This window comes from Vicia villosa, linkage group LG6 (assembly GCF_029867415.1).
Source record: "Vicia villosa cultivar HV-30 ecotype Madison, WI linkage group LG6, Vvil1.0, whole genome shotgun sequence".
NCBI classification, from domain to species: Eukaryota; Viridiplantae; Streptophyta; class Magnoliopsida; order Fabales; family Fabaceae; genus Vicia; species Vicia villosa.
In genome coordinates, this window is record NC_081185.1 from 159,408,179 (window position 1) to 159,480,267 (window position 72,089).

Below are 72,089 nucleotides of genomic sequence, written 5' to 3' on the forward strand. Positions count from 1 at the left end.
TTCTGGAAGAAAATCGCAAACTATACAATGAAGTCCAAGATCTAAAGGGTAATAAGATTATGCCTTTAGGTCCAACTCCCCCTCCTTTACTTGTTTTCTTGTATCCAATAATTAAATTAGGGGTGATTTTGTTTGTTAGGAAGTATTAGGGTATATTGTCGAATAAGACCCTTCTTTCCTGGACAACCAAACCAATTGAGCGCAGTAGAAAATATAGAAGATGGAACAATCACAGTTGGTATTCCTTCGAGGAATGGGAAGGGACAAAGATCCTTCAACTTTAACAAAGTCTTTGGACCATCTGCCACCCAAGGTTAGTGTGGTGCTTCTAGTTATAAATTCAATTTTCTCTTAGATTTGTATTTTTTAATACGATTGAAATTTAATCTCGTGTTGCAGCGGAGGTATTCCTGGATATGCAACCACTTATTAGATCTGTTCTTGATGGTTATAATGTCTGCATATTTGCATATGGCCAAACAGGATCAGGAAAAACTTACACAATGGTAAGGTCCATTAAAAGTTTTCCTTGACAAAATTTTTGAATATTTTATAATAATCTTTTTCTAATTTATGTTTTTTTACATGTAGACCGGACCAAAAGAGATCACTGAGAAGAGCCAAGGTGTAAATTACAGGGCTCTAAGCGATTTGTTTTTTATAGCCGAGCAAAGAAAGGACACTTTCCAGTATGATGTTTGTGTTCAAATGATTGAAATTTATAATGAGCAAGTCCGGGATCTGTTGGTCACTGATGGAACAAACAAAAAATATCCTTTTATCTCTTCTTTTATTCTCTTTTGAAAAAATATTATAAATACTTTCGGGTCTTGTATAACTTAAAAAGTTACGATAACATAAGTAACGCTCTAGAAATTTTCAATAAGTCTTGGTTAAGTTCTTCTTACAATAAAAACAACCTTTAGTCATGATGTTGCACTTAACCATTAATACATTAGAAATTCATAGCAGCTCTCACAAAGGGCTCAGTGTGCCAGATGCAAGCCTTGTCCCAGTGTCATCAACTATTGATGTTATTGAACTAATGAACCTTGGGCATAGGAACCGTGCAGTTGGAGCAACAGCCCTTAACGACCGCAGTAGTCGATCTCATAGGTATACTATTCACTTTTTGGTATCCTCTCCTCTCTTGTTTTGTAATGGTATTTCATAGAGAGGTGTTAACTATTATCTGAAAACTTTCACTTTTGCAGTTGCTTGACTGTTCATGTTCAAGGAAGAGATTTGACAACTGGAGCAACCCTCCGCGGATGCATGCATTTGGTTGACTTAGCAGGAAGTGAGAGGGTAGATAAATCAGAGGCAACCGGAGATAGACTAAAAGAGGCACAACATATTAACAAATCTTTATCAGCTTTGGGCGATGTCATAGCTTCCCTTGCTCATAAAAACTCACACATACCTTATAGGAATAGTAAACTCACACAATTGCTTCAAGATTCACTTGGTAAGTTTTATGAAGTTAGTTTGCTACTTATGTTCTTTTTGGTTCCGGTGTTATGTGATACATTTTTTTTAAAAATTCTCATAATGTTGGTGGGTCTATTTCAGGAGGACAGGCCAAGACCCTGATGTTTGTTCACATCAGTCCAGAAAGTGATGCAATTGGAGAAACAATTAGTACTTTAAAATTTGCAGAAAGAGTTGCGACAGTTGAACTTGGTGCTGCTCAAGTAAACAAAGATGGTGCAAATGTTAAAGAGCTCAAAGAACAGGTTGATATTCAAATCTAACATCTCTGATTCTTCACCTTAATTTTTTAACTTCAATTACATCTTAGTCTGACTATTTAATCATGTTTTAGATTGCCAGCCTTAAAGCAGCACTGGCAAGAAAAGAAGGGGAATCAGAACATTCTTTTTCTGGAAGCTCTGAAAAATATAGGACAAAGGCTGAGGTATCCCCTTATCATTCAAACCAGCGGGTTGTTGACTCCGGCAACCGGCTTGGATACAGACGACCAATGGTTGAAGTTGGCAACATAGAGGTATGCATGTTTAATTTCTCCATCTGTGCAAAAAAATTTGATGAATACAACAATACAATAATCCCCCTATATTTAGTATAGAGAACAAACACAGGGTTACGGATGATTTAATGAGATCCTCGAGATACAATTTTTAGATGCTCAACTTCCTAAACTCTCTAGGAACAAACACTTTAAATATTCAAAATTGAAAACTTGTAGGCCAAGCTATGCAGAGACTTATCCAAGAAAGTTCTATTACAGAGATTTTTCTTGACATTAGATTGTGAGAATATGACTTCATAAAACAAAATTGGTTTGGTTATCACTATTCCATGTTGAACTCACATGATTTAAACTATTTGTCTTGCAGCTTCAGAATAAAACCACATTGAGACAGAAAACGAAAAGCATTGATTTTGATGAGATATCAGTAAACTCACCACCCTGGCCCCCAATAAATAGTCTTGGACACAACGACGGTGAGGATGAGAAAGAAACATGTTCCGGAGAATGGGTTGATAAGGTAATGGTAAACAAGCTTGCAAACAAAACTGACGACAACCCAAGCAACCTCCTGGGTTGTTGGCAAGAAAGCAATGGAAACTTATCCGAGGCCTTTTATCAAACGTATCTCCAAGATTCTTCCAAAATGTATTCAGAACAGTCCTATAATATGTTCATGGGAGGTAACCAGTTTAATAGCAGTATGGCTTCAGATGATAACATGGATGAGATTGATGCCGCAACCAGTGATTCCTCGGAACCTGACTTGCTTTGGCAATTTAATCATTCTAAACTTACCGGTTTGACCAATGGAATTGGATCAAAGGCTATTATAAAATCTGTCTCAAAGCCTACAAAAAGCCCACAATTAAGGTAATGTAAAAGTGGTATTCTAGTTAAATATTTCTGTTTCAGATTTTCTTTTTCTTTCTTTAACTAGTTATTGGATATTAATAACCATTTTTGTTTATTTTTCAGCAAGAGTTCTGTTCATTCTTCTATTGGTCCTTCCCCTTCATTGAAACAATCCAAAGTTGTCTCACATAAGACAGGAAGGAGTCCAGCTCCTGTTGACATGAAACGTAAAATTGGGGGTAGAAAGTAAAACATGTTATTGAAAATGTAAAGAGTGGTTTTTATTTTATATTATAACTTTTGCTATAATTTTTTCTTCTTTGGTTTGTTATTTTTGTAAAATGTAATTACACAGATAATGGAGCAACATTCCCCGTTGCGTTGCTTGTATTATGATTTTAATTTTTTTTATACTGTAGCATTTAAAGGATGTAAAGAAACACTTGATAACTTCTTAATCATTACATTGATTTTTCAACTTATATCAAGACAGGTTTCTTATCTCCTTTTTTCTATGCTCAATTTTCATATCTCTTGTGTGCCTCTTTTTCTCTTCCAATGTTTTTTAAGATATGGGCCTATAGTTAATGTTCAAAGTGACATCTTCACCACATGAATTTACATTTAATATATGCTTCTTTTTTCTTTCTTTCTGGTTTTCATGCACAAGAGCCACACTTTGATGAAATATAAGAAACTATAATAAAATAACAAGCACTATTAATATGTGGAATTTAAAATTGATGAAAACAAAGTGAACTTGACAAAATATCTTAAATTTCATTTTTAGTCTCTATTAAAAAAAATTACATATTTTAGTCTCTATAAAATTTTTATGTATGCAATTTTAGTCTCTCCTATTTTTTAAAATTTTAAAAACTGTTTAATAACACTTAAAATTTAAAATTTTTGAATAAGTTTTTTTCATACATGTTTAGATTATTATAAAATATTTCTTTATCAAATTATAGATTTTTTTAAAATAAGAAGAATTAAATATAAACTTTTTAAATTTCAAAAAAGAATGATAAAAGTAATGAAACTTAGAAACCAAATTTTGAGTTTCTTTTTTTATGAACTTTTTACAACGTTTTCTAGGACTGTTATCGGTCCGGTTCGGTTCGGATAATTGATGTCCCGATTCATGGACCGAAAACTTATCCGGGTAAACCGGGACTGGTCCAGCACAGTGATGGATAAATTGTTGGACCGAAACCGATCCAACAATTTCGGGTAACCGAAGACCGAACCGAATTAGATTTTTTTTTAATAAAATAACCGAAACCGGACCGTTGTTGTTGGTCGGGTAACCGGACCACCCGATACACAAGAAAAAATTAATGAAATTTCATGTTTATTTATTGGTTTCCAAACTGTACATAAAATGAAACTAATGATTTTACATATCAAATTAACAACCCAACAGCATTTCATAATCAGTTATATAATATACCAACTTATATAATATACCAAGACAAATGTTAATGTTTTGATAAGAGGCTACCAAAGATAATTGTATTAAAAATACATGAGGTTTCAAAATGATAAGTCAAAATAAACTCAAAAGATCATTACATTTCATAATGCCTCAGAACAATCTCATCATTGACATTGTATTCAAGTTGCAGCAGCAGTAGATGAAACACCCAAATCTTCACCAAAATGATATGTCAAAGGTTCATCTTGTGGTTCCTCAAGCTACAACACAAATTTGAAAAGTATTAGTTAAGATAGAATAATAATAAACATGTATTAGTTAGAATTGAAAGAAGACATGAAAAATAAACTTACAATAGAAGTAGTGCACCCCTTCTTTATTCCATATTTCTCCTTCATCCAATCACCTCCACAAAGCATCATTTCAATTGTCTTAGTTTTCATAGAAGATCTTTTCGGATCAATAATCCTTTTCCCAGCACTAAAAGTTGCTTCTGAAGCAACAGTAGTAACTGGAACAGTTAGGATATCCTTTGCCAATTTACTAAGAACAGGATATTTGGCCTCATTTCCCATCCACCAAGTTAAAACATCAAATTTAGCATTAGGGGGAACTTTCAAAGGAGGCTCCTCAAAATATAATTCAAGATCAGTTTTGGAATTATTACCCACAACAGTTTCTAAAAACATTTCAAAGTTCCTCCTTCCCAATCCAGAAATAGATCCTACTTCTGAAGATTCAGATGCAGCAGTAGGGGTAGTTGCATCATTGGTTCCATAGGAATTTTGATACAATTGGAAGAGGGTACTTAAATTTTCAGACAACTGTTGTTGATATGTATCTGATTGAGTGGGATTTGGATACAAAAAGGGGTATACCCATTTGATGAAGATCATCTTATACCTATTGCATAAAACAAAATATAAGGTAACAACAATGGCCTCAGAATAATTCATTAGGAAATGCAACATTAACAATTAATGACCTCAGAATTATTGTTCATCATTGGCAACATACAAGGAGGTAACAGAATAGGCCACAACCCCAACTAAAGTCACCAAGAGGTAACAGAATAGGCCTCAGAATCTTGAATTCTAATAATGCAGATCAAGAAAACATGTCATCATAGGCACTATTAAACCACAACTAGCAAGGCAACTTAAATGAGAAAATAGGCACTATTAAGTCACAACTCACTAATATGCATATCAACAAAACAATCCATCATAGGCCTCAGGTAATCATAATTCATACAATTCAAGAAAAGATTTCATCATAGGCACTATTAAACCACAACCAGCAAGGCAACTTAAATGAGACTATCAAGAAAAGAATACATCATAGGCAGGCAGTAGGCACTATTAAACCACAACCAGCAGCAAGGCAACTTAATAAGACACAATTAAGTCACAACTCACTATACATATCAATAACAGGATACCAATCATGCATCAGATAATAATCATTCATATCAAGATCAGAGAATAATAGTCATGCCTCAGATAATAATCATACATCATAGGCTAAGATGTTCATACCTTGGATCAAGAACTGCACCAATCGAAATCAATGTATTAGACTCTGACCAATACTTGTCATATTTCAACTTCATTTTACTAGCAAGGGCCTACAACTGAGGATTATGTGAGATACTTGAAGGATTATCAAGTAAAACCTTCACTCTGTAAAGCTCAGACAAAAACAGATTAGCAGTAGGGTAAGATGTGCCACTAATAATTGATGTCACATCAGCAAAAACCTCCAAAAACTTGCAAATATCATGAACATCTTCCCAATCATTTGCATCAGGCAAAAAAATGAGAAATGCACCATTTTCCTCAGCATATCTAGGCCACACTTCTCTGTAATGGTATGCAGTAGACAACATCAACCAAGTTAAGTTCCACCTAGTCTTTGTATCCAACACTTGCATTCTGCCTTCAAGTTGCAACTCATCAACAATCTTTTTGAATGATTTGCATCTTGTTTCAGAATTGAGCAAGTATTTGACACCATTTCTTATCTTATCAACAGACACCTTAATCATATCAAGCCCATACTGCACCAACAAATTTAAGATGTGTGCACAACACCTTACATGAAATAACTTACCATTTAAGGGTAAATTTCTCCTTCCAGAATAATCTCTCTTCAACCTAGCAATGCAATTATCATTGGCACTTGCATTATCAACATAAATAGATGCTACCGTATCCCTTATTCCCCAATCATCCATTACCTTTATCAGTTCCCTGCACAAAACCTCTCCAGAATGTGGTGGTGGCACATTCTTAAAAGATAAAACTCTTTTATGAAGCTGTCATTTTGAATCAATGAAATGACCAGTCACAGACATATAGCCTATCCTCTGTTCACCAGACCACCACAAGTCAGTGGTGAGACTGATCCTGTTAATCAAAGCCATAGACCTTTTCATTTTAATTCTCTCAGCCTCATAAAATGTCTCACAATCAAACTTAACCTGTTGCCTAGTAATCTTTTTGTACCATGGATAAATCTCTTTTAGAAACTCATTAAAAATAACACCTTCCATAACAAAAAAAGGAAATTCATGACCTAGAATCATATGTGCTGCAATTTCTCTAACCCTAGCATGATTATATGTCCAAGTAGCTAAACTAGGAGTATTATCACCTATGTTTAATCTAGACTGAGCAAACTCTTTCTTATTATTTCCTTTCAACCTTAACCTTCTTTGAATACAAGCATCTAAATGTTTCTTACCATTAGAGGTGCTCTTCCACTTTGCATCATATGTGTAAAGCTTTCCACACCATCTGCACTTCCACTTCTTAATGCCATATGGACCTACAATAAGCACCATTTCAGAATGAACAGCCGATTTTTTGGGACGAGGAACTCTACCATCAGCATTTCTCTGACTCTGGGAACTCTGAGCTTGGGCAACTTGAGGGGTTGAAGCATCAGTGTTTGTGTTTGTAGTATTTTGAGTGGGGGTCTAAGTAGTAGTATTATCAGTGGGGTTGGTTTGAGTAGTTGTATCACTCGGAACTAGAACATCCATATCCATCATCTCACCAAGCTCTAAATTACCTCCATCCGTTGTCTCCTCTTCCCCGATGTCACCAAGCAACAACTCAATATCAATAAGATCATCCACCATTGTTGGAGGAGTCAATGATGAATCTTGAAACGACATGGAAGAAAATACAAAGAATTAAACAATAATATAATAGTAAACTGTAACAAAACTCAACAACAGAAGCCCAACTTTATTTAGAACAGACCCAAAAATTTTATCAAAACCCTAATCGAGCTTTATTATGATTTATGAATAAAAAAACTCAGTGTAAAAAAACCCTAACGCTTTATTAATCTTAATCAAACTTGAAAATTGAAATAGGCAAAACTTAGGTCAAAATTGTAACATGCATTTCATTTATAAAAATTTTAGGTCAAAACAAATTAGGGCAAAACAAATTAGGTCAAAACAAATTAGGGCAAAACAACAACATACTATAGAACGAAGCATCAAACCTAACATGCAAACATGGTAAATAGCATGAAATTTATGTGAAATATAACAATACAAAAAGTTTGAATACATTACAGTTATACGAAGAAGATACTCCAAGAAATCTCTCTGAAACATATACACGAAATCACGATTCAAGAAGAAGTAAAAACAATAACTAGTGTGTGAGGAGTTATCATCAGAGACAAGGAGGGGAAGAGGAGGCCGTCGGAGGTGGCTGAGGTAGAGACATGGGAGGAGAGGAAGAGAGACGTGAGTGGGTGAGTGAGAGAGGGAGGACCGGAGGAGTCTGAGAGTGAATGAGAGAGAGGGAGTGGGAAAAAGTGAGGAAATGAAATGACAAGGCTATTTATATTTTTATTTTCGGTTACTCATTGGATATTTGGTCCGGTTCTTCATTCTGGATTCGGATAATTTTTTTATCCATTACCATCCCATTCACTGTTTCGGTCGGTCCATTGGACCAGTTCCACCGGTCCGGATCCCGGTCTGGATCTCGGATCCGCATTCCCAAATACAGCCCTAAACATGTCTGTAAAATAATCATTTAAAACTACACATCGGTTTAACAGTAGGGACTAAAATTACGTACATAATAATTTTGTGGGGACAAAAACATGTCATTTTTTTTAATAGGGATCAAAAATAAAGTTTATTAATTTTATAGAGACCATAGACATATTTAACCATAAATATTATAAGGTGTATTCAGAAACTTGAATTCAGCATTATGAAAGGAAATTTTCTCATTGATTGGACGAGAGCTAATGATCAAGATATTTAGAATTATCTAGAGTTATACCATAAGCTATTAAGCTACCTAGATTGTTGCTTGACTAGCAAGGAATAAACTTTAACTAACTCTCTAAATGAATTGAAACTATAATGCACCTACTTATGACTATCAATTTACATTCTCTTCATGCTTTATTATCCCCTCACAAGTTGAAGGTTGGTACTAGTATATGTCAAACATTTACACTTGAATAAGAGAGTTTGAAATGGTTAAGGGTGCAAAAGCTTTGTGAAAAAAGTCAACCAATTAATCTTTGGATTTCACTGGTAGCAATTTTATGACTCCTACTATTTATTTTTCTATAATAAGGTGTTTGCTTCAAATCGGGGGAATAAAATTTAGAGCAACGACCCCAACAATTTTGAAGATATCTTTAGAAAAGGTTTTAACATGTGTTTTTGCATTTGACTTGAAGATCATTCATGACATAGAGCAACCATTGTAGTTCACATGTTGCGACAGCTAGTGCTCGATATTCTACTTCAATGATGATCTTGAGACTGTTAATTGCTTCTTAGTACTCCATGAAATCAATGAATTGCTAAGAAAAAAATATTGTCCAGAAATGGATCTTCGAGTATCCAATCCAAGCACCCGTCATAATCTGCATCAGAATGTCCATTCAACTAGATAGTATATTCTCTAGGGAACATTATGTCACGACCAGGACATGTCTTGAGGTATTTGAGTACTCTACAAGTTGCACTGATGTGTGTGGTAGTTGGAGCAAAAATTGGCTTAGTTGTTGTGTGCAAAATGTAATAGTAGGTCTGGTTGCATTTAGATGTAGCAATCGACCTACAAGTCTTCTATATGCATGTATATCTGAATAAGGGTTAGTGGAATCTTGATGCAGCTTGATAGCAGGATCAGATGGAGTTGAGATTGGTTTGTACTCTACAAAACTCAAATATTCTAGTAAATCTAGGCAATAATTCCTTTGACATAAAGATATCCCTTCTTTTGAATGTGCTTCTTCAATGCTTAGAAAACACTTCAGCTTGCCCAAATCTTTGATCTTAAAGGAATTGGGTAAGGCTTATTTGTTGGATATGAATTTTTTTCAAGTAATTTCTAGTTATTATTACATCATTATAATAAACTAGGAGAATAGTGAATGAAGAGGGGGTAGTTTTGACAAATAAAGAATGATCTCCTTCATCTTGCTTATATTGATCTAATGTACAAAATGCAGTGATTTTCTCATGCCATCTTATGCTAGCTTGATTAAGTACATCGAGGGATTTGACAAGCTTGCATACTTGGTAAGGCTTAGATCTAGGGACATTTGGAGGGAAAGATCACATATACATTTTCTTGGAGGTCACCATTGTTAGAACAAGATTTGTTCTGATCAATATTCTTGTTTTGATGATAACAATGTATATGAATTTTGTATAAGAAAATGTGGTACTCTAATCCTATGTGTTTTCCATTTCAGGAAATATATAAGGAGTATGCATAATTCAGCGCTAAGAAGCACTGACTCAGAAGGTTCAGAATTGCAACATCAGAACATGCTCTCGCAAGACATCAGAAGATGGTCAAGCAGAATCAGAACATGGTCTATGAAGCATCAAAAGAACATGAGATCAGAAGCAGAAGCACTGAAGTTCTTATGGTATCACGCTTAAGCACTTCAAAGTCAGAAGACTGAAGATGTTCTGCACCAAGTTGTAACTCTGATTCTGATTATTCAAACATTGTATTCACAAACATAAGATCAGAAGTTAAGTACTAGATGACAGGCTACTAAGTCTAATCTCTGACTGACAAAAGGAACGTTAGAAGCTACAAAAGGCAAAGTTAGTAAAAGCAGAGAAAAGCATGGCTCGAGGTAGTTGGCAAAACAGTGAAAACATTAAATGCAAAGCTGTCCAGTCACGCAACGCATTAAATGCATTTCAACGGTCATCTTCTCAAACACCTATAAATATGAAGTTCTGATCATAAGCAAACAGCAACTCTTAACAAAATACTGAAACGCTGCTGAATTCAAAACTTGCGAACTTTATCTTCAATCTCACAAACTATTGTAATATTTAGTGAGTGTTAAGCTTAGAACTTAAGAGAAATATCACAGTTGTGATTATAGCTTTCTAAGAAGCAATTCATACTCTTGTAAACATTTATTTTACATTGATTTGTAAAAGGTTCCTAGAGTGATCAGTGAGATCAGTAGACTCTAGAAGACTTAGAAGTTTCTAAGTGGTGATTTCCTAGAGTGATCAAGGTGTGATCAGTATACTCTAGAAGACTTAGAGTGTTTCTAAGTGGATAACCATTGTAATCAAGATTGATTAGTGGATTAAATCCTCAGTTGAGGTAAATCACTCTAAGGGGGTGGACTGGAGTAGTTTCGTTAACAACGAACCAGGATAAAAATATTGTGTTCATTGTTTTTATCTTAAGAGATTTTAAAGTCACACTTATTCAAACCCTCCCTTTCTAAGTGTTTTTCTATCCTTCAACCATTGTGAGTGCAATATTCACTCTTAGATGTTTTGAATGATGTCAAAACTAGGAATTATATAGTATTTGTCCATTAGACCTTATATTTCTATGTTTAAATTTTGTTTTCATCTTAGGATACTTAGGGATCAAGTCAAAAGTATTTGGACATGTTAAGTGGTAGCAGGAATTGCTATGAATATGTACTTAACCCCTAGGTACATGGTTCGATTCCTGCGGGAGGCAAAAACAATATTTCCTGGCAGCCGATAAGCGGACCTAGGGGGGATTATTGATTAAGCCGGTAACATGCTCGGTTGGCCGACACGGTTGATGCGTGCAGCGGATATCGGGGTGTTACAAATCACAGGCTCGGTTTTTTGGCAGAAATTGAGTATTGAAGTTAAGAATCTTGTCAAAATCTCCCGAGGAGCAATTACTTATGTTGGATCCTCGTTAGGGGCGACTAACGGGCATGTCTGCCCCGCAAAAGCCCGTGAAAAAACGGGGTGGGCGGACATATTTGAAAGTGCGGGTCTAAAATCTTGCCTTGCAGACAATGAACCTTTTTGGCCTAAAAATAGTAAAATTATATGAAAAAACTCATGCCCGTAAAAGACCGCAAAAAATCGAGACGGGCGAACGCGTTAAAGGGAGTGGGCCTAAAACCTTGCCCCACCCCGCAAAAAAGTGTGGGTAAAACGAATTTTCCCCGCGGGCCAAACCCATTTTGCCACCTCTAATCCTCTTGGAAAAATTATTGTCGCCCAAGGGACAATTACTTGTGTTGCATCCCCATGAAAAAATTATTGTTGTCCAAGTAACAATTATTTATGTTGGATCCTCATGAAAGATTTTTTATCATCTAATAGACAATCACTTATGTTGAATCTTTATAGAAAAATCTTCTCGTTCAATGAAATTTTTTTCAGCATAAAAACAATTACTGATCATAAATTAATAAGCTATCAACTATTAATCATTACACCTATCTTTTTAAAAAATAGTAAAAATATTTATTAGAGCATACAATTGAGATATTAAAAATAAAACAATATTGATAATATAAAGTGACAAATATTTTGAAACTAATAATTTTTCAAATGTGATAATTATTTTGTGACGGAAGGAGGAGGGGGTATTATAATACTCTCTCCGTCCTAAATTAAGTGTCATAGTTGACACTTTCACACAAATTAAAAATATTAATTAGAAAGTGCAATTAAAAAATAAAAATAAAAATAATATTAAAAACTAATAAAATACTTATTTTAAAATAAATAAATTTTACAAACGCCACATTTATTTTGATATCGAGTGAATGTATAATATCCGATTCAGAAGGAACTGAAGGAGTAGTACGATGTCTAGGATGAAAGGTCCAATAATTTACATTGTATAGATTTATGAATAATTTACTAGTGTTATTTATTGGTCTTGGAGTTGATGATGTAATTTGAAAGCGCATTGGGAGAGAGCGACAATCACCCAAATGCATTGTACATGGTCCAACATTCTATTTCGGGGACTCAGGGGATGAATCTTCTTTTCTTTTCATTTGACTATCAGAATAAACAAATCATGCCACTTTTAATTTTAAATTAATTAAGTGGCCCTAGTAGTAATTGAATAAGACTATGTAACCTTTAATTAATTTATTAAAATTAAAGTGTAATTGCGTGTTAACAATAGCATTGTTCAAAGTGATACTCTTACTATACCTTCGACTAAATATTTTATTAATAAATTAATATTGTTTATAAAAAATATTCTTATTAATCATAGTTAAAAATCACAATACTTAACTTAAGTTTTTGTAAAATCTTACTAATAATATAATTTTTCAATTTTAATTTATATATACAATAATGTAATATATGTTAACAGGTATAAAATATTGAAAATATTAACAAATTTGTAAACCAATTTAAAATATAGAAATTCAATATAATATTAATAGTAGTAAAAGAATTATTTATATTTACATAATTAGACTCAAAGACAATTTTTTAGCACATGGCTTTTTCTTTTAAGTTAAATAATTAAAAATAAACTTTTCAAAAAAAAAATTCGTTGATATATACTAGAAAGTAGATTTTTTGTGACACCTGATATAAAGAAATATATTTACTCTAAATAGTAAGTGTAAAAGAAATTAATTAAAGTAATTAGATTAATGATCCAGGATTAAAATTTAGAATAACTCTTCTATATTTAAGTAAATATATCCTTATATATATATATATATATATATATATATATATATATATATATATATATATATATATATATATATATATATATATATATATAAACATTTTGATGAATGTTTATATATAAACTAAATTGATTGCCATTTTCCAAATAAAAATACCTAAATTATTATTTTATAAATTTGAGTGACATAACTAATGAACTTATATAATTGATTGCCATTTTCCAAATAAAATACTTATTTATTCGTTATTATAGAACTATTTTACAAATTATTAGATAATCCTTCGATAAAAGTAATCTTTTATATTTTGTCTCTCCTATCCAATTAATGGATTAACATAAATAATAATATATATGGTAATTTATATTTAAAAAAGTGGTATATTAATTGTCTCTTATCCTATGCAAGGTTGCATAGGTTAGAAAAACCCTTTTAATATAAATGAAAAATAAAACATTAAAAAACAAAAGCATGTAATATTAATTAAACTAATTGAAAGGTGAGTGTAATAACTCAATATTTTTTAACTTATAACGTATGCTTAATATGACAATAAAAAATCTTTTTGATAACAATTTTTTTATCACAAATTTATAATCTATTTTTTAGATATCAATTTTAAAAAAACGTTTTAGTGAGTTAAATATAAAAATCTAACTTTATCATTAACTGACATTGTAAATGTAATATCAATTAATTTTTTAAAATTATTTTAGTATTTGATCTTATATTTAAATCTAAAAAAAATACAAAGGCAAAGGCAATACAAAAAAGAAGTCGCACGTGTGCATAAAGTGCAAAGCAAAAACGAGAATAAGGATAGATCATGAAAAAGATGTGCGAGTAAAAAACACGCGCGAGAAGCGCGTAAGATGAACACAAATTACCATCTTTGTCCGTGAAATACAGAGAGCGAGTCTTACAGCTTTATACTTCAAGTCTCGCATTTTTCCCACTCACAAAACATAACACTCTCTTTTTCTTCATTTCATTCATTCATATGTCTCCGCCGTAACTAACTGGCGGCTCCGATCACACCGCCGCCTGATCTACCTCCCCTCTCCTCCCTTCCTCCGGTATTCACTCTTTCCTTTCCCCTCTCTCTTTCTCTTTCTCCCTTTATCTTCTTTTTTTAGTTTTTTTTTCTTCCTATGATTCATTGAATAATGCTCATGGTGAATTATATTTATCCATATTTTTTATTTACTGATACAATCAGCTTCAGTTTTAAGCATTATTTTATTCATTCTATTTCCTTCTTTAGATTTGGTTCTACCATTATCTAATATCAATTAAAATATATTGTTATTTCCTTTCTCATATATATTAATTTCCTGATAAGATTCGTTGGATCGCGTAAGTAATATATGTAGATTTCCTTTTGTTGGAGATTTGATTTTTCAAACTATTTTTCAGTTTAGTCTCTATAAGTCTCAACTAGTTTTTTTTTTTTTTTATGGATTACAATTTGCATCAAACTCAATAGCTCAGATTAGGTTTTGTTTATGTATGTAAATAGTTGATTTTGATTTTGGTGTTCTATTGTTGCTCTTGATTTTGTACTTGAAATTTGGAATACATTATATTAGAAGTAATAAATGTTTTTTAATTTTTTGTTTTTTTGGTAACTTTTTGTTTTTAAACCCGTGATGACAACTTATGTTAGGGTGTTTTTTTTTTGTTTACAGATCTTTTCATGTGAGGGTGATAGGTGATAGATGATGGAGTCGTGCGAGTGTATAGACACGCCGTATCCGCCAGACGAACTTCTTGTCAAGTATCAATATATTTCTGATGTTTTAATTGCGCTTGCGTATTTCTCGATTCCTGTGGAGCTTATTTATTTTGTTCAGAAGTCGGCTTTCTTTCCGTATAGATGGGTTCTTATGCAGTTTGGGGCTTTTATTGTTCTTTGTGGGGCGACTCATTTTATAAACTTGTGGACGTTTTCTGCTCACTCTAAAGCGGTTGCTGTTGTGATGACGATTGCTAAGGTTTCATGTGCGATTGTGTCGTGTGCTACCGCGCTTATGCTTGTTCATATTATTCCGGATCTGTTGAGTGTTAAAACGCGTGAGTTGTTTCTTAAGAACAAGGCGGAAGAGCTTGATAGGGAGATGGGGCTTATTCTTACTCAGGAAGAAACCGGAAGGCATGTGAGAATGTTGACTCATGAGATTAGGAGCACGCTTGATAGGCATACGATACTCAAGACTACTCTTGTGGAGTTGGGTAGGACTTTAGGATTGGAGGAATGTGCACTGTGGATGCCGTCAAGGAGTGGTCTTAATTTGCAACTTTCTCATACTTTAACTTATCATGTACAAGTTGGATCTACTGTGCCAACAAACCTTCCTATTGTTAATGAAGTCTTCAATAGCCCGAGAGCTACGCGGATACCACACACTTGTCCACTTGCCAGGATAAGACCGCTTGTTGGAAGATACGTGCCCCCTGAAGTTGTTGCTGTTCGGGTGCCGCTTTTGCATTTGTCAAATTTTCAAATTAATGATTGGCCCGATCTTTCAGCAAAAAGCTTTGCAATCATGGTTCTCATACTCCCTACTGATAGTGCTAGAAAGTGGCGGGATCATGAGTTGGAGCTTGTCGATGTTGTTGCAGATCAGGTTCGTTTGATTTCCTTTATTGCTCTGGTTTGCGTTTTATCTGTATATTGTTTATGGTTTATTCTTTTTTTCGTTACATATTATGTCTGTGCTCTTGATGGATTGCTTAAACCATCATATTCATTCTTGTTGTTGCCTGGAAGTTCTGTTCTGAGTCTGACTATCATTGTAAACATGTTTTGGAATCTGGGGCATAGAATAAAATGAAAATTAAGAAATGGCTATCAATCATTGGTCATTTGGCCTTGCCTTAAACAATTGCAATTTGTGGTGTATATCCGTATTTCTCCAACATCATGGTAGAAGATAGCATATGATACCTTGTAGCTTAAGTAAAAAACCATACATATGCATATGGACTGAGCCTGGTGAATTCCAAGAAGTGGCTAAAAAGAAAGACCAAATCACATAATTATGATACTTACGATCTTTGTGTATATCAATTATTACCTTTTGTCTATAGATTTCAACACCCGATATAGTTAACATGTAACTTCAATCATATGTCATTTTCTTTTCACTTAACATTGTATTCGAGCCATCCAGTTTTGACTTTGGGTTGGAAACATACAAATGGCTCAATATCTAGTCTGAGATAGGCTCTGATAACGGATTAATATTAGAAATGAGATTGAAAACATGGGGTAAACAAACACATGATAATATCTAATTACTTCTCTTAACATCAAAGATTGAACAAGTCTGATGCAGATTGTCTTGGATAAAGTTATAACCAGTGTGTGTGGGACCTGACTTTTAAATGTTTTATTTCCCTACTTCCTTGTGCATGCCTTCTAGTCTTAATACTACCAAATTAAATACCTGAAACTTTTTATTTAATTGTATGTCTTTTAGGAATATCATCTTCTTACTAGATTAGATGACCATATTAACTTTGTAATTTGCCTGTGACATTAGATATAGCACCACAGTTGCGGTTTCAAAATTTCGCAAACATTTTCTAGTCCTGATGTGGCATTTTTTTCCTCACATGCACCTCAGATGTGGGGACATGGTTGTCTTATTATCATTACATTTCAAAATTTTTATCTGAGATACTATTCCTCCAGATGCTGAATCCCTTAAGTTTTCAAACAGGTAGCAGTTGCCCTTTCACATGCTGCTATTTTGGAGGAGTCTATGAGAGCCCGGGATCAACTCATGGAACAGAACGTTGCTTTAGATTTAGCTCGGCGAGAAGCTGAAATGGCAATTCATGCTCGCAATGATTTCCTTGCAGTAATGAATCATGAGATGAGGACACCAATGCATGCAATTATAGCATTGTCATCGCTTCTTTTAGAGACAGAACTGACTCCAGAGCAGAGGGTTATGATAGAAACTGTTTTGAAGAGTAGTAATGTTTTGGCAGCACTTATTAATGATGTTTTAGATCTGTCCCGACTGGAAGATGGTAGCCTTGAATTAGAAATGGGGAAAATCAACCTTCACGGTGTCTTAGGAGAGGTAATTTCTATAAGCTTTTCTGATTAAGGGGTCTGAGATGTCAGTAACACTATTCGTTAGCTTTTACCATCAACATCATTTGTGATTGCTTTTTTCTATATCCAATGCAGGTCATTGAACTGATAAAGCCTATTGCATCTGTGAAAAAATTACCTATTACTTTAATTCTGGCCCCTGATCTACCTAATCATGCCATTGGTGATGAAAAACGGCTTATGCAAACACTTTTAAATGTTGTGGGTAATGCTGTCAAATATACTAAGGAGGGCTATGTTTCTATTAGAGCTTCTGTTGCAAAACCAGAATCCTTGCAGGATTGGCGACCTCCTGAGTTCTATCCAGCATCAAGTGATGGTCACTTCTATATAAGAGTCCAGGTACCTTGTGCATCTTCAATATCTTAAATCTCTATCCAGTCATATATCTATGTGATTCAATTCTTGGGTTATATCTTGTTATTATGTTATTGTTCTAGCAACTATTAGAAATTAATCTAGGTATTGAATTACATCTCATGAGTCATGACTGACCTGAGCATCCTTCTTTGTGCAGGTTAAGGATTCTGGATGTGGCATTCTCCCCCAAGATATTCCACATCTCTTTACCAAGTTTACTCAGTCTCAAAGTGGACCGGGTCGATCTAGCAGTGGCTCAGGTCTTGGGCTAGCCATTTGTAAAAGGTAGGGAAAAACATAGTCATTCAATTCTGACGATTTAGCATATAACTTCAATGTTGATAACTAGCAAGTTAATGTTAATGTTGATTCAGATTTGTAAATCTCATGGGTGGTCACATTTGGATGGAAAGCGAAGGACCCGATAAAGGAAGCACAGCTACATTTGTAGTCAAACTTGGGATTTGTAGCAATCCAGATCCATCTGATCATCAAGCGGCAAGCAGAGGCCAAGCATATAGTGGAAGCGGAGGCCTTGCTAGATTTAAACACTTAGTCAATGACGGCGACATAGGTTTTTCTAATAGACGCAATCAAAGAAGTTTCTAAACACCAAATTTGGACTCATGTTGACTTGGTTGTACTAAACTCTCATTTGCAATATGCCTAATTGTATGGTTTGCTGTTTGCACTTGCAGTTATAGAATAGGATTCATGTGTCAGACATGTTTCTAACAAACAGTTCTTATCTGAAACCCTATAATATTATTAACTAGTTATACAACAATTGAGGAAATTCAAAAATAATCCACTACTTAATAAAACTTGACTCGATAGTTTTAAGCAATATTCTAAAAATCGGACTGAACATGTGGGTTCAACAACAGATTGAATCTGGAACAATTCCGTTCATTGATTAGTTTGATTCTGGTTGTATAGTAGTTAAATTGAGTCAGGTTTTACTAGTTGAATAACAGTTGGTTCAACCTGTCTTCTTTTTTTTTTTTGAGTTTTTGTATTTTTCAATATTTTTTAATTTGTATTTAGAAAAACCAATGGTTTTGAGGAAATGGCATTTATCAATGTGAATCAAATCAATTGCTTCTTTCACAATGTTTATGGATTAGTCCAACACAAAGATTGTTAGTAGTATCTAGCAGGATTTGAACTCAAAATTTTGAGAGGAGTACACTCTTAAGATCCCAAGCTTTTACCACTAGGCCAATCTTTGGGTTACAACTTCGGATTAATTCCACTCAGTATAAACTAAGTTATGTGTTGGCGATATGCTATTCGTGGGTGTGGAAACAGTATCATACTTCAGACTGTTGGTCTTTCTACGTTGGAGCGAAGCTGGTCTTTTTGAAATTTTTTGCTACGTTCCTGAAGGCTCATCTTTTTTGAATTTTTTTTTGTTGTTGAAGGCTGCGATTTGGTGATGTTGCGGTAGGGTGGTAGCAGCCTGGAATTGCCTTCTCTCGGATTTGTCATAGCTGTGCATTCTTGTTTCGGCTCATACTGAATTGTCAGTTTCATGTTTTATACAATAATTTTATTGGAATTTTTTGAGCTTTGATTGTTTGCAGTTCTGATTAGGGTGTCGCTTAAGCTGGATATGGTGGCTTTAATCTCTTCGGCGGCGCTGCGATACTAAATAGTTGTGATTTGTATATGGTTAGTTTTGGAATTGTACATTGTAATAAATAGTAGTGATTTGTATATTGGTAGTTTTGGAATTGTACATTGTAGCACAATTGATATGTTTTGTTATAGGTTGGCATGGTTTTGTATAAGGGGTGGCAAACGGGCATGCCCGCAAAAAAAAATGGACAGGCATTTTTAAAAGTGCGGATCTAAAATTTTGCCTCGTCCCGCAAAAAAGTGAGAGTGAGGCGGGGAAGGCCCGCGAGCATTAAACTTTTTAGGTCTAAAAATAATAAAATTGTATGAAAAAACTCATGCCCGCAAAAGCCAGAAAAAAACGAGGCGGGGCAGACACATTAAAGAGAGCTGGCTTAAAATCTTACCCCGCTCGCAAAAAAATACGGGTAAAACGAGCTTTTTCTGCATGTCGGGTCCGTTTTATCGCCCCTAACTTTGTATGTCTGATAATTGCTGGTATAGATGGGCTTGATTTTGTGTGTGTGATATGTTAAAATAGGTTTTAAATACCTAGATTTCTAAGAAAAGCTTACTACAAATATATTAGGAATATTAATAAGAGACATAATTTGAAGATAAAACTAAAATTATATTGAAAACTAAAAAAGACATTTATTTTGGGAAACTTTTTTTTATAAATGCGACACTTATTTTAGAATCGAGGAAGTATATTTCTACACCACGTTCATATACTACACCGTATTGTTCATTAATACGATATATTTTTTTAAAAATAATATTTTTTTAGATTAAGGGGTACCGATATAAAATTATGTGATTAATCAAGTTTATAACTTCATTAACCAATATTTTATATTTTATTAATCAATTTTGTTTTATTACTAACTACGTTACTTTATTAACCAACCTTTTACATTTCATTAACCAACTTTATTTTAGTTTTAAAAATTACCTTTAATATCTAGGCATTTATTAATCAACTTTATCACTTCATTAACCAACTTTTTACATTTCATTAGCCAACTTTATTTTACTACTAAAATTTATTTTTAATATCTATGGCGTTTATTAACCAACTTTATCACTTCGTTAACAATTTTTTTACAATATATTAACAAGTTTTATTTTACTATTAAAAGTTATTGTCCATGCACTGTTCACGGATATTGTTCAGGATTATGGCATTGTTAGTCACTATTCATGTTATTGTTTACTGTCGTATCACTGTTCGCCGTATTTTTTAACAATAAATGCGGTGTAGGGGTAAGATATGTTGTAGGAATAACATTCTTGTTATGACTTTAAAGAGTATTTTTAGAGCACATGTTAGCATTTTCTAATGTATATTTCGGATGCCTTAATATTTAATATAATTCTCTTTTATACTCTTTCAAAAAAAACATTGTTACTTAATTTGGAATTCGAGTTTATTTGAAATCTTTAACTCAGTTCTAATTATCATAATAGCGAGCTAATTCTAATAAACCCAAATGTCAACTAGTAATTACGCCAATTAACATAAAATAAATTGGATATATCTACTGGTAGCATGTCAATAATTACACTGTCACTTGAATCTCGAGTTGTTTAACTGTTTACATAAAATAAGTTGTCTCTTTTTTTTCAAACATCACAAATTTTATTTTTAAATTGTCTCATTTTCTCCTGAAGTGGAAGGACTTTGAGTTAGATCATTTTGTTTTTTTCTAACGAGTACTATTTCTTTCAAAGGTTTTATTTTTAAGTTTAAAGGGAGAGATGGTATCTTTTAGATACTGAAATAATTTGTTCCTCCTTATTTGTTTGTTAGTTTTTGTAAATTCTAAAAATATTTTAATAGGAGAATTGAGAGGTTACTTCATTATCTTGATGGTTGATGGTTGGTCATAAGAAAAATGTTATCTTTTTTATTCTTCATCGTTTCAGAATTTCATATCATTGTCTTCCCATATTTTTCTTGTTTCTGCTTTTGCTTCTTCTAATTCTTCATGAATCTCTTGAAGTTCTTTATTATTAGAGTCATGTCACTACTAGAGTCGGATTCATTAGCCTTAAGTGCTAGACTTTTATTTTTCTTTTCTCCTTCTTCTTTTATGGCAAGCCTTTTGAGTTCCATTTTGTATTCTTGCAATTTATCAAAGAGAGTGTGTCCATGGTCGTCAAATCCTTGGATTAATAAATTATAGTGACTTTGAATTGCCAACTACGGTTTAGGAATCTAAGAATATTTATGACTGATTCTTCATTTGAGTTTATGCATATTCTCTCTTTAATTTTCATTTTGAAGAGTCATACTCATGGGTTAATGTGCTCAATCTTGCCCTCTTTACCTCAGTAGTTCCTTCATGGATAATTTGGAGGATGTACCACTTTTCTTTTGCAGTTTGGCAGTGAGAAATTTCGCAAAAATTCATCAAGACATAGAATGACAAAGATGATTGGTTTTGCTTTCAAACTGCGCTGCACATTCTCTTTATCATTTTTGGTCCAATCTTTTTCAATTTTATCTACTACAACACTATTTACTATGTGTGTAAGGATAAAAGGACTTCATTCACAGCCTTCCAAACACCACACTTCATCCCTTCTATAAAAAATTCATTTTCTCTTTACATAAATTGCACCCTTCTCCATTAAAGGATGAAGGCTTGTTTAGTGAATAGCTTGAAGACATTTTTTTCTCTTGAGACGACGAGTCCTTAACCTGAGTTAGACTTTGATGTCACTTGTCGAACAAATGACTTCAAGAACAAGAGGGGGTTGAATTGTGGTGTTTAAAATTCACGATTACTTTTATACTTTTCTCGATTAAGATCGTGTTAGTAGTTCCTTTTAGAGTAAATTGCGGCGAAAATATAGTAAATAATAAACAACTGAAAAAATAAAGAGAGTAAAAGTTAGAGAGATTGCACTAGAGAGTTATCCAAATTTGGACGAACTTTGGCATAGTCTTGTCTCCAAGAGGTCTTCTTGAGATTTTGACTATAAACTTTTAAACTTTTACAAGTTATGCCAACGAATCTTAATACAATCTGATCTTGATAGTTTTACAGGATTATCCCTCACAAATGATATATTTTACCTCAGTTTAAGCTAATGAACCGTTTAGAGAGTTATGGCTTATCTTAATAACCAAATCAAAGCTTTTTCTAGCAAAGCTCCAAAAACAAACCTCTGAGATTTTATGATTGGTTTATCTCACAAACCAAACTCGATCTCTCAAGAGTATCACACTCTTAAAAATTAAAACGATCAGCACGACCACTTATAAGCTCTTCCTCACAAGCAAGATTTTACTCAAAAGCACTAAGGCAACCTCAAGTAAAAAGAAATATTTTTAGAAAGAGAAAGAGAGAAAATAGAGAGATCAATTCAAAGAAAAAGTAAATCGTTGGAAAGTGACATGGAATGAAGATGAGGCGAGCCTCCTTTATATAGGAGTTGGAAATCCAGAAAAGAAAATAATTCATGGGCCGATTTGACTATCCAATTGATTGACATAATGTTTCAATTAAGTTGTCAAGCCATTTTTAATTGATTGCCATGGTCTATATTCTTTTATAAATTTTAAATATTTCAAGGGATGACCATGGATACTTTCAACTATTTTACGCGTCATTGTTGAACTAGGGTGACCTAAACGGTCATATGCCATAAATTTACAGTTTTAGAATCTTCTTTTACTACTAAATTGCATTAATTTCATGTATATATGTACAATGTAATTTAGAGGGTAATTTTCTTAGTTTTTCTTAAGTTTTCTTTTTTCCCAAAACATTAGAAGTAATATTAATGAATTTCATATTACCTTCGGTTGTAGTTTTAGTATCATAACCTTGACTATATATGTCCTCAAAACTCAACAACTTTCACTTTGATTTTGGAGAGTATAAAGAATTATTAATGACAAATTGTCTCATTTGGTAATATGAACATAGTATTACATATTCCTTCAATCAAATCTATGAGACCTAAGATTCTATTTATTATACCTTTAGTAGCATTTATTTCAGTAAAATATTTCTTATTTTTTAGGATCGTGTGGGTAGTTCCACTGTCCAGAATACAAATGTCTTTGACATGTTTCATGTCTAACCTTAAAATAGAAATAAGATTAAATAGAGAGTAAATCAACAACATATTTAACATTATTATTTCATACAAATATTGGATACACCAAATAACATACAAATTCTTAATTTGATACATAGTTCAGATATAAAATCAATGCAAACACATCACATATTTTTCAAATAGTTACATAATTTACTGTTTCTTCCACGAAATCAACAACTCCAAGATAGGTAATATCATTTTCAGGTTCAATATCAGTAAAATTTACTTCTTTTTCATTTTCCTCTATAGATGTCTTGTTTCTTTTACACACATGTTCTGGCGTTCTACACGACTTAGACTAATGACCTTTCTTTTCGCATTTATAACAGAAATCATCATGATTCCTCGAGGGACCCTCTTGGATATAATTAATCCTACCTTGACGATTCTTATTAGTTTGATCATATATGAAAAACCTATATTTATTCATGTAACCTCATCTACGACCTCGACCACGAAAATGGTTTTGACCGTGATATCTGTCTCGACTAGGATTCTTTAATCGAGCATAACCACCACGTCTTTTAATACGATTATAGTCACCACGCCTTTGATTAAATATTGTGACACTTATCTCAGGATATGGTATTGTTTTTGTGGGATGTGATTGGTATTTTTTTTTATAAAGAGCTCATTATTTTGTTATGCTACTATAAGGATTGCAACTAAATCAGAACACTCTAAAAATTCCCTATTGTTGTTGCAACAATACTTGGGATGCATGAAAAGTTGAAAAATGTTTTTTTAACTTTCATGTTCGGCTATAAATATGCCACAAAACTCTACTTGTGATATAATTTGGTGCATGAAAGAGTTATATACAACAACACTTTTATAATCTTAGAACCTTAATATGTTCAATTGATCCATCAATGAGGGCAACAAGATTTTCCTCTGATGTCCAAATCTTGTCTTCAATTTGTCCCCCAAAATTTTGAAATCTTTTGCATTTGAGTATTCTGTTTGTAATCCATCATCAAGGTGGTGTTTAACTATCCGATTTACTTTCGACTTTTTCATTGTCATTTCTTTTGGTAACTGTCAATTTTCTTGAATTGTCTCCTTCAAGGATTTTGTCAAGCCCCTCACATGTAAGGTACTCAATTAAGTTGTTGTTCCAAATTATGTAGTTGTCCCTATTTATGTTTAAAATTTTGAATTGGAACTTAACATTGACATGATTGTATCTAAAATTCATATGAACATAATCAATATTAAATGCATAAACTAAAAAAATGCCAATTTATTCAATAACATCGATTATAAAAACCATGACCTTGTTTTATTCAAAAGCATTTATCAATAAGCCAATTTAAGACTAGTAATGATAAAATGATCAATATCATTAATGATATGTAATCTTTATCTAATTCTTTATCTAATTCTTCATGCTTGATAGTACCGATAAAGAACAAAATAATGACAAGTAAAGTGGTAAACATGCAGACAACACGAGTATGCCATTTAAAAAATATGGATAAATATTTTAAGAATAATGTGAAAGTTATGAAAGAAATTAAAGTATTTAAAGATAATTTTGTAAAATGACTGTTATAGTTACCATTGAGGAAAAGAAAAAAAAAGTTTAAGTACAATAATCAAAAATAAAACCATCACAATACAATACAACTCAAAAATAAAACCACCTTCTAACAGCTTAAGTTAGGACTCTATTTAGCCGGATCACCAACACCAAATAAAAAACCACAAAAAGATTTCACACTAACATACCACATGATAGGATGCAAAACTTGGTACCTTGCGAAGTTAGAAACATAAATGACACATTGGTAATTTAGATAAAGAATGAGGCAATGGTGTCAATTCTATGTACCTATGTGTCAAACATGGGAGTTCTCTCATTTTTCTCAAAATTTTGGAGATAAAGAGAAAGTTTTAGAAAGGGAAAGACGAGGCGGAGAAAGAGAGGTTTCAACCAAGGAGGACAAAACAAACTTGGCCTGTTGGCCATACTCTGTTGTCTGCATGTTTTCACAGTCCCTTTTTCCAAGCTTTTGCTAAAACGGCATTACCATGTTATTGCAAATTTAGTTTTAAAAGGTGCAAGGTATCATGTCCCTTTTTCCAAGCTTTTGCTAAAACGGCATTACCATGTTATTGCAAATTTAGTTTTAAAAGGTGCAAGGTATCATGTTTAAGCAAAGGGTTGGCATTAACATGTTTTCGCGGCATTTACTAGGGCCAGTAACAATCACTCGGCCTCCTATCTCTCAACACATATTCCTCTGTTGTGTGAAATCTGAAAGTCGTACCAGTATCAGTCCATGTGAAACTCACTTAATAGGTCAGTAAGTGTTGAATAGAAGCATCTCAGTTCCGTCCAATCAAATACAAGCATGTAAACTCGCGGGATTGAGAAAGCATGTAAATTCGCGGGATTGAGAATGCATGTAAACATAGTTGCAAAGTATAGAGGAAGCTAACAAAGTATAACATTAGTGTTTCCGCAACAAAATTCATAACAAACAAAGCAAAACACCATTTAAAACAGGGACTATTATAAATTCATACACCTGATAAATGAAAACTGTCTTAAACCAACAAAATGACTCGTCAAAACTAATTTAGAACAGTAACAGAGGATGCAAGCCCTAATATTCTGCCACACAAATTCAAGCTGCCACGGCCTTCTTGGATTTCTTTGACGGTCTGCACAAAAGATATTTATTTAAAAAATTATACAATGAAAGGACTAAAGATAGTAGATACAGATTATACAATGAAAGGACTAAAGATAGTAGATACAGATTATACAATGAAAGGACTAAAGATAGTAGATACAGATTATACAATGAAAGGACTAAAGATAGTAGATACAGAACAGGCATAAAATGTGAGTAAAATATGTTACTCACTGGGTTTGTTTTGCAACTTCGGCTGGTGGAGCAGCAGTAGGAGCTGCTGCTGGCTTCTCTCCTCCTCCAGGACCCTAAACATTTTATAAACAAGCGACAAAATCTCCATTATATACTTGTTAACACCGTAAAACTAAAAACATACAGCCATGTGTAAATAGAAAATTTGAAGATAGTAAAGGGAACTCACTTGAGCAAAACGCTCCTCCCTGCGAGCAAACTTCCTTTCTCGGCTGGCCTTGTTCTTGGCACGCTTGGCCTCAAACTGGTCGGATAAGGTCTTCTCTCTTGCCTTCTCAGCTTTAGACTTGTGGATGCTCTCCATTAGAACTCTCTTGTTCTTAAACACATTACCCTTAACCTTCATGTACATGTCATGGTACATATGCTTGTCAATCTTCTTAGACTCACGGTACTTGCGGAGCAAACGTCTGAGCACGCGCATTCTCCTCATCCAAAGGATCTTGGTTGGAAGCCTTGCCTCCCTGGTACCCTTACGCTTACCTAACAGAATTCAGACAAATACAATTAAGTAATAATTCAAGGTTTCCTTATTCATCACCAGAAACTCACTCATAAACACGCTCACAAACTCAGTAATTTTCATATTTGACAACGCAAATAGATACATCTAACCAAAAGATGAGTAACTAGTTAAAAGACTAACATCTTCACAGTTAAATATTGAAAAGAATAAAATGCTATTGAATCTTAAGAAAGCTTCTAAATCACTTTTAAAAAATGTAGTAACTACACCAGTGTAAGCATTTTTCAGTTGTGATTTGTTTAAAAGAACAAGGTTCATGCTGAACATGAAAGCTATTTTGATAGACTTCCTGTTTCAAAAAAACTTTTGCTAAGCTTCTGGAAAAAAAACCATTTACAATGGAAAATAAGAAACACAAATCACTATGTAAAATTGTAAGAAAACACAAAATTACTTGTGTTCTCTAATAAATCAAAAAACAATGATTACTAAATTATATCATATAAAAAACACTTAAATTTTAACTTGGAAGCTGAATAAGAAAAACAGTCACTTTAAAAATTGTAAAAAGAAAAACAACTACTAATGATTTTCCTATAAATCCAAAACCAATCAACACTAAATTAAACCATATCAAAATCAGAGTTAATTTACTGCAACCTATATCATGAGTTATAATCCATTCAAAATGAAGCTCATAAAAAATTAGGGAAACAAATTACCATATCCAGAGTGTCTTCCCTTCCTCTTAGCTTCCTTCATACGACGAGCACGTGATCTGGAGTGAATCTTGGTAGGTTTCCTGATGATAAACCCATCCTTAACCAGCTTCCTTATGTTTTGGCCTACAAATCAAAATCCAATCAAAAACCCTAAAAATAAGATACAGAAGCTGAATCTATACAATCACAATCAAATCAATGAAATTCAACGATAAACGAGGTAAGGTTGAAATTGCTTACGGGAATTAGCCATGGAGATCTCATTTCCCTCGTTTGGATCGAGCCAGACCTTTCCCCTTCCGCACTTGAGGACGCTGGCGGCGAGACGTTTTTGGAGTTTGAGCGAAACCATGTTTCCCTGTGAATAGAAGCTAAGGCTATCGCAGAATGGTGGAAGTGATGCAGCGTCGAATATAAACCTAGGGTTTGGAATTCTGTAATGGGTTTACGGGTTGTTTTCATTTGTCTTAAAAGCCCATTTCTTCTATCTCCTTGGCCCAATAATAATAAAACACTTTTTAGTCAATAATAAATTTAAATATTTGAGCTAAAACACTTTTTAGTCAATAATAAATTTAAATATTTGAGCTAAAACACTTTTATACTCATTTTTATTTTTATGAATCTTTTATATAATTTATAGATATATATATATATATATATATATATATATATATATATATATATATATATATATATATATATATATATATATATATATATATATATATATATATATATATATATATATATATATATATATATCAATAAAATGTATACTAATAAAAAATAAATATTATTTCCCAAGAGACCAATATATGCCCTTTTAATAATCTTATTTGTCCTGTATAAATGTCAAAACAACAAAATAGGACAATATCAGACCACGGAGTCTACGTTGATAAAGTATCTGTAGAAGGTATGTCATTTGTCTTCCTGACTCATTTCCTTCGAGTAGAACATGTCCCCTGCGAATAGAACCACAGGACAAACCTCTTGTTAAAGTTGGCCACTTCAAAGGTCGTGGGGTTCACTATGAGTCATATAAAGAGACTATGGGCTCCCCCGACATCGAGGCGAAAGAAGTATATTTTGTAGAGCTCGTTCTAAGGTCCGGCTGGATGTCTCCTATACTGTGTTACCTTTAATTAGGTGAACCCTCACATGATGAAGGGGGAGCCTGGAATATCAGAAGAAAAGTTGTCAAGTACACCCTTCTATCGAGGAAACTCTACAAAATGGAAAAGGCCACTCATATGTTGAGGTGCCTAGATGAGAGTGACATCGCTTTAGTCCTCACAAAGGTCCATAAGGGAGCCTACAACATCCATATTGGCGGAAAAGCTCTTGCCCATAAACTATTAAGAGCACGCTATTACTGACCTACATTGATGAAAGACATCATCGCCTTTGTCAAGAAATGCAATCAGTGCCAAAGACATGTTGACCTTCACCATGCCCCATAAAAAATTCTCCAATTGATGACCTCACCCTGGCCATTCTACCAGTGGGGCATGGATATCCTAGAACATTACCCCTAGCACCGGGTCAATAAAAATTCTTGATATTAGGGGTGGACTGCTTCACTAAGTGGATAGAGGCGGAGGCAGTGGCAACAATCACAGCGAAAAGAGTCCAACATTTCAATTGACAGAGAATCATGTGTTGGTACTGCCTCTTCGACGCCATTACCTTGGACAATGGAATCCAATTCGCCAGCATCATGGTCACTGATTTCTACAAGGACTTGGGCGTATATATAGTTTGTGTATGTGGTACACCATCGGGCCAACAGCCAAGCTAAATTCGCTAATAAGGTAATCCCTAAAGGACTTATAAAGAAGTTGGACAATGCTAAGGGGCTCTGGGGTGGAGTTGCTCCACAAAATACTATGGTCGTATCACACCATGCCACAACCACCACCTGTAACACCCTAATTCCCCCCCATGTATTTATAATTAAAAATCAGAGTAATTTAAAACTTTCATACAATTAGGATGCTACCTTCATCAACAAAACCTGCTCATATCATATGACATGTAACACATACAACTTTTTTAAAAATTATTAATAATAACGGTAACAAACATCATCATGTCTAACTTTATTTCATTGCAACGGAAAACATCAACAAATTATTATTTTAATATCTCAAAGCATAATCATATCCTATAATAATTAACAAACGTCGGAGGTTACAAAGTAATCTCCCCAAAACATAAATTAAACACAAAGGCGTTCCATTCCCTAGTGTTACATATTAGAGCAGACGCCGACTCGACAAAAGCATAACGAAAAGCACTCTTTTCTACTCATGTCCACACCTTCACTAAAGATCACCTGCACATTATCCACGTGGAGGCAACATTCAAACAGAAAAGGTGAGATATCATAATTATATAAAGTAATGCATAATAATAAGTAAGTAACAGATTATTCCATGCATAATCACCATTTCCTCCCACCATCTTCGACACAATCAACCATACCTAATTTCACATTGATCATGTAATAACAACATTTAAGCAATGGCAACAATCATGCAATACAACAATTATGCAATAACAATTATGCAATGCCTAAATACTTAACAGCATGACTCAATGTATATGGTACCAATATGTGAACACTCAGGTTCACCGCTCCGATCCTCACCATAGGCACGGAGCACACCAAAAGCACACTCAATCCACACAATAGGACTGAGGCTCACTAAAAATCGTTACCAACACCATAGGTAACCGTTCACCGATTCCCATTTGGAACCAGCTACTCGCACCCAATCCCCACCATAGGATTGAGGCTCGCCAAAATGGACCATCACTCAAACACCATGATACATGACACTAGTTGACATGCCACAATGTACAATGACCTTCACCTTAGTCAATGTGGCACGCCAATGCTGGCCACCATACACTAAACACATGCTATAAACATCTTGTAATAACACTATTACAATATAGCAAACAACAACAATGTATTCGCGTATACTTCACACCACAACATACAATTACACACCATACAACACCATCACACGTCAATCGAACGGGGCCTTAATCGAACACCCGACGCTCAAGTTATAAATTTTATAAGTTTTGCAAAATTTTGTCAGAACAGCATTAATCGATCACGCCATATCCCGGAACCGATTACGGTCTCGAAAATAGTTCAAAAACTTTTTTCAAGTGGTAATTGATTACGTCACATCCCGTAATCGATTACGCCTTCGCAAACAGCCCAGAAACTCATTTTTCAATATTGTGACCGATTACTCAAATCCTGGTAATTGATTACACCTGTAGCAGAAGCACTTTCGTGTTGCTTATCAATACGAAAATCACTTTTAAGCCATCCCAAAACCCCACACACAACAACACAACATCCACCATCAACAATTTTATCAAATTCATAATTTGAACAGAAATAGTAGACAATTCACCATTCAATCATCAACAACAACATTCTAACACATTTTATTCATCAATAACATACAATTGCATTATCCACACAATTAATTCAACAATTCCAAAATTGCAACCATGATCATGATATTGAGAGAAGAAAAACACAAACCAAGCATAGACATAATCTACCCACACTTATCATGTAAACCCTTAGATAATTAGAACCTCATGCTTACCTTAGAGTTATTGCAAAAGTTTCTCAACAATGGTGATCTTCTTTTCCCCTTTGCCCTAACTCTCCTTTCTCTTCTCTCCAAACCTTCACGATCTGTCAGTTTCTATCCCTAAACTTCTCTTTTCCATTATTTTATTATATTATTATTAATATCCACCTAGTATTAAATAATCATAAACTAATATTCTTTAATTAGTCTTACTCACCACACCACCAAATTCGACACTTTTGCTCACACACCTCCAACACCTTAATTCTACTCTTAATGCCACTACCCCCACATCAGGGGTATCCCAAATATACCAAAATACTAAACAATACCACACAATCACCAAATACCTCATAGTTAAATTACGAAAAATAAATAAAAAAAGTCAGGGCGTTACACCACCAAGGAAACCCCGTTCTCCATGGTTTACGGGGCAGACGCGATGCTTATAGTAGAAATCGAGACGTCGTCATGGCGATGAGTCCATTTTGACAAAGAAGCAAATAAGATAGGGCTAAAGTGTGTGGCAGACCTGATCAATGAGTTACGAGAAGCCGCCCACAACCGAGATTTTTCCACCAAACATTGAGCCACCTGGAGATACAACTCCAAAGTGGAGCTGAGAGAGATGCAAGAGGGAGACTTAGTGTTACATATACCAGAAAATCTTTCATGGAGCATATAAGTTGTAGGAACTGGAAGGACCACTCCTCCTCAGAACTTGGAATGCACCCCACCACCCATATTATTATAGTTAAAGTTATTTGTAAATTTTCAATAAGCGTTATGACTTATGTTTCTATAACTATAAACAATCACACTTATGCTTTATTGTACAGGGACTTTCCCCATTTTTTGTTTTTCTTTCTTTGAAAAATATTTACGTTGGACCTCCACTGAAGGAATCTTGTTGCACCTCATGGAAATATTTATCTTGGACCTTCACCGAAGGATATTTTCCGCCCCTTGTGGAAATATATATGATGGATCTTCACTGAAGGATCTTTGCCGCCCCTCGTGGAAATATCTACGATGGACCCCCACGAAGGATCATTGTCGCCCCTCGTGGCAATATCTATGTTGGTCCCTCAGTAAAGGATCCTTACTGCCTCTCGTAGAAATATCAATGTTTGAACTTCATTGAAGGATCATTTTTGCCCCCTCGTGGCAATATCTATGTTAGACCTTTACTAAAGGATCCTTGTTGCCTCTCGAGGCAATAGACATACAAGGAACCCTAACAGAGCGCTCGACCGCCACTCGGGGAAGCATATATATATATATATATATATATATATATATATATATATATATATATGTAACATATTTTTGCGAGAAGATCCTTGCTACCTTCGTAGGTAATTACGGGCCTCGGAGGAGGGTCCATATAGCCCTCTGAAGTTATCCCAAAAGCGGCCATAAGAACTTTCTCCGGAGGAACATAGTATCTCCTCAGGCGACATAGCTTTGAATTCATTCTTAAATGGGTATGACTTTCATCAAGCCCCGGAGACTTGGTGTAAGTCTTGCTAGAGGGCTCGATAGAAGTCTCGCCTGAGAAATAAAGTGTCTCACTTGAGGGACTCGACGTCTCCCCAACTAGGCTACATGATGGGGCTTGGAGTTCCCATATAAGAAGATTTTTCGCCTCAGGGACTCAGTATCTCCTCAGGCGACATAACTTCAAAATCATGCCTAAATGGGTGTGGCCAATATCAAGCCCTAGAAACTTGGTGCAAGTCTTACTAGAGGCCTCGATAGAAGTCTCGTCTGAGAAGTAAAGCGCCTCACCTATGGGATTTAGTGTCCCCCTAGTCGGGCTACATGATGGAGCTTAGAGTTCCCAGATAAGAAGAGTTTTCTCTTGAGAGACTCAATATCTCTCCGGGCGATATAGCTTCCAAATCATAGCTTAATTGTTGGATGCAAAAGGATATTAAAAAAGAAAGAAGGTATTGTGGAAATTGAAGAGTCAAGGTTCAAAGCAAGACTGTGGAAAATGATTTTACTCAAGTGGGGGATTACATTGAGTTTTTTTCACCAATGGTAAAGAATTGTTTGAAAAGGGTTCTTATGGTTGTTGTGAATCTATACAATCTTGAGCTAAAGAAAATGCATGTGAAGACCACTTTTTTTTTACATGGAAACCTTGAAGATATAAACTACACAAAACAACCAAAAAGGTTTTGTAGAGGACAAGTATAAGGTAGGTCTTTTGAAAAAAAATTGTATGGGTCATAATCACCAATTTGTAGGGGTTGAAACAAAACTCTAGACAATGATATCATCAATTTGATTAATTTTTTTGAAAGAATGATTTTGTGAGAAATTGGTGTGACAATTCTGTTTACATATTAAAAAATAATGAGAAATTCATTCTTTACCCGCTTTTATATGTGGATGATATCTTGATAGCAATTTTTATCAAGAATAAGATTGAAATGCTTAAGGAGAAGTTAAATGGTCTATTTAAGATGAAGAGTCTTAGTGGTGCTAAGAGGATACTTGGAATGAATATCATGAGAAATTGGGAAAAGAGTGAATTATTCTTATTTCACTATGGATGAGTGAAGATAAGACTGTTAACACTTATTTGAATCATCAAACAAAGCTTTTGATTTTGCAATGTCCTTAATAATATGAGAAAAAAATGGAGAGTACTCCTTATATAAGTGGGGTGGGAAGCATCATGTATGAAATGGTTTGTAATAGGTCAGACTTAACATATATGATTAGCATAATCAGGCCGAGAAAAGGCGCTAAGAAAACAAAGCGCTCCTCTCAGAAGTTTTCATTCCAATTAGTATGAATGCCCTACTCTAATTTACAAAATAAAATGGTAGATGCTTGAAAACAACTTATGATTTTACACATTTTTTTGAAAAAACAAGTGTTTAGTCTTTTGCTTTTGTAGTTAAAAAAAATTGGGACCCCAAAATTTAGATGTAGCATGTGGATGGTCGGCCCTGAGCATGAGTCGATTTATAACAAATTCAAGTCATGTATGTTAAAAAGCCTTTAACATAAATTTTGAGATATTTGAAATTTTGAATGGGTCATTGAAAGACACAATACACAAGAATAATTTAAAGAAATGTTTTGGAAGAATATGTTGATGCGATTATGTTGGAGATGTGAATACTAAGAATTACTTATGAATGTATACATTGTAATTACCAAAATATCATATATTTGGCTAATCATAATCATAGTGTATCATAAAAAAACAAATCACATTGATATTCATTTGCATTTTATTATGATTAAATAAATAAAAAATGTGATTGAGAAAGTTGTTTCTGTGTGTTAATCAAGTTAGTCCCTTGATCAAGATTCAAACATTATTTGAATTTGATTAATTTTGATGAAGAGTATTTCAAAACTGACAACAACATTAAGGTTTAATGGTTAATTAAACATCCCCATCAATTTAAAGGCAAAGTGGAAATTTATTGTGTATGCTCTTTAAATCTTTTTCATTTCAAATATATTAATTATTCTCGATTCTCCTTTGGTAGATATAGGAAGCATGCCAAGTTGATGAGCCGTGAAACATGTAATCACGGATGGTGCATGACCCTTACTCTATCTAGACTCTAGTGCATACTTGGCACGATTAAGTCACTCAATTTCAATACCAAACAAAATTGTAGTGGCCAGGTGTTATCGATTGAAAGCATTTTGCTCGAACTACAATTGCGGTGAGTTAACAAAAACAAAAACACGGGACATATCCAAACACGTGTCACTCATTTTCAACGTGTGGAAACCTCATCAGATACCGAGTAATGAATCCGAACAAAACGAAGAAGAAGCCCGATTCTGTCTCACTCTGCATGCACCATCTTGATCTACCACCTTTTATTATTTATAAGATAAGATAATAAACAAGCTTCATCTCTTGGTTTTGCTTTTTCTATGAACAATGGAAGATGAAAGGACAAACAGAGATGGAAAGAGAGAAACAAACACTTCTTTAGGAAGAAGAAGCTTAACTATTGGTGGTGAAGATGGAATTACTGGACTTCTTGTGTTTGGTGGAGCCTTGGCCATTGCAGGTTTCATGGCTGTGACTTCTTTTGGAACCAAAAAACATAAGAAAAAAAGCATTCATCCTCACCACCAAGAACAATATTTATTGGATGATGATGATAAAGCTTCTCTTCAATATTCAACAAACCAATTTGGAGAGGATGTCACATCGTATGACATAATAATTATTTAATAAATAACATATCACACATGCATACCTGAGTTAATTGCTAAATGTATCTTTTATTAATAATTATGGATATAATGTTAACATGTGTCAGTTGTTGTTGCAGCTGTTTGACATCCAATGAGTGTGCCAAGACAGATGATTCCTCGGAGTTGCAACCCTTGATTCTGGTGATTTGTCCATATTTATTCAATGCAGTTGTGAGAGTTTTTGATATATATTGGCTTTAACTTGGATGTTGAATTTGGTTCAGGAGGAGAAAATTGACGATGAACCCAATAGTGATTGCCTTCACCATCAGGAAATTGCATTCTCTGACTATTCCCAGCCAGAAAGTGCAACATCCTCAAACGAAAATATGGTTGTGGAAGAAAGTTCGGAGTTGTTTAACAACTCCGGTGACTGTGAACAAGAGGAAGAGAAGGATGAATCTGAAAATAGCCTAATAACATCTACTGAAACAAATGATGAGGATGATGACATGGACTCTGATGATGCTACGGAGGAGACTGGGGAAGAAGATAGCTTAGAAGCAACAGAGACCACTTCCCTTGATGACAATGTGGAGTTGATGGAACATGAATACAAGAAATACTACTGTGAAAGCAATGTTTGCAGTGACTTATATGCAGATGATGGTTCCTACTATGCTTCAAACAAGACAGCACCAAAAGAAGCAATGTGGAACAAAACAGCAAGTTTCCCTGTGGTGCAGAAAGTTCAACCATCAATATTGGCAACCTGGGTTATGCCCATGCTGAAGCTAGGATTTCTAATGTTCCTAGCTGCACTGACTCGTGGCCTACTGCAATCTCTTTATGTTCTTGATGACGACGACTCTGTAATAACCCCATGAAGTGAATTTAGGATCAATGTTTTTTTTAAACAAAAAGGATCAACATATATAAATATATAATGTCAGAAAAACATATATAAATGTATGTGTGTTTTATGAGTTAAGATCAATATATTTGTTCATTTTAAATGAGTTTTGGAAATGTACATTGCTATTATCAGTTAGGTTACTAAACCGAGAAAGTATATTCTGAGAAGCCACATTTCAATAAAGTAAAATTATGTATATAAAAGAAGATATGGAACTTTTTACAAGTAAAAAAGAAAAGAAAGAATTCAGAATGCTCGCCTGCTGACCCTATCCTATATAAAGAATGCCATCATACCGAGCACTTAATCACACGTTTGGTAGGAATGGAATTAAAGTAAAGATATCCTAGCAAGCTCCTTGTGTAAATGCTGCACAAGTACTTTACAGTGTATACTCTTTTATCCTATCACTCTTGTCTATATACAACAATGCCTTCAGTTTCGAGTTTCTGAGACTTTGGCTCAATTGGCTGGACGCTGCCTGTTTATTGGGTTAGTGAATTGGAACAAATATATGAGAACTGTAAACCAAAATTTAGACATATAAATGTCTGCGCTTCTGCGGACAAAACTTAGTTCAAGATCTGATCATTCATCTAGCATTCGAGAACGCCATGGTTTTCCATCAAGCTTGGCCAGCTGCAGCCAGTAGACCATCCCAAAACACCCAGTATTTGATCTACTCTAGAGCAAGCATTCACCTGAGGAACAGAATGCTCTGTAAGTTGACCATGAATACTTAAATTCAATGAAACAATGATCACAAATTAAGAATCAAGCAAAACCAGGGTTAGAGATGATACAGTACCAAATTTTCTAAATTTCCTTCTATATGAAATAGCATAACAGCCATTCCCCTTCCTCGATCAATCTCAGCCTGGTCATTGATAAGCCATAATAAATAAGTACTTGTAAGATGTCAAAGACAACATCCTATATTTGAGTATAATATAACTTATGGGGACTTGGTTTAACCACTCACCACACAAGAACATATGGTTATGTCTGCTGTGGCCAATGCTGTACTGACCTCCCCCATCATGCCTAAAATAATGGTTTACAAGTTTAAAACCAAGATAGTGAATTAATGTATTGCTTACTAGATGGAATAGTAACAGTTAAAGAAGCAATGTGTATAGACATTCATTTCACCATCCTGTCATTATGTCATGCTCTTACGAAGTGGATATACTCCAATGATATCATTTTACTTTTATTATTATTGAAGTTGAAAAAATGCAGTTATCGAAAAGTTCATTGGCCACAATGTGCATAACATCCATTTTACTGGCATGGAAGATCAGGAAGCTTACCTCTTCGATCTATGCATACTATAGATAACCATTGGATGGAGTGTCCTTCTATATTGTGCCACGAGGCAATTTTATGAGCTTTCCATCTTTCTAAGCCCGGCAGGACTTCTTTGTATTTTGGATTGTTTACTTGAATCATATTGGCAACATGGTTTCCCTGCAGCATCATGTCCCCTTTGCCATTCAAATTTAAATGATGCACATGCTTATTTTGTTTTCCATTGAGCTTAGGGGTCCATGCACTTCCATTCTTACTCTGGAGGACAGTCTCACTTCTTTCTGAAGTTGATATTTCCACACCGTTCAATAATGTTTTCCCGCTCTTATCTTTAGAACCACCGGAACCATTTGGCAGTTTTTCAGATTCTCTATCTCTGTCAGAATCACTTAGAAATTCATTAACTGCTTCTGTAGTGATATCAGCCGCGGAAAGTGCAGCTTGTTCCTTCAGAAACTACAAAAAAAAGTATAAAATGATTAAACTATAGATATAGCATCAAATTTGTAGGAGTTTGCGAATCATGCTCAAAATTTCTCATATGACCTACTTTCATTATTTTATGTCTCGCACTCCGTGTTTTAGCATGTTGCAACCACTGCTTATGCCTTTGAAAAGCTGATTTGCTGGAAAGTGCCTGGTAACAAAGTTATGAGCTCCAATGAAGTGAAAGGTGGATAGTTGCAACCACTGCTTATACATGATATTTTGACTAACTCAAAGATCATTTATGAAAATTTATGTAAATAAGAAAGCTGGAATAATTTCCTTATACTAGCATAATATTGCTTATCAAACCTAAGCCATTAACACAATGTCCATACAAAAAAGATATGGATAACTGATTCCATAATATATTCTAAAGAAAATAAACACAATGAAAATGAAATAAATCTCGAAGATTGCTTCCATAATGATATGGATAACTGGTTCCATAATATATTCTAATGATACACTAAGATATTACAAATTTATCATGATGATATGCTAAGACTCGTATTCTAAAATAGAATGTTCGTGAATATAGAGATTTTAATACCCAAAATATTTGACAGCTCGTGATTTGATAATAAATCTGAAACTTAATAACCGTAGGCAATCATATAACTTGATTAACATCGCAGCTTGCAAATTAGATTTGTGTTCTGGGTTTTTTAACATGATAAATAATAAGGATCCCCAATTACCCACTTTTTCTCCTTTTAAATTACCTTTTTATTTAATTTCATGGTAAGAGAAAGATTACAGAGATGTTAATCTATAAAATCAATAGGAAAATTAGTAATTAACATGTGAAAAGGTGGGCACGTAATAATCTGTACATGTGCAAGGTTGCACATTTTAGAAAAACCGTTCTATTTTTATATTTTCAAAATTTAATCACTTTCCAGTTGCATTAGATCCATCAATCCAAATAGCAAATATATGGGGCGAGTTTAACAATACTGACATTATATGTGATTATCTCTACAACTTCAGCATTAGCAAGCACGCGTGCAGGAGAAACAAGGTTGCCGTTGACCTGCATTAAACCAAACGTCTCAATAATACAATAATAAAAATGCTTTTGCTTTGTATGTCTTTTACTGACCGACACTAAATTCCATCAGTATGAAAATGGTGATACCTTTGCAGCTACCATCTTGTTGCCAATTTCAGTGTGTATCATATAAGCATAATCAATTACAGTAGCACCTTGAGGAAGATTCCTAATCTACATAAAAATATGGTGAAAAAAGGAAATATCACGAAACTGCAGATGGTTTAATTTCTGATTCAGGATTCTTAATTATCTTTAGCAAATTGGATGAAGAAATGCTGTCGCATAGTATACGATATAGTTCACATTACCTCTCCCCTGGGTGTAAATACAAAGACTCGACTGCCCAAAAGATCTCTTGTAACAGTGTCCACAAATTCCCTAGAACTCATGTTGCCAACAAACTCTTCTTGCCACTCCCTAATAGCATTGAGCCAGCCAATCTGTAGAAAAGGCTCAAGAAATAAGTACTGAGATCTTAATTTTTGGAGCAAAGCCAAGACCAACAGCGTACTAGCATTAAAATTGAGTAATAGTTATACTAAGCTCTCTCTTCAAAACATGATTTCTATCATAATCAATCAGGGATAGATAGCATACTCTGAGTGCAATGTTGGCATTGCTAAGACACACTGTCTTCCCCCTTGAGCTTTTACTGCTGGGCACTGCACTTCCAACCAGTCCAGTAACAAATTCTCTCCCACTATAATGAGCTGCAATGCCCCTCTCAGCTATCAAATCCATTTCTTCTGTTCTAATCTACAAAAATAAATGATAAATTGAAGTGGCTAAACTCATTAGATAGGGCAGTAGGGAAATTTCCTTAAAGAAAATGGAACATGCAAAAATAAAATTTTGAAATAACCAAATAAAGACTACCTGGATTTCAAGCCTGAACATACTCTCATACAAAAACGGAATCACAGTGCTATGAAGACTCTTGTACCCATTCGGTTTAGGGGTTGCAATATAATCTTTCATCTACAAAAAGTAAATCGAATATTTCTTACTAAACCAAAAATCTCTCACCAATCAATGAAAACATGTTACTCTTAACTAATGTTATGTATTCTAAATAGAATAAAAAACAACATACTTACAGATCTAGGATTTGGGGTCCATATTCCATGGATCAACCCCAGAACATGATAGCAAATCTGCAGAAAACATGAAAATGAGAGAAAGGCCTTTGATATACCAAGTAAAAGGTAGAGCAAGTGGAGAAAAATCATTTGTTAATGAGTAAATGGTTACCAGCTGTGGACTGCATAATGGCCCAACCCCAATGCACGACTTTGGTTTAATAATGACACGAAGCTGGATACATCAAACAGTTGATGACTCAATAAAAAAACACAATTTATTCAAATTCTTTATAACACGTTAAGCTTTTCAAGGTATAAATCAAGGTAACCTGTGCAATTTGGTTAATCTCATTGATCAAACCTTTAGATTTGACCACAGCTTTGTAGACACTGCAAATAATCAATAATATTTCTTAATTAATAGTCAGTGAAAGAAATACCTAAATTTCCCAAATAAAGTATGCACACAGTATATGTATGTAAAATGTATGATATATCGAACAAATCAGCCAACGTGAACAGGTGGATAAACAAAATGGTTGCAGTGGCACTGAGTATCATGGATTAACCTGTAAGGCTCTTTACACACAGCACGGATTTCCGTTTTAACTGTCAAAAGGTCTAAGAATTGATCATCTTGGATTTTCTTTACCAATATTTTGTTTGCCTATCAAGAAATGGAGAAGAAAGAAGTTTAATCACTGGAATGCAATGATGCATAATCACCCAGAAAAAAAGGTTTAATAAATGAACATATAGGGAGGTAGCATTGCAGGAATAACTTATCTACTTTTCTATTTTAACAAAAAATTAATATAGGCTGACCAGCACTACCTCTAAAAGATCTTTCTCATGTTCTTTGAATAAATCGGCAACTCTTCTCTTCACCTTCGCATAATCTTCAGGATTTGTGTACATAAATGATAGGTTTTCTAGTTCTGACTGCATCATAAAAAAAGTATCATTAAGAAGCAGGATCTAAGAGAATTTCCACAATGTCAAGAAATACACGTATTTTATAATAATGTTGAAAATAAGTATTTTTATCCTGAGTTCTAGTCTATTTATGTGGACTTATGGCATTGTAGGAACAAAACATGCATGCAAGTTCTTAGCATTGGCAACAATGTAATTATACCATACCTTAATTTGATACATCCCAAGCAACTTTGCCAAAGGAGCAAATACCTGTAATGTTTCCATCGCAATGCTAGCCTGTACACAACATACTAAAGTTAGAAAACCAGTTTAGAAACAAGCCCGATCACAAACTCAACACAATTGATATACACATAACATGTTAAAATGTCAATACTTCTATATTCATCATGATATAAATACCCAATAAGGCTTATTCAGTACTTTTGACATTGTCAATTTTTCTATAAAATCCGTGATATTAACAGAAAGCAATAAAGGCTACTAAGAGAGATGGACAGCTCTTCATAAAAGAAATGCAATTCACTTTCAGTTTCAAGACATTGAAGTTAATGGCAAGTGGCCTAAATGGATATGAATTGTAGTTTAAACTTTAAAGGTTAGTGACAACAGATGTTGCTCATATGCAACATTTCTATCAAAATCCTTAATTTGTGTCTGGCTTAGGACCAGGCGACCAGCCCTAGCCTAAAGCAAGCGAAGTTTTAGGCCTCTATTTTTATATTATTTAGACATATAAATTTAGTCCTCCTTGCTCTGATTATATATCAAAAGTCCCACACACTAATCACATATTTGGCAAACAATGTGTTGGTTACTACGTCCTTGGTCACGGGATCGAATCCAACATATCTCAGTTTGCTCTTTTTATAAGGAACAAAATATTTCCAAAAATAAAAGAATATCTCTCAATGGCATCAAACACAGTGAGCCTTGATTCAAACTAAAAAATTAACCTTCGAGACACTGCATTTTAGCAATAAAGTACAGCTCATACGATATATTCATACTTAAAATGCTATAGTTAGTTGGACTCATAATCTGATTACATCACTTAACCATTGTGGCCTACTTAAAGAATTTGATCAAGCTCTAGGATTGTTTACACACAACAAAAAATTACATCAATTATAGTTAATAAATAATAGTCACACTTATGTTCAAAAAAAAAATAATAATAGTCACACTTTAAATATATATAAAAGTTATAACATATATAAAATGTTGTTAGTTTTAATAGGGCCTTATATAAAATTACACTTTATGCTTCAAAATACGTTGGGCCAGCGGCCCTGGCAAGGACAACTTTGTATTATTTATAAGTAAAAGGATTGGAATGGAAGGCCATGTTAGTTTTCTTATTTGTGGAAAAAGAATGATAAAGAGTCACCAGTAGATTATTCAAGTCAATGGAACTTACCTGTTTATGTGGAGGCATGTGTGATAGAGTGCGCATGTTATGTAACCTATCTGCTAATTTGACGATAATAACACGGACCTGCAGTGACAAACAAATTAGTTGCCAAGCTAACTCATACTATAATACGCTGGGAAAAGAGAAGTAACTTTTTCAAAAAAGAAAAAGACAAGCAACTTTTATGTAAAAGAGGTCACCTCCTCAGTCATAGCCAGAAACATTTGCCTTAGGTCCTCTGCTTTCACATCCTGAACAGAATCTTTTTCATTCTTGTACTTCAACTTTCCCAGCTTTGACACCTAGTTGGGATTGAGAATGTAATGTGAATCCAATGTATGTAGCAGACATATGAATATGGTACCAAAGCCACTGACTTTATATAATGTTTCATTAATACATTAAAATCAAGGTTACCAAAATACCTTGGTCTCTCCTTCCACAATGTGGCGCACCGTAGCACCAAATTCTTCCTCTATCCTCTCAAAAGTCACAACATCTGTATCTTCAACCGTGTCATGAAGTAACCCAGCAGCAATTGACTCCCAATCAAGTTCCTAGACAAATGGTTGGATTTATTCATTATAAATATTGATTTGTTATATGCATGTATAATTATATAAACCATATTTCAAAAGAGGTAGCATTCTTAAAAACTCACAAGTTCTCCAAGAATTCGAGCAACCTCAACTGGATGAATGATGAAGGGTTCACCACTGCGCCTTTTCTGACCGTCATGAGCTTTAAATGCCAACTGTAACATCCAGGAATAAAACAGAAACAAAACAAAAAGGTAATTTTCTACTATATCGACGAGATTCTTTTGCCCAAACAAGTATATTAAGATTGCTTTGTTAAGGTAGTCAGCTTACCATAAAAGCATTATGGACTAACTCTAGTTCTTTAGGAGGAAGATACGAGATCACGGGCTTAAGATCCTGTTGCAATTAAATAATATTTAGTACAACTCAGACACAAACAAAAAGAACGTCCCCATTAGGAGAACTATAATCAACAATACACGTGCCAGGTTCATAAAGTTCAGGATCCTACCTCCCACAAGCTTCTAGGGGAAAACTCGCTTGCAGTATCCATCGAAAAAGCCGAAGAACAAGATAATTTCCGTTGTCTAGGAGCAGATCTAGAAAAGATAGATCTAGAGAATCCATCACGATGTGTGATGCCATTGCCAAGTGTTTCATCGGAATATGAACTTACTATACTAAAGGCTTCACATGCCTGCAAATTTGCAAGATTGATAGTAACCTAGTTATTAACAACAACAACAACATCAAAATAAAACACTCAAGCAATATTAGAACATCAAATTTGATTTAATACGAACATAAAAGCAGTAAGGACCGTCCCAAACAGACAGCTAAGCTGGTACGTTGAACGACGCGAGTTCTAAGTTCTAACCAAGAGGTTCAGGGTTCGAAACTTGAAAACTAACCTAAACACTAACTAACTAACATTTTCCTACAAAAATAACTGCAATAACGATCCAACACCAACTTTCCGCACACTAACTAACTAACATTTTCCTACAAAAATAACTCCGACTCCAATTTTCCGCGTCTCAGATAGACTGTATTTATATAAGTAAAAATTGAAAGCTACATCACAAAACAAGAAATGCCTAAGGAACTGCAAAACTTACAAAACTATATCCATTCCTTCTTCCATTCCGCCCATTCAACAAGTAATGAGGACGAGCCGTAGTAGCAAGAAATCCAGTAAGAACCCTAGGAGATTTCCAAGCACACGATTGATAACTACAATCATGTCTTCCATTTCCATCCCCTCTCCACAAATTACACGCGTTTACACACTCCAACGAAACTGCACACAAAAATAAACGAACATTTCCAACGTTTCATCTTCAACAATAACAGAACTACTCAAAACCGATAAGTAACAAAGCAAATAATTCAAAATTGAATAAGCTCCGATTGATTGCGTATGGAAGAATCAAGTTGCAGGCGTAAATTTGAGTGATAATTTTGAACATTATACTGAAAACGAAAACACATGCACGCAAAATATCAAGGATGTGAGGGTTTTAGCAGTGATGAAACGTACCTGACATGGAAGGAGTAGTAGATGCCATGATTTGAAGATGAGGAATCTCATTGAAGATTGAATTCCATGAGTGTGATGATAGGTTTTGAAGGAAAAGGGGAATCGGAAAATTGAGGAGATGGTTTTTGCGGTTATGTGAAGAGAGTGAGAGAGAGTGTCTGTGTGTGTCGAGAGCGAGAGAGAGGCCAAAGAAGGACAGATAACAAACACAGCAGCAATGCAAATGGGATATCCTGTTTCGCTCAGTCCACACAAATACCGTTTTATTAAGATATTTTTATTTTTATCTTCTTCTTCTCCTTCCATCTATTTTTTTTTTATTATAAATAAATTCATGCTTCAAATTTTAATCATATTATAGTATCATGTTATAAGATAACCCTATGGCTTTGTTTGGATTAATGGATTCACAGAATTGATACAATAGTATCATGATATATGATAACCCTATGATTTTGTTTGGATCCATAGAATCGAACGGAGAGAGCAGAAGCGATATTTTATTGTTTGAATCATTTAAAATTGGATGGAGTGGAATACAATGGATGGGTATGAATTACATTTAATTCCATCATTTATCACTATATTTCTTTCCCTTAGATTTGAATGGAATGAAGAACTTATTTTGTTTCGTCTCAAGATTTTCCAAAACAATATAATGAAATTTTCATTGCGCTCTGTTTCTTCCGACTTTGCTACTTTTGATTCTGATGTGTTCAGTTCCAAACATAGATTGTAACGTATAGTAAGAATAAGACTTAATGCATCTTTTGGTCTCTTAATTTAATTTAATGTTTCGCTTGTTCCTTAACTAAAAAATGTTACGAAGTAGTCTCTTAACTAACATTTTGTTATCTTAAATGGTCTCTTCCGTTAGTTTTTGTCAAAAAAGCGTTAAGTCTTGCCTTGCTGGACATTTAGAATTTGATATGGAATTTGTTTATTTTATATTGATTTAAAATTTTGAAAATAAAAAGAAACGTGCTTAAACGTATTTGGGCAAAGTTTCAATGAGAGAAACATCATTTGCATTTTGAAGACGAAACGAAGTTGAAGACGAAACAATTGGGACGAAACGAAAGTTGAAGCCCTAGCGCCTTTGAAGACAAAACTAAGACGATCCGCAGTAAAATAATGTTTGAAGAAGAAACCCTAAGGTACGAATACTCAACTGTAAGTTACTAAAAATGTAAAAAAAAAAAAAATCCTTAGCCATCTTCCTTAATACTTCTTCTATCTTATGTAGCTTGAATAGGTCATAGAGATGAAGTTTGAATGTATTGTGCATCATTCTGGTGAATTTTTTAAGGAGTTTGCTAATTTTACCAAGTCAGGTTATAAAGGGTTAGAGACAATTTGGGATATTGATCTTGATTATTGGAGTTATTTTGAAATTTTAGGCAAGTTAAAAGAGTCAGGTTATCCAGCTGTAGATAAGCTTTGGTATTACGATGAAATGAATGTTAATGACATTGTTCTGTTGGAAGATGACAAGGGAACTAAGAGGATGAAAACAATTGCAGTGATGACAGTGGCATGCCATTTATATGTTACGCATCCTCTTTCACAACTTGACATTATTAAGGAATATATACTTTCACTAGAATACTCAATTCCCACTATGTTTGAAGATGTTGTGGATGAAGGAGTCAACTTGAATGAGGTTCCCACCATGTTTGAAAATGTTGTGGATGAAGGATACAACTTGGATGTGTGTTTCTTAAAGGGATACTATGGTAGACAGATACTAGCTTCCATTGGGAGGGACCCAAATGATCAAATAATTCCAATTGCATTTGTTGTTGTTGAGGGTGAAACTAAAGATTCATGGAGTTGATTTTTGGAATTAGTTACAGTTGATTTGGAATAAGCTGGTTTTTGGAATTATTGAAAGTTGATTTGGAAGGAGTCAGATTATACAACACTTACACCATCATAAGTGATGAACAAAAGGTTAATATCTTCATCTGTTTTAATGATATTAAAATCTATTTTAATGATTTCTCACATGATTAAATATTCATCTGTTTTAACTGTATTGCAGGGTTTGGTGCGAACACTTGAGGAGTTGCTACCTGATGTTGACCAAATGTTTTGTGTTAGGTATCATTATCTTAATATATTTACTATGTAGTCCCATTGTTGTTTAATAAGTTTCATTATAGTCCCTTTATTATGACAAGGGTTTCAAAGTAATCCCTTCAATGTGTTTGCATACATTTGTACAACAACTTCAAGAAGAAGTTCCCATGTCTTAAACTAAAGGAACTGATGTGGAAGGCTGCAACTGCTAGTCATGTCAATGCATGGGAAAAAATCATGCTTGAAATCAGGGGTGTTAATGAGGAGGCATTTAATCACCTTATCAAAATTCCACTAAGGTTCTTGAGTAAATCAAGGTTTAGGACTAGTACAGGATGTGACACTTTAGTGAATAATATGTCAGGGGCTTTCAACTATATAATTGTAACTGCAAGAGCCAAGCCAATTGTCATTATGCTTGAAGAAATAAGAGTCTATCTTAAGTAGATATGGGAGTCAAATAGGCAGAAGATTGCCAAATACGAATGTACAATTCTACCAAATATCAAAAAGAGGATGGCAAGGGAATCACAAAAAACAAATCATTGGATTGTGAGGTAATATGAATATAATATGCTTTATATTCTACATGTAATATCTTTATAATTAAATTGGCTGATGATTATATTGTGATTTCTACATGTGCTACAGGCACACAAGTGAATATGGCTACGAGCTCAAGCATATATCATTCAATGGGAAAAAGTATATTGTTAATCTTTCCAAAAAAGAATGTTCATGTAAAATATGGATGCTGACAGGGTTGTCATGTTGTCATGCAATGACATGCATGAAGGATTAGCATTTAGAAATTTATGATTTTGTATCAGACTGTTATAAAAAGAAATGTTATGAAGCTTATTTTGCATCAGTTCTTTATCTAGCTAATGGGGAAACTTTATGGACAAAAAATGATGTTGTTGATCTTCAACCACCACTCGTTAAGAGACAACTTGGTAGGCCTAAGAAAAAAGGAACAAAGAGGCTAGAGGAATGGTGAGAGATGAGCCACATCTGAAACGAGTAAAACATGGAATCAAGTGCAGTCGTTGCCATAAGGATGGCCACAACAAGGCCACATGTAAACTGCCACCACCACAATAAACTTCAAGTCAACCACCACAAGCACCTTTAAGTCAGCCACCACAAGTAACACCAAGTCAGGCAACACAAGCAACTCCAAGTCAGGCATCACCTTCAACTCAGCCACCACCAAAAAAAGAAAAGAACACTTCAAGGGGGGACTTGTGTCAAGTCAACATAATTTTTTATTTCTGTTTAATACTTTTGTTATGTTGTTTTGAGAATGCTATGTAATTTTGCATTATGGGAAACCTTTTATTATGGGAATGGTATGTAATTTTACATTATGAATCACAATGTCATTTTGAACTGATATGTAATTTTGTACTGCTTATTGAAATTATATGGCTTATATTACCATTTTGAATTTCTAATACCACTATCTGCTTATTGTAATCCTGTTAATGCTTAACGAAATGTTACACTAGTGTTTTTTTCCATTCTTTTATGCCAGTGTTTTGTTTCATTGTTACAACAGTGTTATAACAGTGTATAATGAACAAAAATTGGCAGAGTATAATGAACACAGACTTTTTATCATAATATTATGCATTAAACCAACAAAAATGTTACATAGATAAAGTCGTGACATATACAAAACTTAACCCAACAAATTATATTGATAAACTCATGACAACACACTGCATTATCTAAGCACAAAATCCCAACCTATTTGAAATACATTGTTAGAAACACAAGATTAAACCCTAAGCTCAAAATCCCAATCACAATGGACATTGTCAACCATCCTCTAGTGTGGAAAACCTCATTCTTCAATTTTGAAATTTTCTTCTTTTGCCTTTCATTCTTCAAATATTTTTTATCAACTATTTCATCACCTAACCACTTGAAGAAATTACAGCCCTTATCCAAGTGATTTCTATAATTTCTACAATCTCCAAATTTTCTCTCATAGTTAGGGATGGCAATTTGGCCCATCCCCAGTGGGTACCCACAAAAAACCCCATATCGGGTAGGGTAAATACCCATAAAAATGGGTATGGGCACGGGCACGGGTAATTACCCATTAAAATATGCGGGTATGGGTGCGGGCACGGGTACCTTACTACCCAACCCGCCCCATACCCACACAACATATTTCTATAATGTCATTTATATTATTATATAAAAATGCATGATTCTAATTTTTTTAAAAAAATATAGCGCTATTAAATCATTACACATTTTAATAAAATTGTTTATTTTTTTCTTAACTCAATAATAACATACATAATTTTTTTAATATTGTTAAAAAGACTTAAATTATATGATATTTTGTAACTAAACGATTTAATTTTACTATAAATGCAGGTAAACGGGAACGAGTATGAGCATTGAGGTACCCACAGAGTACGGGTACGGGCATGAATATTGATACCCACGCGGGTTTGGGCTCGGGTACGGGGATTTTTTTAAACTGCGGGTATGGGGACGGGTACTATAGTACCCTGCCCAAACCCTGCCCATTGCCATCCCTACTCATAGTTCACACTGTTCATATCACTGACAGTAAGAAGAACACTTTCATCTTGGCAAAAACACTTCACCCTCCCATTTCTACAAAGTATAGATCCATATGTCCCAAAGCTTTGATTGTTTGGCATTGAAGCACTGCTTGCATTCTTTGACATTAGGGAAGAAAACAAAATAAAATGCAACAAACAATAAAAAAACAAAAGAAGATGAAAGCTGGAAGATGAAACAATATGCAAATGAAAGCTGGAAGATGAAGATTCAACCCTAAAATCTAAAAACAAAAGTTGTAAGATGAAGAATCAACCCTAGAATGCAAATATAACACAGATGATGAGTCAACAAGTTACATTTGCCTACTTGTCATGTCACGTAGTCACTACATAACGTTTTTTGACAAAAACTAACAGAAGAGACCATTTAAGGTAACGAAATGTTAGTTAATGGACTACTTCATAACATTTTTTAGTTAAAGAATTAAAGCGAAACATTTAATTGAGTTAAGGGGCTTGAAGACTAATTATGCCTAAATATAATGAATTACTTATTATGGTGTACATTGTACAATTATAATAATGTGGTCTAGACTACAATATTACAGGTTATTGGATCAGACAAACCCAATAATATTGTTTACGATATTTTTAATATTAATTGTAAAGTGTGTCAATGCTACCACAAATGAATATTTAGTCATTAGATTGGTGAGAACATGGACAGTTAGTTGGTAATTTAGATGACATTCGTGTGTGTGTGTGTGTGTGTGTGTGTGTGTGTGTGTGTGTGAGAGAGAGAGAGAGAGAGAGAGAGAGAGAAAGTCATGAAATCTTTTTGGTAAGGTAACAAACATGAAATACAAAGGTAAATGTAAAAGGCGACAAGTCATAAAAAAATTAAAAAATTAAAGACAAAAGTGCAAATAACAGAATGTAAATCACCCATAAATTTAAATAGATTTGAATTATAAATAATTAAGGTGATAGAATTTTAATTACATGAAACGTAAACTTTGCTAAAAAATAAAAGACTCAAAATAAATATGCCCGAAGGTTGAAAAAACTCAAATTTAAATTGCTTGAGGCTATGTTTGGACTGATGAAACATAATGGAGCGGAGCGGAATGAAACATAACGGAGCGGAACAAAATGGAGAAGAATGGAATATAGATCTCCCTCCATTGTTTGGTTATTTTATTAAAAATGTCTCACTCCACCACATATATCCCAAATGTCAAGTGATGTGAACAACTTGCAACATTCCTATAGTAAAGACAAGAATAAAATTAACCGTGAATTTTAAAAAAAATTATTACAAGACAGAAAAAATGGAAAAATACATTGAAAATATAGTACCTCAATAGGCTTAAACAATAATATATATTTATGTTTCAAAGGTAATGTAAAAAAGATCACTATGAGATTACTACAACATATAAAAAATAAGTTAATGTAGTAGTACCTCAAACGCTTAAATAAACACACAACACCATATATTTATGTTTCATAACTAAAACAATAAAGCTCAATATCAAATTCCGACAACATTTTAAAAAATATTTAAAATTAAGCATCACATACGAGAATTCTACGACATTTAAAAAATAGAAAAAAAGGAAGCATCACAGTTTATAAATTTAAAAACTAAAAAAAATACCTCAAGTGATTGAGCCAATAGTCTTCCCCATTTATAACCAAAGTGTTTCTTTACCGAAGATGAGGAGTCCATACTAAATGAATGAGATGGTAAGACTGTGAGAATGAAAGAAAATGTAACTAACGGTGAAAAGGTAAAAAAAGATGTATCCCTCGGTGGTGGTTTAATGGAGAATGAGATATAAAGAGGTGGCGACCTTATCAAATTCTCTCTCAACCTTTAGTGATTTTGAAAAATAGTGTACAAGAAATGGTGACAATATGGAGAAAAATTGTTAGTTTGTAGGTTTGTGGAGAGAATTGGTTTCGTTTCATGTCTATGAAAAAAATAGTACTACCAATTTCTCTTTTCTTTGAACCTCTTTTATTGTAAAATATAAAAGATCCGGTCTCATATCTGGTTGAAATATCTAATTTATAAATATATTAAGGCTACAAAATATCATAATAGAAATCATTGATTTTGAGTTTCACGGATATTAGCTTTAAAATTTTAAGATACATCAATTTGCTAGTACTCTAAAACCATAATAAAATTGATGTTCATTAAGATACTCCTTAAAATTGGCCTACATGTTAAATTCAAGATACATCAATTTGCTAGTTCTCTAAAACCATAATAACCTCTAGCTAATTGTAATTAATTAACAATAAATCTAACACTCACAGTAAAGCATACTTGACACAATCAAAGAACATTAATGCTAGAGACAGTTCACCACACACATTTCTCAATATTCCTTGCCCTTAGCAAGTTCCATGAAATTAAAGTTGATGGCTCAACCCACAATACCATGATAGATGTTACCAATAAACAGTTTGTAGTTTATGAATCAGCTAGCTCAAAACTTTCAACATATAATTTTATTTATTACTATTTCAATAGAAAATACACTCAGTAGCAGAAACGAAATAAACGCACAATAGAAACAAAAACACATAAGTATAAAAACAAATCAAGTAAATAAATAACAGAATGACACATTAGTAAAAACATAATCACATAATTATAGAAACAAATTGAAAAAATCAAAACAGAATGGAAAACTAAGAGAAACTAAAACAAATAAAGCCAATAAAGACAATGTTCACATGAGTTTATTTTGTTAAATTCAAAAGGCATTAAACTTCTAAATCTCAGTAAGAACTATTGTTACTTAAAACAATTTTCACAAATTCCTTATTCAATTCATGAGTATCCATAGTGAAAAAACAATCACATAGATTATTGTCTTTGGTTATAAGCATAGCAGCCCTTACCACGTCTACCGCTTGTAATCCTTCTATTTCTTTTAAAATAGAGACAATTTGATTCTTCCTATCAGCCGTGTGTTTTTCGTGCAGAAAACAAGATGTAAGTTGATGCATATTCTCCACACTTCCAGCATAAAACTCACCTAACTTGTTCAATGGAGTTAATAAGCTATCAGAAACATCATCATTGTACTTTACGCTTTTACTGGCTCGTTTTCCAATCTTACTCGAAGTAGCCTCGTATTGTGATTGGTTTACTTGACTTGGTGCTTGAGTATCCTTATGGATAGGTGTTTCGGGTACTTGTGATTCATAATAATTCTCTTCACCTTCATTCTGATTAAATTCAGACTCACTCCCTTGTGTTGATTGGAAAAATTCTTTCACGATATTATAAGTGTGTTCTATAGGACCTTCTGAAACATAACCAGATGCTTTATCTTTTCCAAACACAACATCCAAGCTGTTAAATTTGGGAAATGGTTTTCCATATAAACCAGTTGCGGTAGGATGAGACTACATTGAATTAAACATGTATGAACTATAAATATATTTGGAAAAGAATAAATAAAAAATATATTATATGGTGTTAAAGTTTGAAAGGAAATGTTACCTTGCACCATTGGCTATAAACCTCCTTCTCTACTACAATCATATTCCTAGTATCATCCCATCTAAAACCACTTGCATTTGGACCCATCATATCTTTGATTATCGAATATTATGATTTTAGACGTTTCACTCGACTTAGTGTGAGGATTAGCTTTTAATGTGCAGTTTGGGTTTTTTCTATGGAGATGCTTTTCTAACACTTTAGTATATCCTGGTTTAAATGTGCCTACATCCGCCTTCCACCCGTCATCCACTAATTGTAATAAACCTTTGACTAATATATCATCTTCTTCTGCAGTCCATTGTCGCTCTGTGCCTTTTGCATTTTGATTTTCTTATGACTCGTCCATCTATCCAAAATAGAGCAACAGTTAACATTTACTACATAAAAAATACTACTATGAAAACAAGAATATCACTGGACATACAAATTTATTTTATGAAATCTTTTCGTTGTAGGCATTAATATAGTTAAGATTAAAAAAATTGTATAAAAAATCATAGAAAATAGAAAAGACAAATAACAAATACAAAAATTAATGATGATTTCCACTTCTCCATCTATTAAAGATTTCCAATGCTAAATTATCTCTCCATTGACTCCATGCATTACTTGGCTCTACCACTGTTATCATTTCACCAGACACGAATCCGTTAGAAGACTCAACATCTCCTAAATCTCTTTCTAACGGATCTCGTATCATTTCTCTTCGAATATGATTATGTAGAAGACAACAAGTTGTTATAATTCTTATTTCAGTTTTTAGAGAGTAGAATGACTTCTCTCTCAATATAGCCCAACGTCCCTTCAAAAGTGCAAAACATCTTTCTATTACATTTCTAGCTGATGAATGTTTCATATTGAAAAAACTTTTTGGGTGTAGCAGGTTGTAAGCCATTCCTCCATTCACTTAGGTGATACCTTTGACCTCTATACGGAGTGAGAAAACCTTCCCCGTTCATGTATCCAGCATCACATAAATAATAATACCTTATCACCAATAAGATTAAAGTTATTATCTTATAAATACACACGACATTTATAAGGACTCTATAAATGTTATAAATACACAAGACATTTATAACGACTCTAGACATGTTATACCTTGAGGAACCCTTAGCCCATTTGGTTGAGAAATAGCGTCGCTAAGGACTCTAGAATCAGTTGTTGAACCCTCCCACCTAGGTAACACATATATAAATTGCAAATCTGGTGAACATACACCTAATACGTTTGTCGCTATCTCACCCTTCATGGTTCCGAATATACTTTTATCAGCTTCGGGCACATTGACCATGATATAAGTTTTATCAAGAGCTCCTAAACAATTCTACAAATTGACAGAATGACAAATGTTAATAATTCAAAATTGAAGATTAAGTCTCATACTAATGAAAATTCATATATAATGGAATTAAATTTATACCTTAAAGTATTTCCACCTTTCATCAACACTGCTATCCAGTGGCGGAGCCAGAAATATTATGTAGCCTGGGCAAAAAATTTAACTGAACTTTACATGTGACAATATATAAATAGTCATAAAGTGTGCTACATAAGAGAGATGGAACCTAACCTGCGAATAGTGTGCTAAATAAAATTAAGAGGTAAATGTCCTCTTCGAGACTTCTTTGCGGTGAATGTTCGAATAATATCAACATCTTTAAGTGACTTGAATACCTCCCGCTCGGTGTAACATATCATCAAGTCATTGAACCACAAATCGTTGATCTTGTTGCGCAAATTAGACTTGATAATCTTCATTGCTGAAAAAGCTCTTTCAACGGATGCTGTAGACACTGGCAATATCAAAGCCAACTCAATGAGCTTGTAGACCAATGGAAATACCAAATGTTTCTCAGTTTGAACCATCTTCATAGCCAAACTTTGAACATCTTCACAAGAAGTAAAGGAAGCATGCCTTTTCACTTGATGTACATAAGTCTCAAGTTGCTCCCTTATTGTTCCACGGTCATCATCAGAAAAGTCTACATGATAAATATTAGCAAGACGAGCAAGCTTATCAACATCAAACTTGGAAAATGAGTTCTTGGGGTCAAGACATGAGAAGCAATCCAGCACAATGTTACTTCCTTCACAAAATCGGTGATCCATCTCCACACATATTTTGTCAATAGCAACATAAAAAATCTCTGCACGATAATGGTGAAGATTAGTGATAGTCCTCCCTTCTCTTCTTGAACGTCCCCGAACCGGTATTTCTTCATCCATATTTGGCACCGGAATACTTTGAGCAAAACAAAATTCTTGGACATCAATAAATAAATCATCCCAACCACTCTCTCTCAATGTAGCCAACCGAGCTTTAACATCATCAACTGATTCCATAGCAAGCACAATATTAAGATCTTTTGTTTCCAAGATTTTTAAAAGTTCATTTGTGATACCAAACAACTTTAACATAAACTTCAAAATGAAAGCAAATTTAAAGCTCTCCATTTTTTCTATCAAACCCGCCGCTTGAGATGGTCCACGTCCATCTTCATCAATAATACTAAGCACCTCTAACACGGAGGACCACATCTGATCCAAACGAATCAAGGTAGTATAATGTGAACCCCATCTAGTATCTCCGGGTCTAGCGAGACTAGATGATTGGTGCAAGCCCTTTCCTTGAGATATCTCACCACTCTCAAGTCTATTCAAAATTTCTCGGTGTTGTGCCTCCTTCAAAGCATCATTTCTCTTGCAAGATGCACTTGTTGTGGTTACAGTCAAGGAGATGTACTCAAAGAAATCATGAATAGATGAGCAACTACTAGCAACGAACACAACCACCAATTGCAAACGGTGAGCATAACAATGGACATAGAAAGCATAAGGGTTTTCATCTAGAATCTCTGTAAACCATTAAACTCACCTCTCATATTTAAAGCCCCATCATATCCTTGCCCTCGTATCCTTGAAATAGATAATGTGTGACGGTGGGGAATACCATAAAGAGCATCCTTTAGTGCCTCAGATGTAGTATATTTGACATGATGTAAAGCAATAAATCATTCCACAACTTTCCCTTTGTCGTTCAAGAACCTAGAAATATAAATAAAAATTCAAATGTATTTATCTATGTTATGTTTGAATGAAATTTAAAACTTTAAGTTAATAATTGTAGTAGTTTCAATAACAAACTCATTATACTAACCTCAACATCACCGCCATTTGTTCTTTGACAGATATATCATGTGATTCATCAATAAGCACAGAGAATTGTCTATCACCAAGCTCTTCCATAATCACCTTGGTAACTTCATGTGCACAACACGTTGCAAGCTCCTTTTGAATGTCACCGGAAGTCATTGGGCAATTTTTTGGACCACGATCAAAAGCATCTCTTACTTTTTCATCATTAGATTTTACCCAATCCACCATCTCTCTAAAATTTCCCTTGTTTAGAGAAGTAGAGCTTTCATCATGGCCACGGAAAGCAATGCCTTGTGCTATGAGATATTTAATACAATCTAAAGAACAAGTCAAACGGATCTTATACAATTCTTCTGATTCCCTAGTTGCTTTAGCAAAGATACTTGTCACACTTTGTCTTTGATTATTATAATCATCATAGTGCTTCATACATGAGTTGTGCTTACTATCATGACTACCAATATGATCTTTAAAGCCTTTAGATGCATGCTTCCAATCTTTAAATCCGTCTTTGTTGAAGACTTCATAACCAAAGTGTTCGGCCCTCCCGGGAGGCTTAAAGAGAAAGCAATAGAAACAATAAGTTGCATCCTTTGACTCACTGTATTCAATCCATGTATAACTCTTATACCAAGCTTTACAAAATGCTCTTGAAGACTTCCCAAATTGAGTACGAGGATATCTTGCTAAATCTGGTTGCGTTGGACCCTTCAATATATAAGCCCTCCTCACTTGGTCTTGAATATCGGGAGCATACTCGTGAATTTGTTTCCTACATCCTGGATCACGCACAATCTCGTTTGGATTAAACTCGTTGGCCACATTAGGGGGTGTTTCTTCTACTTCGACTTTCGGTTGCTTAACATTCACTTTCTCAATACTTGTTCTAGGAACCAAAAACCTCCTCATCTCTGAAATTTAATTATTCAGTGAAACGAATTTTTAGATAAACAATTTGTAACACACAAATTGACGAGACCGAATAATTAAATAAAATAAATAAATCGTAACAAAATAATTAAAAGAGAATTTTACTACAATATAAAAAAAATTAAACTATTTTACTATGATATAAAAAATATATAATAAGATAATAATAATTTAAAATTATTTTATGAGTTCAATGAACAAACAATTTAAAAATAATAAAAATTTAAACTTATACAGTACCTTACCTAATTACCTATCCTATATGTGAATTGGAACATCCTATATTGCAATTGCAATTTGCAGTATGGTAATTGAAATTGACCAAATTGAACAACTTATATAGAAAAGTTTAATAAAGTATATAATGAATGAATGAATGAATATACATCAATTTCCTGTAGTTTAGTGCTGTGTTTTTTTTATACTCTACCCCAACATCGATGCATAATAATACAAGGAATGTTTATCCCACCCACTACAATTTTGATAGCTGTTTGAACCTTGAACCCTAATATGAGGGATTTTTTCCATCCATTATTTATCATTTGTTTTGTGTTATCAATTTGAATTTTTACAGGAAATTGTAAGAATTAGGTTGCTGTTTTTGTAGAATTGATATTTGAGTGTATTGCTGACAAAGACAATAGAAACAATATATATTTTATAATTTATGTTTTTCTCAAAAAAAATGAATGAATATAGGTTGCAATTAACCTACTGTAACTATATGACCAAAGAAGAAGAAAAATTAAGAAAAGGACATCATTACCTTATGTGCTGCTGTTTGAATTGGACGTGAAAGTGACGTAAAGCCGAGGGGAGAGAGAAATATGAGTCGTCAGAAGATAAAGAGAGAAGCAACTATTTTGATTAGTTTTTTTTTTAATTTCTATTATAAATCATAAATAATTAATTGGGTTGGGTCTGTTTGGACCATTGGGTATTCATCTATTTTAATTTTTACACCCTTATTTTTACTAATTTTGCCCTTGGTTTCATTTAAAAATCGGCTATTACATTAGGGAAAATACAAAGAAAGTAGGGGTTGAGCCCGGGCGCGTGCCCGGGCTCGCTGGGCTATAGAATCGCCCCTGCTGCTATCCAAAATAAGTTATGGTTGTTTTAACAATTCTGTATGACACTTCACAATAGATAGTAGAACATTCATGAAATGCCTACTAATCGTTTCACCGGACCTAACAAATTGTCTTCTAATCATTCTATTCTTAACATGATGAGCCAATATGTGTAAAAACATGGCCGCTAACTCCTCAATACACATATGTTGAGTAGGAACTAATCCCCCAATACCTTTCAACATCTCACATAGTTTATGAAAAGCTGCCCTGTCCATCCTCGTATTCTCAATACAAGCCACATCACTTGTGTAAATAATTCTCTGAAAATGCACTTCCCTGACTAAACTCCTTTCATAACAATCCCATGATGCCATGACCAAATGAGCCATGACCAAAACTTAAATTATTTATTTGATTTGATGTATGTTAACACTGTACTACATTAATTTGTAAATAAATATAAGTTAATTAATAATAATTGTAATAAGTTAATTATAACCAAATACCTAACCATGAAAGAGACTTTAGTATAGGAAGAAACATAAAAATGGGTAACATTGTACTACATAAAAAACCATTGAAAGGAAGACACACAACAAAGCTTAATACAGTGCAATAATGTTCAATACATAACAGTGTCTTACATGCGGCATAGTTCGATATGCACCAACGTTTAATACATGTTAGCACTGTTCAACACGCAACATGGTTTTACAAGCAACAAAGTTCAATACACAACGACAATGTTCGACACAATGCTTTACATGCAACAGAGTTTGATATGAAACAATGTTTAATACATGTCGGTGTTGTTCAGCACGCGACAAAATTTTACAAGAAACAAAGTTCAATACCCAGTGATAATGTTCGAATAACAACAATGTTCTATGTGTCGACATTGTTCAACACGTAATAGAGTTAAATACACTACGACAATGTTCGACACACACCATTGTTCTAAACGCATCAGTGTTCGATATATAACAATATTTAATACATGCTGGTGTTTTTCAACATGCACTTGAGTTTAATAAACAACAGAAATGTTTGATACACAATGAAACTCTACACGCATTAGTGTTTGATTCACACCAATGTCAGATATACAATAACAATGTTCTACACTTAGTAGTATTTCGATATGCGGCGACGGTATTCGACAGAATATAAATGATAAAGAAATACGTAAACAACAACATAAAAACTCAATTAAGCTGAAAGTTATACCTTTCAAAATAGAATTCAAGCAAATTTCGAGAGATGGTTGAAATTGTGATTCTCTAAATTAAAATCAAAATCTGCAAAAGACATAAAAGAAGTGGATTAGAGTGAAATTAAAAAAGTAAATGAATAAAAGCTTCAAGAAAAGTCATATATCAATACCCTTGTTTTTTTGGAGAAAGATGAGAAGATAGTTAAAATGAACATGGGTTATCTGATTATAAAGAAGGTGGAAAATTTTAGAGGGAAGAAAGCGCGGGTAAGGTAGAGGATATTTATGACTTTTGCTATGAACGTGGGTATTTTGTTCCCAGGAATACAATATTCCCATCCTGGTCTTCTGGGAATAGAAATGGTGAGAACATGGGTAAAATGGGTTTCCTAGGAACTATTAATTCCAAGGCTTATTTTTTTAATCCCACCTATCAAACAAAGGAACAATTAGTTCTAACCTTGAATTCCCAGGAATCTTTATTTTAGCACCGAAACAAACACACCCTAATGGTAATGTCTTGAGCGTTAATAGTCATGAAATGGACGTCAAGGATTTGATAAATGCCATCAATTTTAACGCTAAATTATCCCTTGATTTTTAGAAAAATCGACGCGTTAGAACATTTAATTTACAAATAAAAATATAATTAATATCGAGGTTCCAATTTTAACGTTATATGTTACCTCGGTTTTTAGGAACATTGACGAGTTAGAGCATTTAATTTATAAATAAAAAATACAATTAAAAGAGAGGTTAGAACACTGACGTGTCGCGCATGCATTGGAATCATATCACGAGAAGATCAATGATCAACTATATAATCAAGTTGTAATGTCTCTTTTAGATTATCAAATCATTGTGTCTTCAAAGTTTAAAGTTCAAACATTGTTTCAAAGTATTTTCCTATTTTTAACGTCCTACTACCAACTCTCTGTTTCCTTATTTCAAATTCCTTTTTCTTAGCAAAAATGGATGCAAACCTATTGTTCGTTATAAATAAAAAGTATGTTGATTTCAATTATATATTTTGAACATTTTGAACATTTTGAACCAAAGTTGAGGAAAGCTGTTGACAAACAAAAGTTGAATGGTTACTTTAACATTCTACATGACCCCATATACACTAACCTCGTTAAAGAGTTCTGGTTGAATGCCTCCATGGTTCCAGCTGGTCATCAAGAAATCATTCAGTTCTATGTCAATGTCACTCATTTATACATTACTCCATCACTGATTGCTATGACAATCAACTATGAAGAGTTTGATAGTTGTGTTAAACATTATGAATTCAACAATTTCTACGCAACCCATCTTCACCGACTTTTTGCCAACCAAAATAATCTCCCTAGTCCTGCTTCTCTAATCCCAATTGAAAAATTTTGATTTCAACATCTAGTGGCGAATCTCCGCCTAAGAGAGAAAGAACCGGAAACACTTACTTGGTATGACAAGCATCTTGTGTTATTCCTCACCTACAACATCAGAGTTAATCTTCCTCTTACCATTTGCAACTTCTTGAAGGAAATGATAAAGACTTCTAGGGAGGAAACGACTTTCCTCATACCTTATGGAAGAGTTCTTTCTGAACCTTTATATAAGTTAGGGATAGTTAGGGGTGATGTTGAAGTTAAGTTTACTGAGAATTTTGAATTTGTTGATTAGTTTTCTTTGTTCTGTTGTTTTTTTTATTATCAATGAAATATTTTCTTTTTCTATTAACAAAGTTTTAAATCTTTGAAAATTACTAATTAACAAAGCAAAACATGACATCTGGAAAAGACATCAAGTGATACATCTTTTGAAAAAAGTTTTAAATGCGGTAAATGAGATTCGAAGTGAGGTTCCTTATAACTATATTACCTCTGTTCTCAAAAAACTGAGATAACAGGTTTATTTTTTTTTTTTATGGATTAAAAAAGGCGCTAACTTATAGTTGTGTTAGTGTGTTACCTCAGTTTTTTAAAACAGCGACGTAACATGTCATCTATCTTATTAAAAAATATAACATTGCGCTCCCAGGAAATATCCTATTGGTTTTTAGCATGTTGGAGATGAATGTTTCGTCATGAAAAGTGTTATTCTTTGTAGTGGGTGTTCACTTGTCCCAAACTATTTGGGTATGATCAGAGATAATCAGACGAGTTAGAGTTCCATCGATGAACTCTAACTTGTTTTTGGAAAAAATGATAGGTTTCAAGAGGTGTATGATGTGTCATGGGTGACTTTAATATTGTTCTTAGGTCCACTAAAAGGAAGTGAGTGGGTGTAGAGTCTCAAGAGGTTGGTTTGATTGAATCTCTTTAGTTTGCGGCAATTATTAAGGTCATAATTTTGGTGAATTTATCTCAAATGGGATAGAATAGCCACTTAGTTCCACTCTAATGGGGTTTATATGATTAGGTTAGAACGAGTTATTCTTTCTCCTAATTGGGAAGTGGAATGTGGGTCTGGGAACTGATCTTTTCCCAAAGATATCCTTGATCATTGCCCGCTTGTTGTTAAGTATCCTTCGCAGATTTGTGGGCCTAAGCCGTTCTGTTTTAATAATTTTTTGTTTGTTAATTCAAACTTTGAGTTGGTGGTTAGGAATTCTTGTAGGGCTATAGTGCATGTTAGTTGGATGGCGTGTAATTTTAGAAATAAGCTGAAAGTTCTTTTTAAAGTGTGAAATAACAAGGTTTTTGCATATCTAGAGTTTAAGATTAAGTGTTGTGTGGATAAGTTGGAGATGTGGGAGTTAAAGGTGGAAGTTATAGATCTTTTCCTGGAGGAGTTGGGCTACAGGGCACTTGTCTGTCAAGAGATAGAGAAGCTTATACATTTTTGTAGGTTGAGTTAGATATACCCGTAAATAAACAAGTTTAGATAATTTATGGGTTGGTTTGATTTAGGTTAGCAAATTCAGAGATAAACCAACACTTATAAAAACCCTAACTATGATATCTATGACTGGACAACGAGACACGTTGAGCGGATTCGTGTCCAAAATTATTCAGCTCAAACCATGGTTGACTAATAATGACCTATTACTGTCCATTTTCTAGGATTTTGACGATTGATAGTTTTGAAGATTTTCGGGTTAACGACCAGGTATAACAATAAAATTATAAAAAACTTAACAATCCAATTTTTTTCTAACTCATTACCATTAATACTTAATCTTTTTTTACATTACCATTAATACTTAATCTTTTTTACATTCGGTCTTTCTTACCATTTTTCTAACTCATTACCATTTAAAACAACCACTAATACTTGAGATCTTTAAACGTACCACACCCTCTAAAACAACGGTGGCAGAGAGGATATTAGGATATACTACCGAATTATATCTATGGGTATATTTCCTCAAAAAAAAAACAATGAGTATATCTGTATATACCATGAGCAAATGGCTAAGAGAAGCACGCCAGAGTTGATAGTGGTATTTATATTTTATCATAAAAAAAAATTAGGTGGGTTGCAAAAAATAATTAGCGTCAAGACAAATTTTAAAGATCATAAAACGGTGATAGTATATAGATTATTTATCTAACTTTTAAGAGCATCTTTAATAATTTCTCTTTTGAATAATCTAATTTATATTTCATACATTATTAACCAGCTTTATATAGTTTTAATATAAAAAGTATCTTAATTAGTTATAATAAAATATTTTATCATAAACTAAATTAGTTTTACCAAAAAAACTAAATATTAGTAATCATAAAATATTTTAATTAAGTTTAATTTTTATTCTATTCAACTTACCATGTCAAATTTCTCCAAATTCACTTGGATACAATTATGGGAGATGCTCTAGTATTAACAGGAGAGGAGTAGATGATTACTATAAACTTTATCACATTTGTTTTGATCTAATATTTTCCATGTTGAAAATTGTTCAAATTGGCATTATTACAGTTAAATGTCTCTTTATAACTAATAACTGAATTAGTTTTACAGTCTCTAAATTTTAATTAAAAAAAAACATAAAAAAAAGTCCCCAAACCAAGTGGTCAACATTTAGAGATAGGATTTACACCAAACCATTTGATTCCATTGGCAATCAATAATCCGCTGAATTAAAGAAAAAGAGCACAAGGTTTTGTGAAAGTTTAGGACAAGAGGTAAATGCCTTTTAGTTTTGCTTTATTAATATTCTCTCTATTTTATATTCAATAAAAAGAACTCACATGTTCTTTTATGTGTATTATATATTTGATTATTTTAATATAAGTTAGAGATAATTCAGAAAAATATATTAGTAGGTAACTTATAAACATTTGTATAAATAATTTATAAGAATATTTTAGTAGGTAACTTATAAACATAAAAATTTTACTATTTTTTTTTTATAAAAACTATGACAATCGTGTGAGTTTTTAATGGTTACTAAAATCTATAATATAAGAAAATTAATGGTTGTGGAAAAGTCCAAAATAGCTTTATTTGAATTTTTGCCACCACATTAAAATTGTGGTTTTTTGATCTTTGTACCATAAAGTTCTTAATTTTATTATTAAAATAATACAGCTCTTATATTTTATCAAACTTATCAAATCTCTAACTATTCTCTATTTTTTTTTCTCTTTCATCACTTTCTCACTTCTTTCTTCCAAAAATAATTTATCAATCTATAATAATATAAGAAAATTAATGGTTGTAGAAAAATCCAAAATACCCTTATTTGACTTTTTGCCACCACATTAAAATTGTGGTTTTTTGATCTTTGTACCATAAAGTTCTTAATTTTATTATTAAAATAATACAACTCTTATATTTTATCAAACTTATCAAATCTCTCTCTATTCTCTATTTTTTTTCTCTTTCATCACTTTCTCACTTTTTTCTTCCAAAAAAAATCTTTCAATCTATAATATAAGAAAATTAATGGTTGTGGAAAAGTCCAAAATAGCCTTATTTGATTTTTTGCCACCACATTAAAATTGTGGTTTTTTGGTCTTTGTACCATAAAGTTCTTAATTTTATTATTAAAATAATACAACTCTTATATTCTATCAAACTTATCAAATCTCTCTTTATTCTCTATTTTTTTCTCTTTCATCATTTTCTCACTTCTTTCTTCAAAAAAAAATCTTTCAATCTATAATATAAGAAAATTAATGGTCGTGGAAAAGTTCAAAATACACTTATTTGATTTTTTGCCACCACATTAAAAATGTGGTTTTTTGGTCTTTGTACCATAAAGTTCTTAATTTTATTATTAAAATAATACAACTCTTATATTTTATCAAACTTATCAAATCTCTCTCTATTTTCTATATTTTTTCTCTTTAATAACTTTCTCACTTCTTTTTTCCAAAAATAATTTATCAATCTATAATATAAGAAAATTAATGGTTGTGGAAAAGTCCAAAATACCCTTATTTGATTTTTTGCCACCACATTCAAATTGTGGTTTTTTGGTCTTTGTACCATAAAATTCTTAATTTTATTATTAAGATACTACATCTCTTATATTTTATCAAACTTATCAAATCTCTATCTATTTTCTATTTTTTTTCTCTTTCATCACTTTCTCACTTCTTTCTTCCAAAAATAATTTATCAATCTATAATATAAGAAAATTAATGGTTGTAGAAAAGTCCAAAATATCCTTATTTGACGTTTTGCCACCACATTAAAATTGTGGTTTTTTGGTCTTTGTACCATTAAGTTCTTAATTTTATTATTAAAATAATACAACTTTTATATTTTATCAAACTTATCAAATCTCTCTCTATTCTCTTTTTTTTTTCTCTTTCATCACTTTCTCTTCTTTCTTCCAAAAAAAATCTTTCAATCTATAATATAAGAAAATTAATGGTTGTGGAAAAGTCCAAAATAGCCTTATTTGATTTTTTGCCACTTTTTTGGTCTTTGTACCATAAAGTTCTTAATTTTAGTATTAAAATAATACAACTCTTATATTTTATCAAACTTATCAAATCTCTTTCTATTCTCTATTTTTTTTCTCTTTCATCACTTTCTCACTTCTTTCTTCCAAAAATAATTTATCAATCTATAATATAAGAAAATTAATGGTTGTAGAAAAGTCCAAAATACCCTTATTTGACTTTTTGCCACCACATTAAAATTGTGGTTTTTTGGTCTTTGTACCATAAAGTTCTTAATTTTATTATTAAAATAATACAACTCTTATATTTTATCAAACTTATCAAATCTCTCTCTATTCTCTATTTTTTTTCTCTTTCATCACTTTCCTACTTCTAACTTCCAAAATTTTTTTTTCAATCTATAATATAAGAAAATTAATGGTTATGGAAAAGTCCAAAATAGCCTTATTTGAGTTTTTGCCACCATATTAAAATTGTAGTTTTTTGGTCTTTGTACCATAAAGTTCTTAATTTTATTATTAAAATAATACAACTCTCATATTCTATCAAACTTATCAAATCCCCTTTTATTCTCTATTTTTTTTCTCTTTCATCATTTTCTCACTTCTTTCTTAAAAAAAAAAAAATTCAATCTATAATATAAGAAAATTAATGGTTGTGTAAAAGTTCAAAATACACTTATTTGATTTTTTGCCACCACATTAAAATTGTGGTTTTTTGGTTTTTGTACCATAAAGTTCTTAATTTTATTATTAAAATAATACAACTCTTATATTTTATTAAACTTATCAAATCTCTCTCTCTATTCTCTATTTTTTTTCTCTTTCATCACTTTCTCACTTATTTCTTCCAAAAAAAACTATCAATCTATAATATAAGAAAATTAATGGTTGTGGAAAAGTCCAAAATACCCTTATTTTTGTAAATGATACCTAAACAAAAATGAAGTCTGTATACGGAAAAAAATCTATTATTGACCTAAATATTTTTATATATGAAAAGTTGTATTTATGTCAAATATTTTTTATCAAAAAATGGTATACGGGAAAAAATATATTATTGATCTAAATATTTTAATATACGAAAATTTAATATTGATCCAAATATTTTTGTAAATGATACCTAAACAAAAATAATATTTGTATACGAAAAAAAAATCTATTATTTACAAAAAATGGTATTTATGACCCAAATATTTTTTATTTTAAAATGGTATACGGAAAAATTTTTATGATTGATCTAAATATTTTTATATGCGAAATTTACTATTGATCCAGATATTTTTGTAAATGATACCTAAACAAAAATGAAGTCTGTATACGGGAAAAAATCTATTGAAAATTTTAAATATTTTTATATACGAGAAATGGTATTTATGATTAATCTATAATATAAGAAAATTAATGGTTGTGGAAAAGTCCAAAATAGCCTTATTTGAGTTTTTGCCACCACATTAAAATTGTAGTTTTTTGGTCTTTGTACCATAAAGTTCTTAATTTTATTATTAAAATAATACAACTCTCATATTCTATCAAACTTATCAAATCTCTCTTTATTCTCTATTTTTTTTCTCTTTCATCATTTTCTCACTTCTTTCTTAAAAAAAAAATCTTTCAATCTATAATATAAGAAAATTAATGGTTGTGGAAAAGTTCAAAATACACTTATTTGATTTTTTGCCACCACATTAAAATTGTGGTTTTTTGGTTTTTGTACCATAAAGTTCTTAATTTTATTATTAAAATAATACAACTCTTATATTTTATTAAACTTATCAAATCTCTCTCTCTATTCTCTATTTTTTTTTCTCTTTCATCACTTTCTCACTTATTTCTTCCAAAAAAAATCTATCAATCTATAATATAAGAAAATTAATGGTTGTGGAAAAGTCCAAAATACCCTTATTTTTGTAAATGATACCTAAACAAAAATGAAGTCTGTATACGGAAAAAAATCTATTATTGACCTAAATATTTTTATATATGAAAAGTTGTATTTATGTCAAATATTTTTTATCAAAAAATGGTATACGAGAAAAAATATATTATTGATCTAAATATTTTAATATACGAAAATTTAATATTGATCCAAATATTTTTGTAAATGATACCTAAACAAAAATAATATTTGTATACGAAAAAAAAATCTATTATTTACGAAAAATGGTATTTATGACCCAAATATTTTTTATTTTAAAATGGTATACGGAAAAAAATTTATGATTGATCTAAATATTTTTATATGCGAAATTTACTATTGATCCAGATATTTTTGTAAATGATATCTAAACAAAAATGAAGTCTGTATACGGGAAAAAATCTATTGAAAATTTTAAATATTTTTATATACGAGAAATGGTATTTATGATTAAATATTTTTAATCCAAAAATGGTATACGGGAAAAAATCTATTATTGATCTAAATATTTTTATATATGAAATAATCAATTATTTATCTTTTTTTTTTCTTTCTTTTTTAACATTTTTATTTAAAATAAATGATGTATCCGAATTCGCGTAACCGAACAGAACCCGTGCGTATGCACGGGTTTGTTACTAGTATCATTTAAAAGGACAAATACAAAATTAACATTATCATGTATTATTATAATTTTAACATATTATAAAAATATTAATTTGAGAGTAATATTTATATAATATCTACGAGTTTAATGGAGATGAATATTAAAAGTTTGACACAAAACTAATTTATAAATTGAGGGATGTAATTTATATAAATATTTTAGGGACTAGTAACAAATCCGTGCATACGCACGAGTTCTATTCGATTATGCGTATTTGGATACATAATTTATTTTAAATACAATGTTAAAAAGAAAAATATTTAGATAAATAATTGATTATTTCGTATATAAAAATATTTAGATTAATAATAAATTTTTTTCCCGTATACCATTTTTGGATAAAAAATATTTGATCATAATTACAATTTATCGTATATAAAAATATTTAGATCAATAATAAATTTTTTCCCGTATACAGACTTCATTTTTGTTTAGGTATTATTTACAAAAATATTTGGATCAATAGTAAATTTCGTATATAAAAATATTTAGATCAATAGTAAATTTTTTTCCCGTATACCATTTTGAATAAAAATATTTGGATCATAAATACAAATTTTCGTAAATAATAAATTTTTTTCCGTATATAAATATTATTTTTGTTTAGGTATCATTTTCAAAAATATTTGGATCAATATTAAATTTTAGTATATAAAAATATTTAAATTAATAATAGATTTTTTTTGCCTATGCCATTTTTAAATAAAAAATATTTGGATCATAAATAACATTTTTTGTATATACAAATATTTAGATAAATAATAGATTTTTTTTCCGTATACAGACTTCATTTTTGTTTAGGTATCATTTACAAAATATTTGGATCAATAGTAAATTTCGTATATAAAAATATTTAGATCAATAGTAAATTTTTTTCCCGTATACCATTTTTTAATAAAAGTATTTAGATTATAAATACCATTTTCATAAATAATATATTTTTTCCGTATAAAAATATTATTTTTGTTTAGGTATCATTTACAAAAATATTTGCATCAATATTAAATTTTCGTATATAAAAATATTTAGATCAATAATAGATTTTTTGACCTATGACATTTTTGAATAAAAAATATTTGGATCATAAATAACATTTTTCGTATATAAAAAATATTTAGATCAAGAATAGATTTTTTTCCCGTATACGGACTTCATTTTATTTTAGGTATCATTTACAAAAATATTTGGATCAATAGTAAATTTTGTATATAAAAATATTTAGATCAATAGTAAATTTTTTTCCCGTATACCATTTTTGAATAAAAAAAATTTGAATTATATATACAATTTTTTGTAAATAATTGATTTTTTTCGTATACAAATATTATTTTTATTTAGGTATCATTTACAAAAATATTTGGATAAACATTAAATTTTCGTATATAAAAATATTTAGATTAATAATAGATTTTTTGAATAATTTTTTCCCGTATACCATTTTGAGTAAAAAATATTTCAATCATAAATATCATTTTTCATATATATAAAAATATTAATAATAGATTTTTTTTTTGAAGAAAGAAGTAAGAAAGTGATGAAAGAGAAAAAAATAGAGAATGTAGAGAAATTTGGTAAGTTTGATAAAATATGAGAGTTGTATTATTTTAATAATAAAATTAAGAACTTTATTGTGCAAAGACCAAATAACCACAATTTTAACTGGTGGCAAAAAATCAAACAGTAAACACTGAAACTCTCCAATCTTCCATCTTCAATAAACCAAACACTAAAACTCTCCAATCTTCAATCTCCAACTATGTTTCCTTCTACAATCAGTAAACACTCCAACAACTTGCAATCTTACTTCAGCAACAGTGTCAGATCCGTAACGTCACCGAATCGGACGGCGCGCTAGCACAACGTCATCATCAACAACGTTCATCAGCAACCTGCAAACAAAGCTTTAACACCGATGCGATCTTGCGATACCACAACAAACGTCCTGCAACCTCTCCTAATCGTAGCATCACTCGAAAACCGTGACAACTAATTTCCATCACCGCAAACCGACTCTATATTTATGCAACTAAAACAACCCCGCCTTCATCTAACTTCACGATCCGCTTCAACGAAACCTTCACCAAACAGAACAACAACAACCACACATAAGCAATCTTTTCAGAACAGAGTTGAGGACAAGAATTTGTAGACAAAGAAGAGGAGCAGAACAAATTAAAAGCTTACTTGGAGAGAAGAGATCGAGAGATGAAGAGAGGTGGCCAGAGAGGTTGAATGGTGAGAGGTGGAGAGGCGGACCAGCTTTTTCAATACCTTAAAGATGCCGACAAAAAAAAAGTGAAGGGACATGAACAACACTAAATTGAGATACAACATGGTCCAATCGTTTTTCGTGGTGCTGGGAAATGAATGTGAAGGGACGAAATGAGATATGGAAAAGAATGTTAGGGTTTTGTTGAAACAAAGACTCTTTTACATAGGTTGGGTCTGAAGCCCGAGGTAATTTATATGGGCTTTTACATCGGTTGGACTAATGAATCGATGTAATGGGCACGTCACATATGTTTTACATTGGTTGGGAACACTAAACCGATGTAACAGCCTCTTAAAACAAAAACCCATCTATTTACCAAACTGCCACCGTGTTTTTACTTTTTAAAATTATTGGAATTTTTACATCAATTATGAAACTGGACCGATGTAATGGCCCTTTAAAACAAATATTTTTTCAAAAATCAAATATTTTTTATATCATTGAAAATAAATGTTTGATGTAAAATCATTTTACAAATACTTTTTATATCATATATTTTTATATCTGATGTAAATACCTTTTCTAAAATGTAATATTTTTAGTAGTGCAATATGAGAATTTGAAATTTTTTCAATGATATCATCAATAATATCATTTATATGATACAATTTTAGAAAAATAATTAATATTTCCTTAAAAATTGAAAGTAATATTTATATGAAGTACGTTTTTTCTTCTCTAAATATAATACTCACAATAAAACAAATAAATAATAATATTATCACGTCTTAAAGTATAAATGACTTTTACACATGACAACTAATATTATTAAATTATATTAAAAATTAAATAATAAATTAATTTATAAAATTATATCTCATATGTATATACTACTATATATACAAAGAAAGGTATGATTAATTTTACACTGATTTTTTTTATTCAAACCAAAATTTTGATTAAAAATGATAAAATTTAAAATAACAAAGATTTACACAAAAAAGAAATAGATAATATTATATTAAATTTTTTAGTTTTGATATAGTGTTAGGAAAAAAGTTACACGTTAATGAATTCTAGTTATTTACAAAATAATTTTGAAATTAAATAAATTATTTATGAAAATAATAAAAACAAGAGAAAATAACAAGAGAAAAGGGGTGATGCACTGACAGTGTAAAATATTTTTACACTGTCAACCAATCATCACCCATGTATCCAATTAAATCATTTTTTTATTTAAAAAAAACTTAATAACATGACACATTTATAATTTTCTATTGGATGACAGTGTAAAATTATTTTACACTGTCAGTGCACTACCTTTTAACTCAAATAACAGTTATTTGCTTCCTAAATATCTGAGAGATATCTACAAGTAAGATAATATCCAATTGAAAAGGAGGAGCAATCCATATCTTTAAAGATTCATCTTGCTCCATTGGCAAGGAGCCCCGTCCAAGGACGTATTCGGGGAATACCGAGTTCGATTCCCAGACGGAACAATCTTGCTTGGCCAGTGCGCATGCCTCTCCGCACGAGCCGGATTAGTGGCCCACCTGTGGTGGGTCGACACCGGTGCAAATAGCAAAAAAAAAAAAAAAAAAAATTCATCTTATCATATTATAGAAAATCTTTTCATTTCTACTCCGTCAAATCTCAAAATAAATTATTATGAAAATTATTCGCTTCCTAAACAAGATATATTTTTTTAAACATATCTTTTACACTATTTTATACAAATATTGACAAAATATTCATTTTTTAATTTATCTTTTTCATCTCAGCTATGATCCATTTTGAATTTAAAATTGAAAATAAGTTTGATGAATCATCTAAAATAAAACAAACAGTGCAGTCTCCTATAGCAAAAATCTGTTATTATAGCAACACAACACCAAAACGACAATACACAACAGAATAATAAAGTAATGAAAAATGGACACGTAAACCATTTTCTCTGACTATAAACTCTGAGCTCTCATGCTCATCTAAACACGTTGCACTTATCAAGTATCATCACTCTCTCACTCTCTAACTTCTTTGGTTCCATCCAAATCCCAATTTAGTCAAATTCTGGTCACTTCCGTATTCTAGAACAACAACCTTCACTGTTGATCATCGTCGCGCGCGTGATGTCTACGCACCCTAAGTTTACTCGAGTTCCCAGTATCAGAGACAGAGTTCAAGATACTCTCTCTGCGCATCGGAACCAACTCAT

General features: G+C 32.6%; 6 protein-coding genes and 1 pseudogene across 6 annotated transcripts in view; 4 read left to right on the plus strand and 3 right to left on the minus strand.

Annotated features, from left to right (window-relative positions):
• The window catches only part of LOC131610814 (kinesin-like protein KIN-14I), a 6,073-nt gene extending 2,724 nt beyond the window's left edge, over positions 1-3,349 (plus strand). Inside the window, exons 10-19 of the mRNA XM_058882864.1 lie at positions 1-48; positions 140-313; positions 400-506; positions 592-770; positions 955-1,116; positions 1,215-1,468; positions 1,573-1,736; positions 1,826-2,008; positions 2,361-2,866; positions 2,972-3,349. The exon at positions 1-48 is cut by the window's left edge and continues 48 nt beyond it. Coding sequence (XP_058738847.1) covers positions 1-48; positions 140-313; positions 400-506; positions 592-770; positions 955-1,116; positions 1,215-1,468; positions 1,573-1,736; positions 1,826-2,008; positions 2,361-2,866; positions 2,972-3,098 — 1,904 coding nt within the window. The 3' untranslated portion in view covers positions 3,099-3,349. The remainder of the gene's footprint in view (positions 49-139; positions 314-399; positions 507-591; positions 771-954; positions 1,117-1,214; positions 1,469-1,572; positions 1,737-1,825; positions 2,009-2,360; positions 2,867-2,971) is intronic.
• A 10,837-nt stretch (positions 3,350-14,186) lies between these two features.
• Positions 14,187-18,444, plus strand: LOC131610815 (ethylene response sensor 1-like). The gene is made up of 6 exons (XM_058882865.1): positions 14,187-14,344; positions 14,957-15,895; positions 16,994-17,362; positions 17,473-17,739; positions 17,915-18,042; positions 18,132-18,444. Exons 2-6 carry the CDS (start codon positions 14,987-14,989, stop codon positions 18,364-18,366), a joined length of 1,908 nt encoding a protein of 635 aa, XP_058738848.1. The 5' UTR covers positions 14,187-14,344; positions 14,957-14,986; the 3' UTR covers positions 18,367-18,444.
• Positions 18,445-25,927: 7,483 nt separating this feature from the next.
• LOC131610816 (large ribosomal subunit protein eL19y-like) lies at positions 25,928-27,978 on the minus strand. Its single transcript, XM_058882866.1, has 5 exons — positions 27,822-27,978; positions 27,582-27,704; positions 26,563-26,876; positions 26,373-26,446; positions 25,928-26,166 (listed from the first exon to the last, which is right to left on the minus strand). The coding sequence occupies exons 1-5, from the start codon at positions 27,931-27,933 to the stop codon at positions 26,130-26,132; spliced, it is 660 nt and encodes a 219-aa protein (XP_058738849.1). The 5' UTR covers positions 27,934-27,978; the 3' UTR covers positions 25,928-26,129.
• A 7,133-nt stretch (positions 27,979-35,111) lies between these two features.
• LOC131610819 (uncharacterized) lies at positions 35,112-36,417 on the plus strand. The gene is made up of 3 exons (XM_058882868.1): positions 35,112-35,416; positions 35,539-35,602; positions 35,686-36,417. The coding sequence occupies exons 1-3, from the start codon at positions 35,139-35,141 to the stop codon at positions 36,286-36,288; spliced, it is 945 nt and encodes a 314-aa protein (XP_058738851.1). The 5' UTR covers positions 35,112-35,138; the 3' UTR covers positions 36,289-36,417.
• A 58-nt stretch (positions 36,418-36,475) lies between these two features.
• On the minus strand, positions 36,476-44,931 carry LOC131610817 (putative GTP diphosphokinase RSH1, chloroplastic). Its single transcript, XM_058882867.1, has 24 exons — positions 44,689-44,931; positions 44,267-44,448; positions 43,660-43,845; positions 43,479-43,544; positions 43,268-43,360; positions 43,032-43,163; positions 42,807-42,908; positions 42,613-42,690; positions 41,397-41,468; positions 41,088-41,195; positions 40,823-40,920; positions 40,583-40,643; positions 40,423-40,485; positions 40,269-40,325; positions 40,048-40,149; positions 39,769-39,927; positions 39,480-39,611; positions 39,256-39,342; positions 39,079-39,150; positions 38,179-38,265; positions 37,631-38,084; positions 37,300-37,361; positions 37,126-37,194; positions 36,476-37,018 (listed from the first exon to the last, which is right to left on the minus strand). Exons 1-24 carry the CDS (start codon positions 44,714-44,716, stop codon positions 36,914-36,916), a joined length of 2,655 nt encoding a protein of 884 aa, XP_058738850.1. The 5' UTR covers positions 44,717-44,931; the 3' UTR covers positions 36,476-36,913.
• Positions 44,932-54,435: 9,504 nt separating this feature from the next.
• On the minus strand, positions 54,436-56,916 carry LOC131612972 (uncharacterized; annotated as a pseudogene).
• A 14,921-nt stretch (positions 56,917-71,837) lies between these two features.
• Positions 71,838-72,089, plus strand: part of LOC131610820 (sucrose synthase 2-like) — a 6,328-nt gene continuing 6,076 nt past the window's right edge. The window contains exon 1 of the mRNA XM_058882869.1: positions 71,838-72,089. This exon is cut by the window's right edge and continues 15 nt beyond it. Coding sequence (XP_058738852.1) covers positions 72,004-72,089 — 86 coding nt within the window. The 5' untranslated portion in view covers positions 71,838-72,003.

Excerpts from the sequence above, each read along its gene's own strand:
- LOC131610815 (XM_058882865.1), top strand. The coding sequence starts at position 14,987 with ATGATGGAGTCGTGCGAGTGTATAGACACGCCGTATCCGCCAGACGAA. Across the intron at positions 15,896-16,993 it reads TCGATGTTGTTGCAGATCAG|GTAGCAGTTGCCCTTTCACA; the intron begins GTTCGTTTGATT and ends GTTTTCAAACAG. Across the intron at positions 17,740-17,914 it reads ACTTCTATATAAGAGTCCAG|GTTAAGGATTCTGGATGTGG; the intron begins GTACCTTGTGCA and ends TTCTTTGTGCAG.
- LOC131610816 (XM_058882866.1), bottom strand. The coding sequence starts at position 27,933 with ATGGTTTCGCTCAAACTCCAAAAACGTCTCGCCGCCAGCGTCCTCAAG. Across the intron at positions 26,447-26,562 it reads GGGAGGAGCGTTTTGCTCAA|GGTCCTGGAGGAGGAGAGAA; the intron begins GTGAGTTCCCTT and ends TAAAATGTTTAG. Across the intron at positions 26,167-26,372 it reads GAAGTTGCAAAACAAACCCA|ACCGTCAAAGAAATCCAAGA; the intron begins GTGAGTAACATA and ends TCTTTTGTGCAG.
- LOC131610819 (XM_058882868.1), top strand. The coding sequence starts at position 35,139 with ATGGAAGATGAAAGGACAAACAGAGATGGAAAGAGAGAAACAAACACT. Across the intron at positions 35,417-35,538 it reads TTTGGAGAGGATGTCACATC|CTGTTTGACATCCAATGAGT; the intron begins GTATGACATAAT and ends TTGTTGTTGCAG. Across the intron at positions 35,603-35,685 it reads AGTTGCAACCCTTGATTCTG|GAGGAGAAAATTGACGATGA; the intron begins GTGATTTGTCCA and ends AATTTGGTTCAG.
- LOC131610817 (XM_058882867.1), bottom strand. The coding sequence starts at position 44,716 with ATGGCATCTACTACTCCTTCCATGTCAG. Across the intron at positions 43,846-44,266 it reads GAAGGAATGGATATAGTTTT|GCATGTGAAGCCTTTAGTAT; the intron begins GTAAGTTTTGCA and ends GCAAATTTGCAG. Across the intron at positions 39,343-39,479 it reads TATTTACACCCAGGGGAGAG|ATTAGGAATCTTCCTCAAGG; the intron begins GTAATGTGAACT and ends ATTTTTATGTAG.